This window comes from Erpetoichthys calabaricus, chromosome 15 (genome assembly GCF_900747795.2).
Source record: "Erpetoichthys calabaricus chromosome 15, fErpCal1.3, whole genome shotgun sequence".
Lineage (NCBI taxonomy): Eukaryota > Metazoa > Chordata > Cladistia > Polypteriformes > Polypteridae > Erpetoichthys > Erpetoichthys calabaricus.
Genome location: NC_041408.2, coordinates 3,357,873 through 3,429,961, shown reverse-complemented (window position 1 = coordinate 3,429,961; position 72,089 = coordinate 3,357,873). Strand labels below are relative to the sequence as shown.

Sequence of the window (72,089 nt, the reverse complement as noted above, 5' to 3'; positions counted from 1 at the left end):
GAGGGTGGACGCGGCAGGAACATCTAAGAAGAGGCATGTTTGTCGCAGATGTGAATCACTGTATGCAGCGTGTAAAACAGTTTGCGAGGGGTATCCCATGGTCTTAGAGTTGGTGGGCGGGTCTGTCAGTTGCTCTTGCGAGTGGGCACATGACCAGGCAGTGTGTATGCTTCGAGTGTGGACGCGACAGGACTATCTAAGAAAAATCATGTTTGTCGCGGGTGTGAATCGCTGTATGCACTCACAAACTGCAACAACTCACCAAACAAGGACACCCTGTCTCTCAAGGCATTCACACTGCCGGAAGACAACCATGGGATACGCAAAAAATAGCCATGCCAGTCAACTCACAAACCCAGCCCACCAACTCACGCCCACCAACTCGAGCACGCGTCCACCCACACTCTCAAGGCATTCACAGTGCCTGCTCATGTGCCCGGACGCAACAGCTCACCAACTCGCTTTTGTCTCTGCTACAGTGCACATGCACCACTGAGCCACGTTGACTTTTCATTATTCTTTTCGGTTTCGGCTGCATTTCTATATTTAATCCACCATGTTGTCACCATGGGATACAATCGACAGAGCACCGCCCATCAACTTGAACCGATACAGAGACACGCCCACCAACTCTAAGAGCATGGGACGAGAACACCTGCCTGCCCGCCTGACTGTTACCAGCGTTCACCGCAATGTACTGGAGTGTAAAACCATCACAACTGCTAACTCACAAACTACAACAATTCACCAAACACCACATCAGACGTTTTCTATATCTAAGAAGATATATAGATACTCATTATTCCCCGGCACGTGTCTACCCACGCTCTCAAGGCATTCACAGTGCCTGCTCATGTGCCCGGACGCAACAACTCACCACACACAAATTTTGCTTAATTTCACTCAACACGGGAAACCTCACCCTGCCCAGACATGGAGAGGATTGACAGATTGATAGCTCTTTCTCGATTCTGTGCGTGGTGTTGCATGGCCATACTTAGTTGGTGGAGCGATTAGTCTGGTTAATTGCCTTCTGCTAAATAGTTACGCGATCGCCAAGCGGTCAGCGTTCAACTTCTTAGAGGGACAAGAGGCTTTCAGCCATGTGAGATTGAGCATTAACAGGTCTGTGATGCCCTTGGATTGTCCGTTACTGCACGCGCGCTACACTGAATGGATCAACGTGTGTCTACCCGGCACCGACAGGCGTGGGTAAGCCGTTGAACCCCATTCGTAACGGGTACCGGGGCTTGCAATTGTTCCCCACAAACATGGAATACCAGGTAAGTGCGGGTCATACACTCGCACTGATTACGTCCCTGCCCTTTGTACGCGGGTTGGCTAGTACTGCATTAATAATAATAATTCATTCTCTCTTTTTTTTTTTCCACACTAATTTCGACATTGTGTTATTCCACACATGCTATGGTGTAAAACATTTTGCATGTGTTTTGAACATCCATCCATCCATCCATTTTCCAACCCGCTGAATCTGAACACAGGGTCACGGGGGTCTGCTGGAGCCAATCCCAGCCAACACAGGGCACAAGGCAGGAACCAATCCCAGGCAGGGTGCCAACCCACCGCAGGACACACACAAACACACCCACACACCAAGCACACACTAGGGCCAATTTAGATTCGCCAATCCACCTAACCTGCATGTCTTTGAACTGTGGGAGGAAACCGGAGAGCCCAGAGGAAACCCATGCAGACACGGGGAGAACATGCAAATTCCACGCAGGGAGGACCCGGGAAGCGAACCCAGGTCTCCAGGTCTTCCAACTGCGAGGCAGCAGCGCTACCCACTGCACCACCGTGCCGCCTGTTTTGAACATTACATTCACAATCCAATTTTATTAGTCTTAATTGTTAGTTTGTATAGTCATTTATAAAAACAGACAACATTTTCTACAGCACTGATCTGCTTTTAGTTAATGTGTGTACTAACAGCAGATTTTAAACATGTCTCCACTACAGTAAAAGTATCACTTTGCTCCTGATCCTGTTCTGTTTCACTCTTAAACCTGAAATTTCTGATTTGCTGCTGTTTTATTTTACAACTGTCAAGCATTTATCATAGCAAACAAAAGCCGATTTCTTTTCCATTAAACATAATGGGAAATAACTGCCATATTTCTGATTCTACTTCTGTTATAATGTTGGATGGCATGGTGGTGCAGCAATATCACTTCTGCCTCGCATTAAGAAGACCAGGGTTTGAGGCCCGGGTCCTCCCTGCGTGAAGTCTGCATGTTCTCACCGTGTCTGCGTGGGTTTAGTCCCACTCTCCAAAGACATGCAGGTCAGGTGAATTGGTGACAGTAAACTGGCCCTAGTGTGTGTGTGTGTGTGTGTGTGTGTGTGTGTGTGTGTGTGTGTGTGTGAGAGAGAGAGAGAGAGAGTGTGTTCGCCTTGTGACGGACTGGCACCCTAACCAGAGTTTGTTCCTGCCTTGTGGCCTGTGCTAGCTGGTGCAGACACCAGCTCAAGCAACCCTGGTCTGGATTAAGTAGGTTAGGAAACACAGACACCAAATTCCTAAAACAAAGGTGTAATGTGTTACATTTTTCCTGAATCTGTAATCACCCTTTATGTAAAAAGGAAAAGCTTAGTTATGTTGGCCATTGTTGCGGAAAAAAAACAATATTTATTCACTCAATTAATGATAATTGCATATGATGAGAAGCTCAATCCCAAAAACACCACTTTTTAATAATATGGAAGAGGCAGAAGTTAACAGCCTTTGATGTCAGAAATCTGTTATGTACTTTGGTTGACTTCTTCTTCTAAGTTAAAAGTTTTTTTTTGTTTTAATAAAATGTTCAATTTTTACACCTTTTCAAGTAAAATGAATTATTTCTTTTCCAGTGTTAGTTTTTTGCAAACCTCAAAACACTTTTTCAGAAGACAATTGGCTAATTATTATTTTAAGAAAACATGCTCAAAAGTGAACTAACAAAAAAAAAAAAAAATGTTTTTCCTTCATGCACCATATATCTTGTGGGCAATACAAAAAATTCCAAGACGTGTGTTATTTTGATTTATAAAGATAATATGTCGACTCCACAATATGTTCTGGCTTTTCAGGCCTTTTAGGAGGATGCCATGCCTGAGCTGAACATACATACTGTGGTCTAGGCAATGTGGCCTGGTGATTACGGCTTTGGACCTCATGCCCTGAGGGTTACTGTGTGACTCTGAGCAAATCACTTCACCCTCCGGTACTCCAGCTGGAAAAAAGGAGGTAACCAATTTGTAGCTCAAAGGCTGTAAAGAGCCTTGAATAAAGGTATCTGCCAAGTAAGTAATAATAATAATAAATGTTGAACCATCACATAACTGCAAACCAATGCTGTTGGGATGTGAAATTTTGCATTCAAGTTGATAAATATTTTGTATGTCTTTATTTGTAACTTAGACAAAGCAATGTAATACAGTATTAGTGTTACATTATTGATAATACCAGCAATGGTTTAAGAACCCCTTCCCCCTTTTAGGACAGAGTCTCTACATAATTTTACGACAGGGTTGGCGGAAGAGCCTCAAACAAGTTTGGCTAATATTTCTCTGCAGGACTCCCAGTCAACCCCCACAGGAAAGCCAGGCTGCCTAACTGCCAAGCTTTACCTTAACATATTGTTTTGGAGGGTGGCAGGTGTGAAGATGTTCTCTGCCCCATTGGTCTGAAGTATGGCTGTTTGGAATTGGCTTGTATCAAAAGCCTTTAAGTTCCATGACGCCCTATTGGCTGTAGGGGTTGGACAGAAAACCTATAAATTTGCTTGCTTTATCTCACCCCCTCTCTCTCTCTTACCAAACTGATGAAAGACCATCTCATACACCATGAACTGAAAAGGACAACACAATGAAGAGCACAGCTTGGCAGCCATACTGAGACAGGCATGCGGCCTGTTCTGAAGAAAGCTGACCACAAATGATGCCTTAACTAGAGACATTTTAAGCAACTAGCAAGTCTGTGTGCCGCCTGAAACTACACATCAACATTCATCAGGTTGTATGGTTGCCACTATTCAAATGTACTTTGCATACTGTTATTATTTATGAATATCATCAATAATACATTATTTAAAGTGTAATTTAACTACTGCTTGTCTTTTGCTACACCTAATTGCCTGAGGTTATACATGTAGAAGGGAAGGTGGAGAGAAGTTATATGGTACAATACTTTATAAACAGTGGTAAGTCTGTGAGATTTGAGGCATTCTGACAAAGGCTACACATTAATAACACAAAAGGGGAAAGGAGAGTAATATATTAGCCTACCAAGACAAAACAAATACATACCTCAGTTGGAATTTCTAGCTCTTTTTCGGTATATATGTGGTTAATCTCAAGAAGATCCTTTGGAAAGTAGCCAAACCTGCTGCCAACCTAAACAAAAAATGGAAAAAAAAGCAAATTAAATCCGAAATGTTAAGAAACAATTAAAGAAAAGCAACCTGTATAATAAAATGTTTAGGTTGTTCAAGGCAGTGAGATCACTGGCATTTGAAAAATGCACATGGGAAGACCGTACTAGTTCTGTTCCCTTTTTGATAGTTTTCAGAAATTAAATCTTATGTTTATTGTGTATTGCTTTAAGAACATCTTTGTAAGAAATCTATTAGAATTTTAAATTTAAATTTTCCTTTAATACATTTGTATGCAATTAAGCCACTTTCTGCTCATTAGGGTTACCACAGATGCTACCACACAGCTCCAGCGTCCTGGGTTTGACTCCTGGACCAGTCACTGAATTGAATCTGCATGTTCCCCTCAGATGTGGGTTTTCTCCCACCCACCCCATGTGCCAGTTTCACAACATGCGTTACGACAGCATTTTAGAGTCACCCTTTAATGTACAAGTTGTCACACGCGTGCACGTTGGGGACAACTTAAGAGCTCTGGTGATTGTAATTCCCTGCCGCTCCAGGGGTCGGCGCTGTGTTCTCTTCTTCCTCTCTCTGCAGACCAGATGGTTGACAGCTGTAACACCTCTGACATCACTTCCAGTGTATGTCCAGCCGGACCCGTATCTTGCTGCCGGAAGGACTTAAGGCCAGAGGGTCTTCCGTCTTGACATCGTTCACTTTGGTACTCACGTCTGGAGCAATGTTTCACAGTTCTTGCTGCATTCCAATTATATGGGGTCACCAGGGTAGTGCCCCAGCACTTTATAGTGGTCTGTCTGTTCTCTTACAGAGTGAATGTTGATATTTGTGAGTATGCCTTGCATCCAGTGCAGGGTTGGTTCTTACTTTGAACCCAATGCTTCCATTGACCCTAAATGAAATATGACCAAATTAACAAAGCGTATTTTTAATGTTTTCCTTTAACCGTCATTCAAATGACCAAACTGTTCATCTCAATAAAATAAAATTGGCCACACTTAGTCCTAATCTATACTAGGCTATTTCCTGGAAACTGCTAAACCAAAGGGGAGTTTGTGCACCTTTTCAAATCAAAGAGCTAAACCAAACAGACAAAACCCTGGAGGATGAGCATTAGAAGGACTCTTCTGGGACAGGATCACACATCACAAGCGTTGATGTAAACACAGACTGACAGAGCACAGCAAATAAGAATATGAAATATTAAATGGGCTTTCCCATTGCTTTTACCCTAACAGAACTCAATTGTTCAATTTTTAAGTAATGGGTCCCTTGCCCCAAACCACCTTTTTATTGTATTAATCTGTGTCCAAGTTCAGAAAAGTTTTAAGTGTGAGCACTTCGACAACATTGAATTTTACTGCAGTTTAATGGTACATATAGAAGTGGGAAGGAATTTGGGCAACCAGGAATAAATAATTCATGCAAACACAATCACTAAGGATTACATATAACCTTTTGGAAACGAAAAACACAAAGCTTAAGCTCTGCTCCAAGCGTGCATCAGCATCTCTGTTCTAACTATTGTTGCGCTTGGTCACCATGCAAATATATAAAAGAAAATATTGATCACTGTGTTGATGGCACTGAGCAGATGATCGTTTCCTCCCTGAGTGGTATTAACGATGACACAGTCAAACATCCATCTGTCTACCAAATTAAATCACTTCCTCTAATTCAGGATTGCAGGAAAGCAAAGCCTATGCCAGGAGTACATGGTACAAAATTGGAAAACTCAGAGGGCAACTCTCACAGGCACCCAAATTCTCTTTTAGTTCAAAGTCAGCACCTAAAATGAATGATTCTGAGATATGGGAGAAAACCATAAACAGACACGGACAAAGCACGTACGTTCCATACATGCCTGGATACATTTAGGATCAAAAGCCCTGTTGACAGCTAGGAGATGGCAGCAGTTTTAAGCACTGCAACACCAAATCTCTAAATGTGTTTTCCTGTGGTGCGGTCAATCTCTGTCTATATATATAAAATCCAACATCTGTCTGTGTGTTTTTTTTACTACTTAATGGATTTGGATCAGCTTTATTTCTAGAATTTGCCTGAACATTCTGGTTGATTTTGCGACTTCTCTCATCACGCTAAGAATCAGAGTTCGCTTGCAGGAGTGCTATATTCGCGCTAATCCGAGACAGAGGCTGCAGGCCGAGGGAAGGGGAAAGCGTGACGTCAGAAGTGGGGAGCCCCTCACAGTTCTGTTTCACTTCTACGAGGGCAGAGCCGCAGGGACGGCTAGTACTTAGTATTTTGAGTAAAAAGAACAGAAAACAAAACTAGTAACTTTAACTTTCATTCTGTTTGCACGTTTAAGACATGCAGGCTTTCACAATTTAGGAGGAATTTTATCACTTGTCAAAAAAATTGAAAATGACCCAAGAGGACTTAGAAAACATGCCAGGTGAGGTGAAAAAGTTAGAAGCACAGAATGTGGTGCACTGAAGCATATAAAAAGTTAGGAGAAAGGAAAATTGCAGCTTCCGTCCATATTTTGCACCTGTTTAATTCACTCCACGCACATAAGGTACAAGAAGAGGATGCAAGTAGGACTAGGCCAACAATAATGCAAACACGTCAACATTCATGAATACGGTGTCAAAATACAGCTGCCAAAAAACACGGCAGATAGCAATTGGGATTAACATGTGATCTGTGAAAATGTGGATGGGAAAAGACCAAGAGGAGGCCAAATAACACGAGAAGAATGGTTTGTGACCCTAAAAATGAGAGAGGAGCAACAAAATGATTTGACGACGTAAACTATATAGCTTTGCCTGGTCGTCAAATCATTTCGTCATGTAAACATTAATGTGAAACTCATTATTTCAAAAAAAAAAAAAAAAAAAAAAGGGCAAACAAAATTAAAGATGTACTAATGTACTAAAAGAACCAACCTAAAAATAACTACTACGCAATAAAAAAAAATAAAAAAAAATAAAAACATAAAATTCTCAAACTTATTTAATCCAGTTTAGGATCAGAGGTCTGCGGTGGGCTGGCGCCCTGCCCGGGATTTGTTCCTGCCTTGCACCCTTAGTTGGCTGGGATTGGCTCCAGCAGACCCCCGTGACCCTGCAGTTAGGATATAGCAGGTTGGATAATGGATGAATGGAGAATCAGAGGTGACGTAATGTTACATCCACTTACTGTAATTACTTTTTTCATTCAACAACAGTGTTATTAAAAAAATCTGTGACCACACTGAGAAGCATCCAACCGCAAAGCCTCACTACAAGTCTATGCCACCAGTTTCATACTGGAAGTGATATCACTGCACAACTACACAACTCACTAACGACACTAACCCTTAACCTTAACCGTTTATACTACATGATGACCACACTAACCCTAATCTGAATTCAGTTGTGAAACTGCTTGCGTAGAGTTTCAGTAATGTATGGTGCTGCGGCTCTGCAGTTTGGATATCATTGCCCACACTAGTGTATTCACATCATTTATTAAAGTATCTCGTGGTCACACTAAAAACGCACATGACGTAGAACAGGGGTCGCCAAGTCCGGTCCTGGTGGACAACTGTGGCTGCAGGTTTTCATTCTTCATAACCTTTTTCTTAATGAGTGACCGGTTTTTGCTGCTAATTGACTTCTTTTGAATTCATTGTAATTGACTTGCTCTTGAAGACTCAGACCCCTTAATTGTTCCTTTTTTCTTAATTAGCAGCCAAACAATAATGAGATACAACATGAGCCAAAACAACTGGTGTCATCCTACAGTATCTGAAAATAAAGAAAGATGAAGGTCTCAGGAATGTCGATCTTGTCTGGTCTCCAAAACATTTGACCAGTGCTCTTAGAAAAGAGAAAAATCATCCATTTCTGAAATGTCTGCTACTGCACCACGAGAGCAGCAACAAACCACGAAATTAAAGAACAGGTTTAATGAACGACAGGAATCGGCACCTCATTGAGCAGCTGGTTGGAGTTTGACGCCCTGAGTTAGGTGGTTTTCTGTTGGCTCACTCACTTTTCATTTCATTTCTGTTTGGGTGCCATTTAAGGAAAGAAATGAAGCAGAGGAATGATGAAGACATTCAGGGGAGCAAATCTCACAAAAGCAATTCAATTAAAATGAATTCACAAAAAGTTAATTAGCAGCACAAACAGGGCACTCATTAAAAAAAAGGGTTAGAATGAAAACCTGCAGCCACGGAGGTCCTCCAAGACTGGAGTTGGCAACCCCTAACGTAGAAGCTCACATGGACTGGGCATACATGCATCAGAGGAAAAAAATCTTTAAGGAATGGTAACGCTGCCATCCACGGAATTTATTGAAAGACAACCAACAAAATTATTTGTCTTTTGCTCATGTACGCAGAATTCACACTGTACAAAATGAAATTTAGATGCATAAAAGTAAGCATCACAACAAGTGCCAAAGAAAGCATGGTGGAATATGATTTTCTTCAGTGACGGGGGACCAATCAGGGAATGAGACATTGTAATGTGTAGGAATTGGTCAGGAAAGTGCTACATAACAAGCATGAACCTATTAGGCCGGGTTTATACTTCACGCAACGCAATGGAGGACGTGCTCAGAGGACGCGTCAAACAAACGCTTGGAACACGTGGCAGCCATGATGTGTGTCTGTGTCCGTGTTCTGAGAGTGAAGTATGAACCGGCCCTATGAGTGCATTTGGAGTCTGCGTTTTCACCCATCCATACTGTAATGCCAAGCCAGCGTCTTCAAAAGTCTCAGTTTTTAATGTTAATGATACCGGGGTAGTGTAGATGAAAGGCAAAAACTGTTTTTAACTGAAAAACATAGTAGTGTGGACATAAGCCTTAGTGCATCTTGGCAGAAACGTGTACCAGTTCTGGCAGGAGGGCTAATAACTGCACCAACACACCACGCACAGTAAAACATTAATAATATTCATTCATTTGGTGTTCTAGTGAGGATTCCCCATGGCGGCAGCTCTTGAAATCCATTAGTGGTCTTTAGACGCTACTAGTACATTGTAAGGGTTGTATTCACTATTTGGCAATTTGAAGCTAATGTAACCGCAGATCTGATATTGAACTTTAAACCAAGCATGGCTAGGCAGCAGTACTAACCACACACTTTCACAAGAGAGTTATTCTTTATTTTAACTTCATCATTTCAAACCAAATTTTTTCATCTATTGTTACACATAGATAAGCAAATTATTAGCCAGCAGATATCCGTTTTTACATCACAATAATCATCTTCCACACTTTGTTTTAAGGCAGTCAGTAGATAAGATGCCAACAGTGCTGTTTACTCTGGGCTAATCATAAAGTTTTAATGTAGAAGATGACACTATAACTGTATTCTGCAGCATTAGAGGAAAACCACAACTGTGAGCCAAAACAGTGGCATTCCAATCAAGAAATCAATAAAATACTTGGCAGAAAGAATTATATCCTTATCTGTTCCTACTTGTTATTCCAACAAACCAAAGATAAAACTTACACGTCAGAGAAATGCAAAAAAGTGAACCATAAAAGGTACTCACACTTCCTGCCCACAAATCCGTTCTCCGGCCTGCAAGTTTGTAGTACACATAGATCGTTTCCCCCTTTTTGAACTCTAAAAATCGACAGTCAGGACCAGTGAAGTCTTGAGTTGCTTTGCCTCTGCACATCAGCACTGAAAAGAAAGATAAACAATGGTGTTCTATATTTGCTTTAATAATCTTCATATTGCTAAAAAAAGAGGATTTTAATAATCATTACAGAAATACTGTTAACATCATCCAGGAAGCATTCAAAATGTTACGTCATTTATTGTCATTTTCTTTTCCTGCTAAGGGCCAAGGAGGCTACAGTACAAGTTGAACTGGAAAAACTAGATGACCCTATCCTTAGCAACTCCCCTCAGCTCCTCTTGGGGAATTCTGAGATGCTACCAGACCAGTTTGTGTCCCCTAGGGTCCGTGTTCAATGGTTTGTGCCTGGTATACCTCCTATGAGAGGCGCCCCACACTAACTATGAGGGGGGACCCAAACATAACGAGATTTTTTTCTGGAGGCTGGAGGGGGTGTTAGTTCTGACTTTTGCCGCTAGGTGCGTGTACTAGACTGTCCTGTGCATCATTTGGCCAAGCGGCGTCCTTGAAGTGCTGAAGAGACTGCGTGATGCACTGCGGAGGAAACGACCCGGATTGGGGTGATCAGGCGAGTGGCTTCTGCAGCACAACAACATTCCCACAAAGAAACAGCATTGAGTGTGCTGCAGTTTCTCATGAAAATTTGCATTGGGTGTGACGAGGATGACGAGGATGGACAGGATTAGAAATGAGGACATCAGAGGGTCAGCTCAGGATGGAAGGTTTGGAGACAAAGTCAGAGAGGCGAGATTGTGTTGGTTTGGACATGTGCAGAGGAGAGATGCTGAGTATATCGGGAGAAGGGTGCTAAGGATAGAGCTGCCAGGGAAAAAGAGAAGTGGAAGGCCTAAGAGAAGGTTTATGGATGTGGTGAGAGAGGACAAACAGGTGATGGTTGTGACGGAGCAAGATGCAGAAGACAGGAAGATATGGAAAAAGATGATCCGCTGTGGCAACCCCTAACGGGAGCAGCCGAAAGAAGAAGAGTACAAGACATCGGAGGAAATTGTCAAAACCCCTTCTGCTAACAGAAATGACACTAAATCTCAAATAACAACTCTTTACAGTAGTACCCAGCACAAGGGCATCTCTGAATTCACAGCTTGTTGCGCTCAAAAAGTGGATGGGCTATAGAAGCAGAAAGTCCTGCTAGTGAGGCAACAGTGGTCACGTAAATCGTTAAGACTGGAGGACTGCAGGAATGTTATATGGTGTGGCCAACCTCAATTTCTTCAGAATTTGGAGTAAACCCATGGATCCATTCTGCCTTGTGTCAAGATGGCAGTATAATGCTGTGGGGAAGTTTACTTGGCATACATTAGATTTCTTAATACCAACTAAGCACTACTTGAATGCCTCAGCGTGCCTAAGCATCATTACTCACCATCCATGCACATCCCTTTATGGGCACAGCCTACATTTTTTTCAAATGCTTAACGCGACTTGTCACAAAGCTTGCACTGTCTCAGGCTGGTTCTACAAACATGACAGTAATTGCAGTTTTCTCCAGTGGCCTGCATAATTCCCAGATCTAAATCCAACAGGACACAAGTTGAAATGGTGCATTTGCAATATGAATGGATGAAACAAATCTGCATAAACCGCACTAATGTAGAGTTAGCTTGAAAGGAAATGGCTAAAGAATGTTTCTCATGTCTTGCCTTTAGGATGTTCTGGAAGCAAAATGGAGTCCTATCTGATAACAGCCAGGTAGACCTATCAAAGTGGCCGCCGAACAGGTTTAGCATTACATAGCATCCTGAACAGGGGTTTCAGAATATGTAATCGGAGTCAGACTTCTCCAAACATGTCCACTCTATCTGAGTAAAGTTTACCGGCCCCCGATTTGACAAATTTATACAGGAATTTGTAGCTATTCCTCTGTTTCATGGCAGTTGGGGCTTGGCTGCAACAAACAACTATGCCATTGGATCTCGAAATGCAAAGCACACACAAGGACCTTACAAGACATCATGTCCCAGTTTAGCTTCGACACCTTCTTTGAATGGATGAGTAAACACAACCATGAAAAGATTTACTTGTGGAACTCTAAACTGGATGGAAGAAACGGTGCGGTGGTCCGGCCTTGAATGAGAAAAACAAAAGACCTGTGAGCTGTAGGTACTCCAAATGGAACCCCGAGGGCCCATGGCATCCTTAGCAATGGACTCTTCGAGAACGGACCAAAAACAAACAGCAGTGGCCTTAGTGCTGTTGCTCTTTGACTGGATGGTGGGCTGAAATTTGTATGCTTGTTTGCCAAGTCAGCCATTTTTTGTTTCTATTTTCAAAAAGCAGACTGCATGTTCGTATGGCTCTTTTGCCACATTATCCACCATAAGACAATCAAGATAATGATCTATGGCAGTACTGCTTATTCTAACACTAGCAAATTGCTTTAGTAGCACAAAGACAATAAATAAACAAACAAACAAACAAACAAAACGATAGTGGTTCCGTGCTTAAGAATCTGATTCAATCAACTTCAGAATAAAGTGCAAAACCTTCAGAAAGAAATTATCAATTTTTGCTTTATTACTAAAGGGTAGCAGGCACAAAATGCCGAGTATCGCATTTCCAGAGATTGCAGGACACGTACACTTGGCACTACTAAAGATACCTGCCCTTAGGTGTGTCGCTACTGTGTCGTTTCACGGTGCCACGGAACCACATCCTAGTTGCGCACTGCTTAATGAGGTTTGCTCTCTGGTGGAAACATACAACAACACCCTGTCCTGTTTTTTTAAATACAGATGCACCTGCAGCTTTTTTTTTTTTTTTTATTAACATTCAGTGTCGTCTCCTTCAGTCGGATAAAACCTTTCCTTTTAACATATAAATCGGTCTTCTTGTTATTCTGCTCAAATTTTTTCTTCACTCATTGATTAACTTAAAAAAAAAAAATACAAGCTTTGGGAATTGCAGGCACTAAAGGAAAATAGTCAACCGAGTTTCAAAACAGACAACAGATGAAGCCATTTCTCACCCCGTGTGGTTTAAAATGACTGCACGGTAGTCTCAATGACCCATTTTCTTATTTTAAACCAACAAGAATTGCTGCTTCACACCTCCAGAGTTCTGGGATCAAATCTCTGCCCAAGGCTCTGACTGCGTTGAGCCTGTATGATGATCGATAGTTACTCAGAGAGAGAGAGATAGACAGAGCTTTATTTATACCCAAGGGAAAATATGGAAGTTCAGAAACTAAAAGAAAAACAGAGCAACACGGAGCTTCTGTGAAAAGGCTGCTGCATACGCAGAGCCAGGAAGTCCTACACCATGAATATGTGGGTTTTCACATCTCACAAATCCCAAAAATGTGCAGATTAAGCTGATGATACATTACGTGACTTCTAGTCAGGGGTATATCAGTACTGGAACAATACTGAAAAACCCACATTTGTAAAACGTACGGTACAAGAGCTTCAAAATTTTCAGTACCATAAGTATTCATCTCCATTCCAACCCTGAAACTCGCTATTAGACCATATTATTTGAAATGACTGAACATTGCTGCCCATATAACATTTACAGACTGTAGCTTCCTACACAGTCGCACTCACTCCTTTATCAGAGTCCTGCCTGATAGAGCCCGAGCCGTGCATAGGATTAAGAGGAGTCCAGCCACAAACTCTGACCCTTTTTCCATTCTGTCATGGTAGTAAAACATGAGACATCAGACAGACAAGTTATATACTCTATATATGTTTAAAAAAAAAAAAATTGCACAATTTCACTAATCTTTTTATTTATATGGGAAGTACTATGTTTTCATGTGATGTTTTCATGCAAAGCTCATTTGTCTTCAGAACCATATGTTCTACAGTATATATCATTTCTTGTCTTCATTAGGAGAATACGACAATATCAACACAACCAATTTTGCGTGTGTACATCAAACAAAACACCTTAAACCATGGGTGGGCAGATTCAGTCCTGGAGGGCCGCAGTGGTTGCAGGTTTTTGTTCCAACTCAGTTGCTTAATTAAAAAACAATCCTTGTCAATTATTTAATTGCATGGCTTGCTAGCGCTTTAACTCTGCCATGTCAGGTCATTCTCGTATCCTAGATTTATTTTCCTTCCTAAGGATATCATCCAAATGATTTGAAGTTTAAAACAGATGAGTAATTCTCAGTGCTTCACTTTCTCTTCACTTTCCTTCCAAGTATTTAATTAAACCAAACAGTGCATGATAAATATACACAGGGTGTAAATGAAAACAAGCTAAATGGAGAAATGATGGTCTCTTTTGTCATTTGCATGGTATTGCTAATTAGGAGCAATTAAAAACCAAGAATACAGCTGTTTAAGACTAAAATAAGCAATAAGCGTTCAAAATCTTAACAAGCAAGACGACTAAAGTGAAGCTGAAGTGTTACTTGAGCAATAAATGCTTCTTATTAAGTAATTGGGTTGGAGCAAAAACCTGCAGCCACTGCGGCCCTCCAGGACTGAATCTGCCCACCCCTGCCTTAAACACATCCGCTCCGCTAAGGACAGCAGTAGTTCAGTTGTGTGTTGGCAATCGACAAAACAAAGCCTATGGAATGGCACAAGCTTACAAATCGTAAAACTACATAAACATTCAACTGCCTGCAAAATCAGGACTGTCGATCATGTAGAAGTCGTATTCCTTCAGCTTGCATAGATGACAATTTCCAATAGTTTTAGCATTTGCTATAACTATAGATTAATTTCAGGGACAGAGTTCTGACCGTGTTGGAATACACCTGTGGACCAATAGCAAAAGAGGCGAGCTACTGGGGGCTTTGGTCCACCATAGGCAGTCAAGGAGGCACACCCTCTGGGTATCACTATATTTATATTTAGTGTTATTATTATTATACCTATACTCACACACACACACATATATATAAATATATATACAGCTGCTGGTCATAAAATTAGAATATCATGACAAAGTTGATTTATTTCAGTAATTCCATTCAAAAAGTGAAACTTGTATATTAGATTCATTCATTACACACAGACTGATGTATTTCAAATGTTTATTTCTTTTAATGTTGATGATTATAACTGACAACTAATGAAAATCCCAAATTCAGTATCTCAGAAAATTAGAATATTGTGAAAAGGTTCAATATTGAAGACACCTGGTGCCACACTCTAATCAGCTAATTAACTCAAAACACCTGCAAAAGCCTTTAAGTGGTCTCTCAGTCGAGTTCTGTAGGCTACACAATCATGGGGAAGACTGCTGACTTGACAGTTGTCCAAAAGACGACCATTGACACCTTGCACAAGGAGGGCAAGACACAAAAGGTCATTGCTAAAGAGGCTGGCTGTTCACAGAGCTCTGTGTCCAAGCACATTAATAGAGAGGCGAAGGGAAGGACAAGATGTGGTAGAAAAAAGTGCACAAGCAATAGGGATAACCGCACCCTGGAGAGGATTGTGAAACAAAACCTATTCAAAAATGTGGGGGAGATTCACAAAGAATGGACTGCAGCTGGAGTCAGTGCTTCAAGAACCACCACACACAGACATATGCAAGACATGGGTTTCAGCTGTCGCATTCCTTGTGTCAAGCCACTCTTGAACAAGAGACAGCGTCAGAAGCGTCTCGCCTGGTCTAAAGACAAAAAGGACTGGACTGCTGCTGAGTGGTCCAAAGTTATGTTCTCTGATGAAAGTATATTTTGCCTTTCCTTTGGAAATCAAGGTCCCAGAGTCTGGAGGAAGAGAGGAGAGACACAGAATCCAAGTTGCGTGAGGTCCAGTGTAAAGTTTCCACAGTCAGTTATGGTTTGGGGTGCCATGTCATCTGCTGGTGTTGGTTCATTGTGTTTTCTGAAGTCCAAGGTCAACGCAACCGTCCACCAGGACGTTTTGGAGCACTTCATGCTTCCTGCTGCTGACGAACTTTATGGAGATGCAGATTTCATTTTCCAACAGGACCTGGCACCTGCACACAGTGCCAAAGCTACCAGCACCTGGTTTAAGGACCATGGTATCCCTGTTCTTGATTGGCCAGCAAACTCGCCTGACCTTACCCCCATAGAAAATCTATGGGGTACTGTGAAGAGGAAGATGCAATACGCAAGACCCAACAATTCAGAAGAGCTGAAGGCCTCTATCAGAGCAACATGGGCTCTCATAACACCTGAGCAGTGCCACAGACTAATCAACTCCATGCCACGCCGCATTGCTGCAGTAATCCAGGCCAAAGGAGCCCCAACTAAATATTGAGTGCTGTACATGCTCATACTTTTCATGTTCATCTAAATAGAGGCAACATAACACCTGAAAGAATACTAAATTACACAACATCCCTAAAGATATCCCTGGTAGGATGCCTGACGATCCCCAGTCGGCCTTGTGCGAGTCGGAGAGTGTGCATACATGAGCCCTCAGAGAGGCTGGCACTGCCTTGTGCCCAGTGCTTCTGAGCTTAGCTCTTACCCTATAGCATCCTGAAATTAATAAAGCAAACTAGAGGATTCTAAGTCAAATTATATGGTATTGTTTCAGTAAATACAAAAAGTATAGAAAATGCCTAATGGTGTAAAGCCAATCACTGTAAAAAGAAAAAGGCCATAAAACTCAATATAGTTGGAAAGAAAAACACATCTTAAAATGTTAGATACTTCTGCTACTGCCTTAAAAATATTAATATTTAGGAAACTAGGAACACACAAATGAAGGAGTATGAAATTATATTCATTTTTCTTTGTTTGCTTTGCTAAGTTTGACTTAACTTTATGAAATGTTATCTGCTTCTTATTAAAATCAATAAAAAAAGATGAAATTATATTCCTCTTAAGCCTGAGCACATCACTCATCTCATCCACTCCTCCTAAATATCAACAACCTACTGTAATTATTGTATTAATTATTAATGTAGTGATCTGTTTGTCAGTTAACGATGATTTCAATAAAACACATTTCCTTTACGAACATTTCCTAATCAAAATAAAAGTTATATTTCCTCACAATTCACAGAAATGACAGAAAATGTTCTACTTTCAATGCATTATGTACTGGTGTTAAAAATGGTAAAAGTTAAAAGACTTGGTATGCTGTCCTCATGCTCTCCCAAACAGCCAACTTAGAACTCCCCTCGTTGATTATTCCGATTCTCATTCTTACAAGAATGTAAACACTACTCTACTCTTCCAGGCTTACTGATTGCTACTTAAAAAAAATACAAATTTTGCCATTCACAGCTCATACCAAAGTTTTTTTTTCTCCCCTAAAATCACACATTCCTTTCATTCACTATCTTTTTGCAGCATCCTTTCAGCAAAATTGCCATTTTCACATTTTCATTCTCTAATCAATAACCCCACTGCCCAATCCTAACTCTTCTGTAGACTTGACACCATTGTTAAGCAAAATCAGGTCAGGTATCCCACAGTTTTCTTATCCATCTCAGCCTCCTGATTATTGTAAACTTCCACTACTATGCCTAGACGCACCCACATTCGGAGCATGTTGCTCCTTCTATCTCACATCCTCTCGCCTAGTTGTCCCTTGCCTACCATCACCTCTTAACCTTAATATTCCCTTACCCATTATCCAATTCTTGCCTTAGCTGTGTGTCTAGTCAGTATTTATGTCACTTTTTACAGTACTTGTGTACTAAAAGGATGGCTACTACCCTATTATATTATCGTGACACAAATCGGATTTTCGTTTTTAACATTAGGGACCCAAAGAGGACATTAACATTAGGGACCTTTAGGGAACTATGCTCCACCCCCAGTGGCTTTAATGTTACTATTTGTGGTTCGGGTAGGTCAGTCTAAAAATTTAAACTCCAAAAATTAGGCAACCAGGGTGCCTCCCGTATGGAGCACAACACTAGAATGGGTAGGAACTGCCGTCCATTTAGTACACAAGTACCCATTTTACTGAATCAGCACACAATCCCCAAGAATTTTCCCTTGGGGATTAATAAAGCATCTATCTATCTAATTTGGGCATTATCTTTTGACACTAGCACATCATTTAAAATACACATTACAAAACTGTCCAAAACATGACTTTTCCATCTTAAAAATGTTGAAACATTATGTTGTTTCCTATATGCTCTGTGAAATTAATCCATGCATTAATCTCTAGTAGGACTGACTACTGCAATGTGTTAATTCACTGGCTATTCAAATTGCTCGTCATGCACTTTTCAGTTCATTCAAACTGCTACTGCTAGAATCATTACAAGAACCAGAAGGTACAACTCTGGCCCCTCAAGTCCTTATACTGTCTCACTGTTAAACTTGGGGCTAATTTCAAAATCCCACTTTTAACATACGCAGCCTCAAATGGTCGAGGCACTGCTTACATATCTGAACTTTTAAGATCTCAAGATGCCAGCCTACTTAAGATTCCAAGGATTAATAAAATAACAGAGAGAGGTGGAGCTTTAAGTTACTGGGCCCCAAAGCTGTGGAATAATCTTCCTGCTTATACTATACATGCCCCTTCAGTGGCAGCTTTTAAATTCAGACTGAAGACTTACGACCTTTGTCTGGCATACACTGATTTGAGCTGCTGATTAGCTGTGCATATAAAACACAGTTTGTTAGTCATTTGTACAAAAATGTAAGTAATACGGTAATTATAAACCATTACTACCCCCTCCTTTATTCCATTTGTCTTCTCTGTATCTTTTTGTGCCACTGCTCTACTAGCAAACAGTTCTCCTGCCCATGGAAAAGTCACCTCAGATATCAGTAGCATTAGAACCAATGGATGAGTATCATAGACTCTACTACAGAATGCCCAGGAGGGGGTGGGCAGCTAACTGGCAGAGGTCTCCAGGACTGTGACTGTGTCTTAGATTTCCTCTCTTACAAGTAACCATGGAGGCCCTGATTTATTTCCTCCAGGGATGCTGCGGACTGAAGTTTTTGTTTTCCTCTTCTTCACTGTTAACTGGCCACAGTTCAACAGTTAATTAATGGACAGATATTGTTGGTTTCCATTTATGTTATGTGATTTCTACATTGTTTTATGTGTATTTAACAAATCTGTCTTTTTATGTGTGCTTTGTCTGTATTTACTAAGTTGTAAAATCTATACTTGAATTTGTCTACCGAGCACTGTGCCAGCAGTCAGTGAAGAGCGCTATACATAAAAAAACTGAACTGAATTAAATTATACTGGATTGGTTCTTCGCAACTGAATATCCATTTTTCATAGAAATGTCATACCAAGTCACTGGCCACATCCATGACTTGCAGCCATCCCTTCCTAAGGCCACTCACTATCCACTTCTTAGTATTGCAGGCCCCTTGAGATGCTACAGGTTTCTTAGTTTTTATAGATGCTCTATCCCTGCATCACTAGACACTTCTTAGTCTTGTGGCTCCCCAGAAACCAAGCCACTTCTTGATCTACTTTCCCACTGGGAATTGAGCTACTTCTAATCCTCAGTACGTCCCTGGTGACCAATTATCTCTTATGTCACCTCTGAAACAGGCAATGCATCACTGCTTAGTCTCAACATACTCCTGGACAGTGTCCACTTCTTATCCTCAAAGTGCCCCTGGTCTGAATCCAATTCTTATCTCCTATGTGCTCTTGTTTAGTATCTGGTTGTAATCTTAGATGTGCCATTTCTCTTATTAGCTGTTCCATTACTCCATTATCTATCCTTACATGGACTCAAATCTCTTACAGCATCTCTCATTCCTAGCGCTCTCTCACTAGTACCCACTTTCTACTGTCAGAATACACCATTTATGTGCCTTACCAGTATCAATTCTCTAATTGCTGCCCTCATGCACAGAATCTGCATCTCGGGGGGACTCTTTTTTTTTTTTTTTTTTTTTTCCCTTATCCTTGCTTCATCCCTGGACAGTATTTACTTCTTATCTTGGATGATCTCCAGATCTGCATCTTCTTCTCAAATTTTATTCACTTTCCTCGCCCTGGTCAATACCTGCACTGTAAAGTTGTCGCCCCCTGTCTAGTTGCTACCCTGTTTGTTTGTGCCTCAATGACCGGAACCCTTACGATGTCCGGTTATTGCCCAACCCTCGGGGGCTCCGGTTTGCCTCCCTGACCCTACGTTTCAAGGCTACTGTTGCATCCCGCATCCTCAAGGTCAGTTCTACAAAGCAATTTTAAACTTTAGAAAGAGTGCCAACAGGTCAAACAAATTCTTATCGAGCGTTTATCTGCCTTTAGTCAGTCCACAGCAATACACCGACGTTACTCCATTACAAGACGTACAAAGGAGAAAAAGGGAGTCACTTACAGCTACATTCCTCGTCGGTGCATCTCTTGAGGTCTGAAAAAGTCTTGTCGACATCCTCTTTAGATGATGTAAATGCATGTAAAAGTCCGTTGAAGATTAATAAATAAAAGAGAGGCGCAGCCATGCTGGCGATTTGAGAGGAGCAGCGCTGGCTGAGCAGTGAACATGCGTAGAATGAGCCGACACGTCAGCAGATCCGCGCGACACGGACGCTGAAGGATGGTGTCAAATTACCAGCGCGCGAGCCGAGCCTCCTGTGTTGTGCGCATGCGTGCCACACCAGCGCGAGTGTTGTATGTACACGGTCAAAGGAGACCCTGGACGGGACGACGCGGCTTTTGTTTAACGAAGAGGGCGGGGGTTTTAAACAGCCGGTAACGGGAACATAGAAATTTATAAACGTGTGTTTGCAGATGCGCAATCGCGCGACGTAGCAGTATCGGGAACAATAAAATTTAAGTCATAACCGCTTTATGCTGGGAATTGGAGTTTTACGGTGCTGGTTGCCTAGGCTTTTAACGTTAAAAAAAGATTGAACATCCTGGACGAGCTTGTGGATTAATGACCAGCCTTCTCTGCAGCAGACCACATTTTAGTAATTTAGAATATGGGTTTAAGCAAGTTAGAGATGGTTTTATGCTAGAAGTGTTTTTGTATGAATATTTTCGAAATGGGACAGTTTATTCTTTTACTGTTATCCAAACGTACAGTTTGTTGTAATTATTTTTCGGATTTATACAAATGTATAGTTTAATTGCTTCTGTTTAAACTTGATATTTTTTATAACATACGATGTGTGATCCTGGGGAAATTGCGAAGTACGGCGGGTGAGAGGTGCGTTTTTCTGTATTATTTTTAATGTTATCAGCATGAATGAAGAACAGCTAACTCGCTTATTTAAGAGTTTTCCATATCATGATTAACATAACTCCAGGAATTTAAAACGTTTACGTTGCAGTTTAAACTTAATTGAACACTGAAAACGACAAGACGTTTTCGCACAAGGTATTGTGGTGCGTGTTAACCAATCACAAGAGAGTCGCTTGATGACGTAAATGAATCATACGTAGCTGTGCATCTCAAGAACTTGCGCGATCTCTTATTGCAAGTCAGTTTTAGAAGGTTGATTCTTAAGTGACCGGACTTTGGACAAAGAAAAGAAGCTTTTGTATATAACAATGTGCCCCCAGGACCAAGGTTGTGAAACATTGGCTTAGCATACTTGATTCTTATAAAAGTTCACATTAAGTTGGATTCCCATAGCAGTTCATATTAAGTGTATATCAACTTGTGCTAATACATGACCTTTTTATTTTCCATACATATAGCCTGTTGTGAGTGTGTGAACCTTAAAGGTGTGTTTAAGGATTCTTAAAAGGGTTAGGCTCTGTAGGGGCCATGCTTATAAGACATGAGTCCAGGTAATGAATAAATCAGTGCCTGGTCTGATATTTATCATGCTGGGACAAAACTTCTTATCGTTATTGCATGGCTAAAGCAGCTGTGAAGAAACCATGGTCTCATATCGGCCTAAAGTGAAAGCTCCTGAAAACAAGTATGAAGTCAATAGGAATCAATGACATGGCTGAACGGATACTCAATTACTGAAGAAAATTTGGGGAATTAAGCTGTAGGTAGATTAGGGCTGAATAAAAAAAAAATATACTGTATATGTTTTGTTTAGCTGTCTTTTGTTTTTAATTTTGAGCAATTATGCTACACAAACATCACAATCGTGTCTGCTTTTTGGCGTGCTTTCAAGCTCTATAACTTCGGATGGATTTATACAAAGACTACATTTAGAATTTACTTGCAGATAGAAGGCCTTTGAAGACTGACAGCTGGGAAATAAAGAGGTATGTAATCGGGAGCCATTTAGTCAGTCAGTCAGTCATTGTCCAACCCGCCATATCCTAACACAGTGTCACGAGGGTCTGCTGGAGCCAATCCCAGCTAACACAGGGCGCAAGGCAGGAACAAATTCCGGGCAGGGCACCAGCCCACCGCAGGGCACACCCACACATCAAGCATACACAAGGGACAATTTAGGATCGCCAATGCACCTAACATGCAAGTCTTTGGACTGTGGGAGGAAACCGTAGCACCCGGAGGAAACCCACACAGACACAGGGAGAACATGCAGACTCCTAACTGCGAGGCAGCAGCACTACCACTGCGCCACCATGCCGCCCGGGAGCCATTTAGCTGGCCCTTAATTATAAAGTTTTTAGACTTTCCGACATGCTGAAGTTTAGATTATTTTTTTGTATATTTTATTATCTGTTTTCTATTTTCGAAATGAGGTGCATTGATTCAGATACATTGAGATCTAGCATAGGAAATCACTTATGGGAGTTCCCAAAAGCAGTATCTGCTGGAAAAATTTTAATTATTTTGATGTTGTTCAATATTTGTTTTTAGCTACTATACATTTCTTAATGTTTTATTCCTTGGTACTTTTCACCATCTGTACAAATGTATATATTCATATAAGCAAATAAAAAAAAAGAACAATGTAAAAAATTTTGTAGAGGGCCATAGTCTTCCCACACACAAGGCTTTACATGAATGAGGTCAATCAGCTCATCCTAGATTTAAATGAGTAATAGAGGGATTGGCTGTACAGCCAATTAAATGGGAGGAGGTTATTCATAAAGATCAAAAGCAACAATGTGAATCACTGTTCATGACGTTTTGCCAGTTTTTAAACAGCACCCTCAGGTAAAAAGTAGCAGGTTAGCAAGGTGTTCACAGGTGTTAAATAATGCCTTTCATGATGAATCCGAGCCTCACACACCCTTATTAAAATGTTCTCTTCTTAGAAACAAATTGCTGAAAAATTATTGGTGTGTACAGTAGGGGCAAGAGTAACATCAAACATTCGACTCCAAGTTGGCCAGTGTTTGCTGTATCTGTTTATACTCAGAGGTCGATTTATTAGGTCCAGCAAGTAATTGAAGTGGGCAGGCATTTGCCTGGAGTTTTTCTCATATGTACCAGTATTGTTTATAGTCAGCTGGTCAGCAACATGCAGTAATGGCACTTATCATAACCTCTCAGTATTATAATACCACACTTATTAATTGGATGGCATCTCCTGGAGATTTTAGAGGGAGGGGGGACCACTAACCCTGCGTCAATCTGCAAGTAAGGTAATACCAAGAGGTTATAATAATAATAAGTGTCGTTACTGCATATTGTGATTACCAGCTGAATATCCACATTACCAGTACAAATGGGAAAATCGCTTAAAAATAAGAAACATCTACTGTTAATGTCTGGAATAACCTATTCAACTTCCTCTAATTGTCTATTATACTGTTTTTGTTATTTCTTATTCATATATTCTGATATCCTCTGATGAAGGAAACTCATCTGTAATTATGTTGTTGGACTTAAGTGCAGCATTTGACACCATCGACCATTCTATTTTACTGCACAGGCTAGAAAATGATGTTGGGCTTACAGGCACCGTGCTCGCTTGGTTTAGTTCTTACTTATCAAATCGATTCCAATATGTACAGAAATGTGCTGACAGTACTCCATCATTATACACAGAAGTTCAATATGGTGTCCCGCAGGGCTCAGTACTGGGACCTTTACTGTTTTCACTGTACATGCTTCCACTGGGATCTCTCATTAGGAAACATAATGTTAATTTTCACTTGTATGCAGATGACACCCAGTTATACCTTTCATTTAAATCAAATGAAGTTTCTCCAATGTGGTCTTTAATTAGTTGTGTTAGTGAATTAAAGGAGTGGATGAATAAGAACTACTTGTCTTTAAATACAGATAAAACAGAGATGTTAATTGTTGGAGGGAATGATGCTGATCACAATAATATTTTGTCATCATTTAACTCAATGGGAATCCCAGTCAATTTTACTGAATCAGCCCGCAATCTAGGAGTTATCTTTGACTCTAGCATGTCATTTAAAGCGCATATTACAAAGTTGTCCAAAACATGTTTCTTCCATCTTAAAAATGTTAGGAAATTAAGGCGCTTTTTAAATAAACAGGATTCTGAGAAACTAATTCATGCATTTATCTCTAGTAGGATTGACTACTGCAATACGGTGTTCACTGGATGTTCAAACTGTTCTTTATACAGCCTCCAGTTAATCCAAAATGCGGCTGCGAGAATTATTACAAGAACAAGAAAATACGAACACATAACTCCAGTTCTTAAATCCTTACACTGGCTCCCGGTTAAGTTCAGGGCAGATTTCAAAATCCTTCTTTTAACATATAAATCATTAAATGGTCGAGGTCCGGCTTACTTGTCTGAACTTATCATGACTTACAAACCAGAGCGCACATTAAGATCTCAAGATGCCGGTCTGCTTATGATTCCAAGGATTAATAAAATAACAGTGGGGGGTCGAGCTTTTAGTTACAGGGCCCCTAAACTGTGGAATGGTCTGTCTGCTACTATAAGAGATGCCCCTTCGGTCTCAGCTTTTAAATCCCGGCTGAAGACTCACTACTTCAGTTTAGCATATCCTGACTAGAGCTGCTGATTAACTGTACAGACTGCATCTCTGTTGTTAGTCATTAGCACTAAAACATAAGTAACATGACAGTTATAATTGTATACTAACCCTCACTTATTCTGTTTTTCTTCTCGGTACTCAAATGTGGCACTTGGTGCCACGGCCCACCTGCCAAGTTGTTTTGCCTGCCTAAGGAAAAGTCATCCCAGATGGAGGATCGCAGGAATCGTGGGAGAGAGGGGTCCTTTCATCGGATTGGCTGGCCCAGCACTGTTTCAGCTGTGGAATGGCCAAATGGGGGAGGCAGCTTGAAGGATGAGGTCTCCAGGACTCTATACAAATACAAATCTTATTATGGGATATATCATCTACTGTTAAATTCTGCTCTGTACTTCTAAAATTTATATATATTTTTTTTTTATTTCTTACTATATTGAGAAATTGTTCTGTGTACTGTACTGTATTGTATTGACCCCCTTCTTTTGACACCCACTGCACGCCCAATCTACCTGGAAAGGGGTCTCTCTCTGAACTGCCTTTCCCAAGGTTTCTTCCATTTTTCCCTACTAGGTTTTTTTGGGAATTTTTCCTTGTCTTCTTAGAGAGTCAAGGCTGGGGGGCTGTCAAGAGGCAGGGCCTGTTAAAGCCCATTGCGGCACTTCCTGTGTGATTTTGGGCTATACAAAAATAAACTGTATTGTATTGTATTGTATATACTTTTAAGTCAGTGGCTCCCAAATTTAATCCTGGGGACCCACTGTGGCTGCAGGTTTTTGGCCCAACCTTTTTTTTTTTTTTTTTTTAAATTGGATTCCTAGCCCAATTAAGTCAGCTATTGTTTCCCGGTTTTGGGTCAATGTAGAAATTATATTACAATCTTATCATTTTTCTTACTGATTATTTCTAACCTCATTTATTATATACTGTATAAAAATATGAAAAAAATTACCTTTTTCTTTTTTATTTGGAAAGCCGATAAAAGCTATACAGCCGAAACGTTGTGTATTTTACCTTAATTTTGTGGAAGTAACCTTTAAATTTTATCATATATATATTTTACATAGTTGTGAATGTCTCCTTGGGATTAATAAAGTATCTATCTAGTTTATTGTCAAATAATGCAAACAGTACATATACACACATACATACATATACAGTACATATATATATATATATATATATATATATATATATATATATATATATATATATATATATATAGATATACTGCGGTGGGCTGGCGCCCTGCCCAGGATTTGTTCCTTGCCTTGTGCCCTGTGTTGGCTGGGATTGGCTCCAGCAGACCCCCGTGACCCTGTAGTTAGGCTATAGCAGGTTGGATAATGGATGGATATATATATATATATATAAAATTATTTATACATATTTAAAGGTTATTTCCTCGTTGAGTATAATCTAGTTATTTTAGTGCGCGCATTTTGATCAACGCCCAGCTGCCAAGAAAAGCAACTCCAGGTATGTAAGCGCCCACAGCACGAAGCCAATCAGTTTGCACCGAGTGGTCACCTGGTTCTGACGTTTTATTTACGCGACTTACATTTGGTAAGCCCGAAGCACGCTACTAAACAATTGCTCTTACCTTTCTGTTTTAGAGTCAAACACTTGAATCGACTATTTGTATTTATTGGGAAACCGTGGCATATAATATTATGTCATTACTGTGGTGAAATAATTTAAGTAAAGGTTTGTAATGTAGTTGTTTTTATTAGACGTTATTATATTTTGCACAATGTGACCAGTATGAAATTATTAGTTTTAGGCTAAACGTGTGCGCGTGTAATTATTTTGTTTTTAAGGTAATACTTTATGAGAGTTTCAACTTCGTAGTGAATTTCATGAAGTAGGGGTGACTTGATGACCTCTTTTCCCGAAGTGTCTTCTTTTAGATACCTATAGTAGTGACTCGGTCGGGAATTTTTAAATTCTTCAGATTGTCTGGCATTTTGTATTTGTCGATATACAGTCCGTGTATTGTTATTTTTTAAAATCCGTCGATGTTTTGAACTTTTACACACTAACGTGATGTAGATGTTGCTAGAACACGTGCTGTGGTTTGTTCAGAGAAAAGCGTGCATGGAAGTTTGGCTCCTAAGAGGAGGGGGCCAGAGCCCCATTATTATTATTGAACATCATAATCAAATCATAAAAAAATGCACCAAAAAAGCGTTTATTTAGAGATGGGCTGAAAAATTACAAGCTCTCGTTCTCCACGTAAACGGAATGAGTGGGAAGCCGAACGTCCACTTTGTAGAGCCGTGGCGTTCGGAAAACTTACCTTCTTCCCATTGCGAGTCCTGGTTTCATTCCTTTCCCAGGTAAGCGATGCATACGCGCCCGTACATTCACAGAAATCTAAAAGAAACCGTGATTCATCAGACCAGCCCACCTTCTTCCATTGCTCCGGTTTCCAGTTCTGATGCTCACGTGCCCATTGTAGGCACTTTAGGCTGTGGATAGGGGTCAGCGTCCGAACTCGGACTGGTCTGTGGCTACGCAGCCCCATACACGGCCAGCTGTGAGGAAGTGTGTGTTCTGACACCTTTCTCTCATGATCAGCATAACGTTTTTCAGCAGTTTGTGTTACAGTAACTCTGATGTGTGATCGGACCAGATGTGCTATCCTCCACGTGCATCAGTGAGCTTTGGGCCCCCATGACCCTGTCGCCGGTTCACTGGTTGTCCTTCCTTGGGCTGCTTTTGGTAGGTACTAACAATCGCAAGACCTGCCGCTTTGGAGATGCTCTGACCCAGTCGTCTAGCCATATCAGTCTGGCCCTTATCAAAGTCGCTCAGGTGTTGTTTATGCTTTACTTAGAGAGTATGAATATGAAGGTATAGATTAGTGTCTCCGTTATGCCGAGATTCCTGAAATATAAGCAGGTCCGAGAATTTACAGTTCATGCTGTTATACACCAGTTGAAAACCACATGGCCGCTGAAGTTAGACAAGACTGCTATTAATAGGTGACTGTTAATATTTTATTCTGTTTTGCTTTCAGAGTTCATAAAGATAAAAAGCATGACTGTTTACTAAGAGTTAGACATAGTATTTCAAAACTGAAAACCTATCCTCTTTTCAAAGCTGTGGTGACTTTTTGTTTTTGTGTTTGTTTGTTTTTTCCCCCCTCCTGACAGGAATGGATGATATCAGTAATGAATTTACTATAATAGATGAAGGCACAGATGAGGGTGCTGATGACAGCGAAGATGCTCATAGCGCATCATCTTTTAATGTTTCTTCCTTAAGACGACCAACCCGTAAAAGTATGTTGCATGTTCCTATAGTAACGAGTAAATGTCAGTGAGTCATTTTTCTAACTCATTTAGTCCTGAACAGGGTCGTGAGGGTCTGCTGGGAGTTGCATATAAATTGTAATTTAAAGATGGGATATGTTATGTTGGCAGCATCACATGCCATATAGTTTACCTTAAGCTATTTAATTATGTACGTCAGACTTCCTTTGTGCCTTTTACCAAAAAAAACTGAAAAAGTTTGCATGTTTATTTGCCTTTTCTATCTTTTATTATCTGGTTATTTACTGGATCTGAAGAAAGAGAAACAGATATTCGTAAAACCACCAGGACATGTTTGGATGAGTTGCATGATGCCCTTCTTCGTCACCAGTGGACTAAAGCGGCTGAGTTCATGCAGAACTACATTCAAGTTCTAGAAGACTCATGCAGTCAACAGAAAATGCATTCATCACAGGTGGGACATACTAGTGATTGCTTCCTCAAAACAATGGAGCTCTTTTTACTTTCCATGATGAGTTAAAGTGGCAGCTTGCAAAAGTAAAAAGGTCATAATGTTAGAGCACCACGAGCATCAGATCTGCCAATGTTTAATTCTTCTTCCATCGTGTGCCTTCTACGCAGTTAGGGGACGCAGTCTCACTCCTCGTAACAACTCCTGTACTCCAATGTACATTTTGTTTCCAGTAAAATAAATTCCTTTTTTCTGTACTAAGCTCCTCCTAAACAATAAATGTTACCAATTTTTTTTTTTAATATTCAACATTATTTGAGTTTTATTCTACAAGTAGAAATGTTTTTGCAGTATTTAGCTACAAATCTAGTTCAGGGGTGGGCGATGTCGGTCCTGGAGAGCCACAGTGGCTGCAGGTTTTTGTTCCACCCCAGTTTCTTAATGAGATGACATTTTGATTCTTCATTTTAGTGGTCTCTCTTGTTAAGGTTCCCCACCCTTAATTGCTTATTTCAATCTTAAACAGCTGCATTCAGTGCTTTAGTGGCTCCTTATTAGCAAGAAGATTTAAATGACAAAGCAGCCAGAAGTTCTCGATCTAGCTTGTTTCCTTTTATATTTGTGTGTGTTCATTCTACACTGTTTGATTTAATAAAAAACTTTATAGAAAAATGTGAGAAACTGAAGATTATGTTTTAGGCCCAAAAATCATTTGGATGATATCCTTGGAAAGAAAAAAATCTACAATATAAGAACCTTCTATTGTAGAGTAACAAGCCGTAAGATTAAATAAGGTCTGAGATTGGCAAGGATTGGTTTCTAATTAAGCAACTGGGTTGGAATGAAAACCTGTAGCCACTGCGGCTCTCCAGGACCGACATTGCCCACCCCTGGTCTAGACCTATGCCGTGAACTCTTTTTAGTCAGGCTACTATTATAAATATTTTTCCATCCATGTTGCTTAACTAATTTGTAACACAACAGTAATGGCGCACTCACACTCTTTCTCTGTATGTTTAGCATTCATTAGCTCAGAGGTTGATGCGCTTGCTGCTTCCCAAGCAGCTCTTCTTTTTTTCACCCTAGCGGCCCCGTTCTTCTCTTCTTTCGTCAGCATCTTTTCGCGTTAAAACTGATTTAAGTCCATGTTTGTGTTGCAATTACTTAGCACATTTTCCTTAATTTTTCACTTACGCTGGCACGTAAGTCTTCAATCTGCCTCAAGAATGATTTAAGATATGAAGAGGTAGGGGAAGTGACGACGAAGGTGGAAGGGATGAGAACAGCGCCCGTACACATGTGCCATGCCGCCGTCCCGCTGCAGAGAGTTGATTTTTACAATAAAATAAAAATAAAAAGAGAAGTAACCTTGGAAGTCAATCATCGCCCGAAAGCGGATAGTTGACATCACGTAGTATATGTGTACCAAATTTCAGGTCAATAGTTCAAACGGTTTGCGAGCTACAGGTGATTTAAAATCCCAGACAGACAAGCAGACACCCCATGGTAGTGTATAATATATAAAGATTTTGAGAGTGGTTACTTTTAGCTAAATTAGTGATCATTTATTTTTGCTTTTTTATTTTTTCCTCCAAACTGTTCCTTCAGAGAGTGTGGAGAATGGGAGCGGAGATTCTTCGACATCACCCAGATGCTACTGTTGAAGACTTTAACTCATTTTATGACAGGATGAAACACTTGCAAATGAGTAACTATTTAAAGGTACAATTAACATTTACCGTGAAACCTTTTAATATATATTGTTTCATTTAAACTTTCTCAACAAGAATGTAAAATGTATCTTGGGGAAATTCTATATGGGGGGGGGACTGGAAGTGATGTCTCCATGACCGGAAGTGACATCATCAGCGCCGGAACCGGAAGTGGGGTCATTGTCGGTGACGGAACCAAGTAGGATTTCCCGAGAATGGTCTGCAAGAGACTGAGAGAGACAGTCCGCACACTCCCCCCAGTCTAGCGTATAATTACTATTTTGTAGGCCCTTTAGCTGTTTCCCATGCGCACGTGTGTGACAGTGTAAAATGCAAGAAAATGATCATGGGCTTCATGGTTGATTGATTTTTGGAGTCTTGGGGACCGATAATGACATTCAAGTATTTTTTTGCTCGGTTTAATGATGACTGTTTTGCCAAAGGAGAACTTCAGAATTGTACTTGCACATGTATGGCTTAAAAAATTAGCCTATTTTGAAATATTCATGATCTAACCGCTAAGTACATCTTGGCTGTGTTGCAGAGTGACGTCTACATACCAGAGACGTTCAAAAAGTTTAATAATAAGTATAATAATTTAATAATCTTTTTTTTTTTTTTTAGAAACGGTAAAGGCGGGAGGAGTAGTAATTGGTCGTGTCTGAAAAGGAAGGTGACTGTAGATAGATACTGTATTATTCCCAAGGGGAAATAATAGAAAAGTGATGTAATTTATTTTTGAAATTCGTAATAAATAGTTAAAAGTGTTGTAACTTTATGAACGTCCCTCATACTACAAACCATGTGACCGCGCAGTAAACAAAGGTTCAGCAAATTGGCACTTACGGTATTACTGACTGAAATGGAGACCACAAAAATATTAATTGCTTGTTTCTCTGTGAAGTAACAAATAAAACTACAGGAGTAGGAGCAAACGACACCAGCTGAGAGAGAGGGAAAAGGAAATGAATACAATCGTTTCGCCAAGTGAATGTCAGTGATGCACTCTATACAGCTTCTCTTCACGTTTATCGTGCAACATCGAAATATTTTTAAATTGCCATTGTGTTGAAGTCCTGAGGATCTTGGTCCGTGTCAATCGTGTGCTTATCTTGGCCTATCTCGGCTGGCAGAGGCAGTCCATATTCCTGCACTATCCTGTGTGTTGCTAAGCAAGACATCACAATGTGGCAAACCTTTGTGGGGATATACAGCAGTGTGGCAATTTATGCAAGAAGTGAGGGTTGTTATGTGTATGGGTGGGCTGCTTTAATTTTATTTCTCTTTTGGCTCACGGTGATGACTGACTTATTTTATGATTTAGACTTTCTATGGCTATTCCCTTGCAGTTGTCTGCTGAATTAAAGCAACCATAATGTAGAAATTACCCAGTGCTTCCCCCAAATTACGAGTTTTAATGACCAATAGGGTATTTGGCGACCTTCACTGTGAAATGGCTGACTGGTCAGGAATCTTGTGGCCCTCCCTAAGTTCCGTCATGCAAACTGTATAGGATGGTATAATTGCTGCTCTAAGTGGAACTAAATAACTGCCACTACTCTCCTTTGTGTTACCTTCTTACTCTTTACAGTTCACTTATAAAATACAGTCATGACTCGGTTAATGACGTCACGCTTTAATGATTGATCTTCCTAGAGATACAGTAAATTGAATAACTTAAGTGCTGTCCTATTACTGTATTTCAATAATATTAATTAACTAATGTGATGTATGTACTATGCTAATGTTAGGTTACATTGGGTGTATACTTGACGTGCCATTGCAGTGGAAATGACACACAGGCAAATACATGCGTGCTGATGGGGTACAGCTAGGTTTTCACCAGGCACTTCACCCAGAATGCAGGGATGCAGACGCAGTGCCTTAAATCCAACGTTAGGGAGGCCCAAATTATATCGAACACAGACACCCGCCCCTTTAGTATGCATCAACACACTTAATGACAAAATCCACTAACAGTGCAATGGTTGGAACTTATACTGTCATTACGTGAAACACTACTATACATATAGTCTCCCCTTGGAGTTTTGGCGAGTACACATCCACTATCTGTTGTGTGTAGCAGTCCACTTCAAGCCCTGGGATTGCTGTTTTTTTTTTCTATTATCAATAAGCAGTGTAGTAAGCTGACATCGGGGACATGCCATGATACAGCACATCCTTTTTATAGACACTAAGGCAATTAACTTAAAAGCTTAGGCATTATTACCAATGTTGAAGATGAGAGAACATGCCATTTAATTGTGATATACCGTATATATTCGTGGATAAGTCAGGACTTGATTTTATTGTATAATTTCTGGTATTTTATAATGTCCGTTGTATAGGTTGAATGTGGAAAACTCACTGTATTGGTCCAAGAGATTACGATATTTTAACGCCCACCTGAGAGAGTAACCACGGAGCTCACTGCCTTTTTTGTTTTTTTTTCCCCTGTGTATTGTGCCTACGTGACCACACGGTAATACCTGAACTATTCCGAAGCGACGTTTTTACCGATTTTGTGTTTTTTGTATCTCGCGCCCTCATACACCTTTATCATAAAGGCATCCCTTATCTACGATGGAGCATTCGATCAGGAGAAAATATGAAGCTGGTTTTAAATTAAACATCATTGAAGTAGCGAAACAGATTGGTAACTGCAGTGCTGCAACAAAATTCAATGCGTCTGAGAAACTGATGAGAGATTGCAAGAGGCAAGACGATGTTTTAAAAAAAAAAAAAAAGTGTTTTTGAACGGCTGCATAAGTCGGGATCTGATTTTATGATCATCTTTTTGGGTGTCAAGACCCGACTTATACATGAGTATATACGGTAATCAGAAAGAGTGTCTCTGATGTGTCATTGAAATCCACGGTGAAATGAGATTATTCTTTTCACTTAATTGTCCAGCTGCTTGGAGTCTCTACAATATCAACACCAAGAAAGTAGAGGTAGGACTTCCGATTGACTGACTAAAAAACTTTAAAACTGATGGAAATTTTGATGTAACAAGTTTATGTTTCAGAAGTCCCAATTTTTGCATTGGAAATGGCTTCCACACATTTTCAAGGCCCCTAGTGTGTGTTCACAGGTACTGATGAATGTATGGAGGAAGTGTTTGTTTGGACCAATAAGTTGTATAAAGTTACTCCGCACTTTGAACCTCCATCTTCAGAATAGAACGATGTGTGAATAAGAGGAAGTTATATCAATATTAACACCCCAAAAAGATGGATGTCAAGATGGAGACTTTTCTCATGTCTTATTTGAGGCTGAAGGTAATCTATGTAAATGTAATCCATTTTTATATGGTATTTTGGAGTAAACGTATTTATTTATTTTTAGGTAAGTCTTGAACATGCTTTTTACTTGATATCTAAAGATAAGATTGACGATGCAAAGAGACAACTATCCTTAGCAGAAAGCTGGCGCTATGGAAAATTCTCTGCTTCACAAGAGAAAATCACAAAGCTCATTCAAGCATACCATGGTTTGCTGGATTTCTCCATCTGGATCACAAAGAGGAATCAATTGGTAGAAAATGGTAAGCAGTGTTATGACAAGTGTCTATTATTGTTATCATTGTTTGGAAGATATGATTGCATCCAGACATAAAACCACAAAGTGGATGAGGCCTTCAAAAAGGCCCATAAAAACAGGCCAGAATCCTCGCTGGTCTTTCCCAAAATACAGTAGGTCTCACCCAGGGAAGCCTGACACTAGTCAAAAAGGAGGCCCCAAAATGGGAACCGGCTTTTAAAATTAAAAATATCCAGATAGTCTTCGGTGTGTTAAATGTCTTGCAAGATAGAACTGTAAAACTGATTTATATAGAAACCAGTCCCACAAGAAGAAAAAAAGGGTTTATTCAGATGTTAAGTACAATGAAATCTATGTCCAAGTCGAGCAAGTGCTAATACACAATCCACGAGCAGAATTCAATAAACGGTAGCACAAAACATCCCAAGAAACCATAAAATTCAAAAAGTAACAATACTTTTCACTCCAGATGCAAACTCGGTAAATGGCTCTGGGAAAGAGAGTCCTTTAACAGTGATACAAGGGTGGTCCCACCCCATGGATTTCATCTCACAAAATACAAGGAACAAAAGAGACCTAATGTCGCGCACACAGAAACTTCACAATAAATATGCAATAACAAACAGAAAATCGATAATTTGAATGAATATATGGCAGATAATTCAAATATAGCAAAAACGGAAACTTAACATAACACATCTTTTCTCCAACTAACCTGCATGTTTAGGATATATTTATATAGTTTTAAAAAATGCATATAATATGGTCAGAGATGTCCAAAATAAATACTAAGGTCATTTCTGCTCTGCTCCTTTTGGTCAGAATTGTTTCCGTTTGACCATTTTTATGCCCACTTTCTACTGAGCAACTTCTTGATAGCTGATAAGGGAAAAAAGTCAAACAATTGTTGTAGATATAAATTATTTAATTTTACTTTATTGAAACCTATTGAGTTTCTTAAGTCTTTGTTTTAGTTCTTTTTCTCATAAGAGTTCATGAAGTTGATTGTATTTTTCTTAGGAAGCCATGATTTTGCTGATGCAGCTTCAAACCAGGAGATGCACACCTACTTTCGTCAGGCATCTTCTAAATTTCATGAAGTAATTAAACAGCCTGGTGTTTGGGATCCCTTTGTACTTTGTTTTGTAAAGGTATGTGTAATGTTGTCGTCATTGTTGTCTTACTAGTTATTCAGAATAGACTACTTATGATTTCAGCAGTGGGTTATGACCTATCATTTACTTCAGTCTCTCTCTCAGAATGTGTATATGAAATTCAAAGTTGACTAACTCATCAACAAAAACAGTATTTCCCAAATAGTTAAAAAATTGAAATTTGGCAGGATGGCACATCTGGGGCACTAGGTATCCAACAAAAGAGGACATTTTGAAATATCAGTGTTTAGGAGTAAACGCATCAGAAAAATGAAATAACCCAAATTCTCAAATGCTTTGGCTGATATGATTGAAATTTGGTGACATTATATTGGTGCTTATGTATGCGTGGGTGTTTTTTGGTTTAAATGCTAAATGTTTAAATGAAAGAAGAGAAGGAATCGCTTGATGCAAATGAAAGCCACCCCCAGAAGCAAAGGGAGATTGGTTCAGTGAAGCTCAAGCAAGTTGCGTCCTTGGGCACGTGCAATACTCTCTCTCCTGTCAGCTGCTTTGTACTCCTTGCAACGTGGTATAAAATACGTACGAGCTTGACTGGGTGTGCCGATTATACATATACTTCAAAGGGAAGAGGGGACCCTTTATGGTGAAATATATGTACGGTTCTAGAGAACTGGGGGTGCCCTTGGAAGTGAAATACATATGAGGTGAGACACACAAATAACTGGATTGGTAAAAAAAAAAAATATTTATTGATGAATTACAGCATTCTAAATATTGTCATCTTCTGTATACTTCCGATCTCTACACCACTCCATACGTATCTTCCATTGATTGAAACAGTGCTGGAAGTCTTCTTGCTTGAGGCTCTTCAACTGGCTTGCCATTTCTGTCTTCACTTCATCATCCATTAAAGAAAAATGCGTTCCCTTCAGGTCACTTCTGATTTTTCAGGAATTTTTCAGAGAGGATGATCGAGGACAGGAATGGTGTGTGTGTTTTTTGTCAGTCAAAAACTGCTTTACGGAAAAAGCACTGTGCGCGGGGAACATTGTCTTGTCTCGCTGTATGCTTTTTTTCACCCGACATTGTTGCAGCAACTCGTGTAGCGAATGTTGTTCAAATACTGACTGGGATATTCACAGGATATACTTGGCTGGTCAGCGGTTTGAGAGGACTGTAGGAGGGGATGTAGTTCTATGATACACGTCCAGCCGACCACCAGACGGTTTTCCAGGAAAGCCCAAGCCCAGTCTGGTTATTTTTGTGTCTCACCTCGTACATCGACCCACTTAAAGCCTTGGGTATAACACACGCCAGAAGTGATGGCAGTGTTTCTTAACATACCAGTGAGTATTGCCTACTCCTACACTCTTCGATTAAATTTTATCGAGATGGTTGAAGTTTCACAGGGGAACACCCTTAAAGCTTCTTGATCGAGTGGTTGTGTATCACAGTGCTCTGACCTTAACTGCTCCACTAATATGTTGTATAAAATTAATAACAAAGAATGAGGAGGAGCATGACCCCAGCTGTAAAGACTGGACCATTGTATATCATTCACAATATTTATTTCTTTTCACCTATTTTTTTTTTTTTCTATTACCAAATGAACAATAGTGAATGACCAGCTTGTGGTCAAAAGTGTGTTTGAATTTGAGTTTATGGGTAATGGTGAAGACTGATTCAGGAAGGTAAAAAAGGTTTCTTCAGATCCCCCCCCTTTAAAAGATAGTATTCCACTCGTACACTAGATGGCATGCTTTCACTATTTCACAGAATTTATAAGTAAAGGGTCTTCAAAGTTTCTAAGTACAATACAATTTATTTTTGTATAGCCCAAAATCACACAAGAAGTGCCGCAACGGGCCTTAACAGGCCCTGCCTTTTGCCAGCCCCCCAGCCTCGACTCTCTAAGAAGACAAGGAAAAACTCCCAAAAATAAGTTCTTGCTTGTGTTTTTGCTTCTGGGCTTACCCTTCTGACTGCCTAGTCAGAAATCTTTGAATGAGGTCCTGTGTGTGGTTGGTGGTCTTTCTTCCATTTTCAGATAATGGCACCAGTGGTCCTAATAGGCATGTTTAGGAGTTGAGAAATCTGTGCCATCTTTCTTGCCAGGCGAGTCACTGCTACCACTTCACTCCCAATTCTGAGCTCACCTAACAGAGGAAAGGAAGCTTCTTTTAAAGCATCGCCCTTAGCTACTTCCTGTGTCATAGCCATGTAGAACAAAGTGGGCATTGCCCACTCTGCTAGACTTTTAGTGGCACACAATACCTGTTAAGACAGCAGAATTAACAGGGATGTATAAATTCTGCTGCACACACACCGTCCCAGTCCCAGTGTTCACTCCAATGCTAGAGGAGTCCTACACTTAAACCCGAAGCAACAACATGCAACTCCAAACAACTCGGGACATCATCCTTAATGTCTTGGCATCGTAAAACTGTTTATTTGTGCCAAGATAAATTAGAATTTTTAAATAGCCAGTTAACAGCCACCCTCTTCTATGTTAGGTTTGTCTGTCTCATGTCCTGTCTTCTGTGTCGATACGGTATATATGTAGTTCTTATGATTCTGTATTCCCTGTGTTTATCAATAAATACTATTTCATAAAATGAATGTGCTTCAGTTACCTTGATATAAGTCTAACAGTCAAAAACTGTTCCCACAGAGAAAAGGAACCTAAAGTGGGAGCCTTACCAAATTATTTAAGTGGCTGTGCTACCTGTCTGAGATGTCAACAGTGAAGTCTACGGGGATTACATCTTCAGTGCACCATGCAATGCCTGTGTCTCTGTTGTATGTTGATTCATAACAGCAGTCTTAAAGTTTGACATGCCCCATTGGAATGACCAAGACAAAGCAACCTGACTTCCACACTTATTTTTTTGTTAAGGTGGATTGTTGGCATTGCCAAAAGCAAAATTAACATTAATCAACCACATATTGTCTTTTTTTTTCCCCTCTCTCACATCAGTACATATCTTCCTACAAGCATTTGGCTGAGAAAAAGTTCTGTCATTCCTGACCCTTTGGGAAGTATAGCATCTATGTAAATGGCCAGGTGTACCCATATTTGGCTGCAACCTGGGGTGATGTACTGTATCAGTGCATAGTGCCAACCTGGGAGAAGCCGTGTGCTGCTCCCTTGTGGACAGGAGGACTAATATGTGGTTTCTATTTCTCCTTTTCTGGGACTGGATTGCTTCTTTGCTTCCTTATCGGTCCCAACTACTTTCCAGATGGCACCAAAAACAAAAGACCTTCACACAGTCTTTCTATTTCTGCCTTCATTTTTCATCTTCAGTACTAGGGGGTTCTGCCCTCTGCTCACTTCGCTCACCAACCCCCCACATGCACATCATTTTCTGGATCTGCCGCTTGCGACGAATCGTGCTGTGCTTTTGGATAAACATGAATATCAACTCCGTCTTTGATATCTCAGTCTTTCAAAGCTATTATCGCTGACAACTCGTCACATGTTGGTTTATTATATATGCGAGTGTGATTTTTCAGACTCGTATAGAAATCCAGGAAAACTTCTTTGTCTGGGTTTTGCAGATACATTTCGTGTAAAGTGTGATACTTTTGGATGTATGGATTTGTATCCATTATTTGCTGAGAATTTGTAATACATCCGATTATTTAACTCTTTCGATTCTATGTTTCATCGCTTCTCTGTGATCACAAATTTATAAACTTGACTGAGTTGTGGTTTCTTTGAAATTAAACTTGTCGTAGTTCTGTCATATCACCTATGTCCATATATTCGATCTCTTTTCACTGTTCCTTTATTTCACCAAGTAATAATTTCTGTTTGTTAGCTCTAATGCGAACTTTACTATCAGTTTTTGGAAACTTTCGAATTTTAGTACTTTCATAATCTCTAACCTGCTCTGTATGTGTATCACGTCAACATTTTTGAACCTCTTTACATCGTTCTACTTTGTCTTCTACTCTTTTTCTTCTTCTACTGTTTCTTTTATTTCTGCCCCTGCTTGCACCTGTTAAGTTTTCAATTTATCTTTTGGCACATCGTCTCGTCTCGCGGGATGTGAAATTATCTCTCGTATTGTCCCAAGATTTTTTTTTTTTTATATATAATAGAGAGATATTTTGTGTAGATTTGTGTCATTCATCTGCTTTTCTCTCTTGTCCTAATAAGTAAGTCTTTAAAACTATGGAGAAATGTAAAGCATAATTATTCAGATGAGAATGGGGGGGGGGGGGGGGGGTTATATGAAAATGATAAACTTTTTTTTGGTTGGTAATACTTGCTGATTTGGGTTACGTGTCACATTTCTTTCCCTTTTAGTTATTGGAATTCTATGATGATTATAATGGTGCTGTGCAAGTCCTCAACAATTATGCATATGCTGATGGTTTTCCAGCGAATCCCAATGCTCAAATCTACTTGTACAAGTTTCTGAAAAAAAATAATGCTGACGTGAAGAAGCTTGTTAAGGTGCTTAGGGTATGTTCCCCTTTTTTTTTCTTTTTTTTTTTTTTTTTTTTTGTTCAGTATTTTTGACTAGTGACATTTATTTTGTTTGTGTTAAAATTTATAGTAATTATGCTTGCTCGGCTTTTTTTTTTTTTTTTAAGTCTTCAAACTGAATTTAAAGTCTTTCAAAAAGAGAACCCCTTGTTTCTTTTAGTATACAGAACTGACGTGATATTCATCAAGCGTCTCAACCGCACAGCACCTTTTCAAATGGGATTGGCTTTGATTTTCATTCCACTCTTTGGCTTCTGTGTTTCTTGAAGTCCATGGTGCCTTTAATCAGTATAATGCCTTCAGCAGGCCTTTAGTTCATGTAGCAATAATGTCAAGACAGGTGTTTTTTTGTTTTTTGGTTTCATTATTTGTTCATCCATCTCTTATCTTACCCTGAATGAATTCTCTAAATACTTGCATCTCCAATCTAATGTTTTATCAGTGTTAAAATTTTGACATCAGTATCGATACACACTTTCGGACCTCTGCCCCAGAAAGGGTCCACATTAAGTAATGAATAATTCCAAACTCCATCGCCTCAGCCTCTCTAGTATACTGCACAAGTGCTCACCTTCCTATTGTGCTGTGCTGTCACGTTGCACTATGCACCTCTTCCCTCTTACCCATGAAGTGTCCAATCACGTCGAAGCACTGCTTCACCCACAAAGTTGTGATCACGTTGGAACCTGTAGGTTAATTTCCTGAAATCTATAAAATGAACATTTTTCCACAACTGCAAATATGAGGTTTGATGGGAAAGGGGGTAGATTAAGATTAAAGCTGAAGTTCTGGTACCAAAAGTCCCAAACTGCTGTTACCATATCGTTTTAAAAGTTGGGTTTTTCAGTTTTGTTTTTTGTCCACTTCTCTGGTCCACTTTTGGAATATACTAGTTACCATCTTACCGGTCATATGAGTAATTAATTCTAAAAGGTTCAGGTAATCTAGGCATAGTCGGCCATGTAGCATCTGTTGTTCGGTATTTTTTAATGTTTCTACTTTGACAGGTTTTTGTGAGCTTTTTTCCTTCAATAAATCAAATGATCATTTTAAAAAGTTGTTTTGTCTTGGTAGAGTAATATATTGCTCTACTTTCCCCTATTGTATTATTAATGTGTAGCCTTTGTCAGAACGCCTCAGATATCACAGACTTACTACTGTTTATAAGGTATTATAGTATATAACTTCTCGCCACCTTCCCTTCTACATCTGTAACCTCAGGCAATTAGGTATAGTAAAAGACAAGCAAGAGTTAAGTTACAATTTAAACAATGTATTATTGGTAATATTCATAAATAATAACAATATGCAAAGTACATTTGAATATTGGCAACCATACAACCTGATAAAATGGTGATGTGTACTTTCAGGCAGCACACAGACTTGTTAGTTACTTAAAAATGTCTCTAGTTCATTTATGGTCAGCTTTCAGCCACATGTCTGTTCCATATGGCTGCCGAGCTGTGCTCTCCATTGTGTTGTCCTTTCAGTTCATCAGTTTGGTAAGAGATGCTTCTTCATCAGATGTTTGTGAGAGAGAGAGAGAGAGAGAGGTTGAGCAAGCAGATTTATAGATTCTCTGTCCAACCCATAGAGCCAATAGGACATCATGGAACTTAATGGCTTCTGACACAAGCCAATTCCAAACAGCCATACTTCAGACCAATGGGAGAATAGAACATCTTAAAACCTGCATCCCCCCCACCCCCCAAGACCAAATGTTAAGGTAAAGCTTGGCAGTTAGGCAGCTTGGCTTTCTTGCAGGAGTTGAAAGATTTTAGCAGAGAAACACTTGCTAAACTGGTTTAAGGCACTCCCGAAAAAACTGTGCCGTAAAATTCAAAGAGACCCATTCCTGGTAGGGGGGAAGGGGTTGTAAACATGAAAGCTACTCACATAATGTAACACTAACATTACATTGCTGTTGTCTAAGTTACAAATAAAGACATAGAAAATATTTTTCAACTTAAATGCAAAATCTCGCATCACAACAAAAGTGCTTACTGTGTTTACTCAGGTTGTCTTTTTTGTTTGAAGATCAGAAACTATTTAGTGTTATGAATAAAGAAAAATGGAGGAAATGGTGAAGGAGGCAGATACTTTCCCGGCACTGAATATTTTTTGTGTATTTCACCTAAAATGTTCATTACTTACTTGATTGGCTGTAGTTACCGGCAACTGGGGAATTTGTGGGGAGTACAACAAGCCACTTTGGTGTGGCGGAGTCTGAATTTAACTCCAGCATTAGAAAGTAAGCAGCCACACTTCGTAGGCGAGTTGGGTTATTCCATGGTGTGGAGTTTGATAATCGGTGGACTAGAGCAGAGCAGTGGTGTTAAAACTCTTGGCCTCGGCCTTTGTTGACAGGCTTTTTTTTTTTTTTTTCTTTTAATGTTATTTTCATAGGTCAGTCGAATCCACATATAATTTAGTTGGATTACATTTTACACCAGCCATTAAAATGCATCTTCAGTGTCACGTGTATTTGTGCACCACAGCTACTAACCTCTTAGGCTAGAAAGTACTAATGACCCAACAGAAAAAATGAAAATAATGTTAACATTTTACGCTGATGACCAGACCTACTGTAATGCAGTTTTACAACGCATTCAGCCCAGCAGATTATTTTAAGGAGTGCGTGACAAATCTCACAAACATGAGAACATTGTGCACATAAGACAAGCAATCTGCTGTACCTCTGTGCTGCTCTGGATGTTTTCACATGTTGATTATTTTTATAATGTCATATTTACTGCACTTGTCAGTTTCCCATTGCCTTGATGATATACACCGAGTTGCTTTCTCATATTTCTTCTTTTTTATTCTAGTAGGAGGCCCAGCCCCCTCCTCGCTTCACTCGACAACCCCCATGCGGGCGCTACACACTGGCCACTTCGCCGATCTGCCGCTTGCGTATGGGGAAGCAGAAGTACAATTTAAACCGATTATTTTCATGGGAATTGTTACATATGCATAATAGAACTATTTTACATTACAGCAAGTAATTAACCATAGTAAAAAATAGTAAAACGTAATAAATTGAAAGAAAATTATTTCATGTTGCGTTTAGAAGCATTTGTTGCGTTATACGTTTTCATTCTGTTTGACTTTGAAATTAACACACAAATACTTATTAAACTTTTACTGTAAAACTTCAGTAAAAACAATTTTTTAAATTAACTTTTCGTTAATATCGCATTGAATTCTGATCCCGTGTCTGTACGTACTTCATGATAACTCAACATATAACTGCCCGTGAGTGAATATCGTTTCTTTCTCTAAGAAATAAACTGACTTTTTCAAATGTTTGTCCCTGTGATTTATTAATTGTCATAGCAAAAGCTATTCTAACGGGAAACTGTAAACATTTTAATACAAATAGCATATCAAGATCTCCTTTGGTGTCTAATGTTATCCGCAGAAGATGTACTACATTACCTTTCCTGTTAAAATTTTATATGTCAGAATTGTTTGACACCATAGTCTATCGATATGCATTTAGCCAATTTACAGTGTAACTGATCATCAGTTTTCTCGTTAATTCGTTGGACTTCATCGTTTCTTGGTGCTAGGATTGCCCGTGTACTCATTTCTTCCGTTGATAAACCAGCGGGATGAAATTCTTCATTAAGATTTGGACATAATAAGTCTTCTTTTCTTTTATTGGAAACTTAAAGTGAGGAAGTGCAGGAAGTGTGTCTGACAAAAGTATTCACACCAAAGAGAGGTGAGAGGATGGTGGACATGGGCCCATCCATCCATCCATTATCCAACCCGCTATATCCTACCTATAGGGGCACGGGGGTCTGCTGGAGCCAATCCCAGCCATTACGTGGGCCATTAACCAGAAGTGGTTGAGAGTAAGGGTGGGACTTGAAAAAATCTCTTGGTAATAGTCTTGTCTCAAGATTTTCTTTTAAAATATTTATTTTATTCCTTTTAACAAAATAATCCTTTTGAAAATGATTAAATAAAACCAGTCTTAACAAAAGGATTGTCCATTCATTACTGACATGTAGAAAAAGTGTTTTGTTTTTATAAATTGCATTTACCTTATTTTATGTTCTTTCTCGCTTTAATGAGAGCTGTGATTCCGAGCTGTTCTGTCAAGAATTTTGTTGCTTAATTCTGTCAGATTATGCAAAACTAAACATTTTTGCCCTTTTGATTTACATGACCGAGATCTGTTAATCCAAATGAATCTTTCCAGGCTTGAGTGGTTTAATTAGGCCTTCATTTCATAGCTGAGGAAGTGTCCGAGCCTAAAACTTGTACAACAGTGTCAAACAGTTCTTGGCCAAGGTTTTGTTTTGTTGGTCTTCAGTTTATTTGCATTCATTTTTTTTTTTCTTTTGTTACTAGGTTTTGCATATTTTAGTACCAAGCCACAAATTAATGCTCAAATTTTGTTCGCTTCTTGATGGGTTAGGTAAGTTTTTAGTACTGGTATTTCTAGTGTACTTTTGAGAAAAGATTTGTATTTAAAGTAACTCCTTATACTGTATAAAATTGCCACTTTTATTATAAATTATTTAAAAATTACTTTTGTTTGGATTTGCATTATAATGTTGCAAACTTTGTAAAAATAACACATCCCTTTTTAAAACTATATAGACATTGATTGTTCGTATCTTTTTTTTTTTGTTGTTGTTGTTATCAGATAAAACAAAATATCAGCAAGAATCCCTGAAAATCCTGTTTGATCTTTTGGACTATTCAGATTGGAAAGATTATCATAAGGTGTGGAAACGGCTTGAAAAGAAGATCAGTCTTGTTATTAAATTGTACGTATGTGGATTTGTACAGTCTGTTTATTATACAATGCAAATCTTAGCATCTTTGGCTCTGCCACCTCCAGCTCTGTCTTATACTTTCTGGTCCGTGCCACCGTCTCCAGCCTAATATAACATCGCTGGTCTCACTACCGCCCTGTAGACCTTCCTTTTCACTCTTGCTAATACCAGTCTGTCACAAATCACTCCTGACACTCTTCTCCACCCTGCCTGCACTCTCTTCTTCACCTCTCTTCCACAATCCCCGTTACTCTGAATTGTTGATCCCAAGTATTTAAACTCCTCCACCTTCACCATCTCTACTCCCTGCATCCTCACCATTCCACTGACCTCCCTCTCATTTACACACATGTATTCTGTCTTGTTCTGACTACTGACCTTCATTCCTCTCCTCTCTAGAGCAAACCTTCAACTCTTCAGGGTCTCCTTGACCTGATCCCTACTTTCGCTACAGATCACAATGTCATCAGCAAACATCATAGTCCATGGGGACTCCTTCTGTCTAATCTCATCTGTCAACCTGCCCATCACCATTGTAAACAAGAAAGGGCTCGGAGCCGATCCCTGATGTAATCCCAAGCCGTCACTCCTACCGCAGACCTCACCACTGTCACATTTCCCTCATACATATCCTGTACAACTCTTACATACTTCTCTGCCACTCCCGACTTCCTCATACAATACCACAACTCCTCTTGAGGCACCCTGTCATATCCTTTCTCCAGGTCCACAAAGACGCAGTGCAACTCCTGGGCTTCTCTATATTTCTCTCATCAACACCCTCAGGTTGAAAACAAAACCTCTTTATAAAATAAATTTTTAGTGAAAGTGTAGAACTTGTTTTGACTCTTACATCTAGCCAGAGCACTTGGTATAGCTCAAGTCTCTTCCACTCAAGTCATATGTAGAATACATTAACTCCCATAAATCTTGAAGCAGAAGTGAAGACCCCAGCTATTCTGTTTCCATAGATGAAAATTAAGCATTTAATAAATAACTGTTTCTTGGCTTTTAGTGTAAAAAATATAAGGTATGTAAAAGTTCCAAAAAGTGTGACACTATTCTTCTAGAGTGTATTTTTCTCATATAGCATTTGTATTCTTTGTAGGGGATATTCTGAGTGGATTAAGGAACAATGGGAGTCCAGAAAAGACTGGTGGCCTGCATTTCATTTCAGCACTTATCAAGCAAAAAGAAATGTATCCGACAATTTAAACTTTGCCTGCAGAAAAGCAACCATAGCAGGATTTCTGTTGTCAAAAAGTAAGCTTGCTGCTGTGTGGGATTTTTTTTTCTCTCTTTCCCCTTTAACATATTTGGTACCCTTGGAGCTTTCAGGTTCTGTCTGCTTCCTTTAAATAATAATGTAAAACTTAATCATAAAGGAACTTCCAGATGGACCTGTATGCTTCAAAATGAAACTAATACAACAAAATGAAGTTTTTGCATCAAGTTTTCTTTCCTAAAAGATGTTGTGTCTGTTTATCATAAGTATTATCAATGAGGCTGAGGGTAATAGAAGGCTTCTTGTGTGTCTTAATATGGAAAAATGAAAAATGCAAATCGGGAGTGGACTCCCCTCGACTTTCACATATACTCCGATATGGGGATGGGTATTGAGGAGTAAACCACAAGACAGTGATTTATATGTTTTATATTATGTACATTAAAGAAAACCATCATCAAATTAATAATACAGTGGAACTTCGGTTTGCGAACATAATTCGTTCCAGAAACATGCTCGCAGTCCAATGCACTCATACAGTGCATCCGGAAAAGTATTCACAGCGCATCACTTTTTCCACATTTTGTTATGTTACAGCTTTATTCCAAAATGGATTAAATTCATTTTTTTCCTCAGAATTCTACACACAACACCCCATAATGACAACGTGAAAAAAGTTTACTTGAGGTTTTTGCAACTGTATTAAAAATATAAAAACTGAGAAATCCCATGTACATTTTAGCTCGTCTTCCAAAACACTCGTAAACCAAGTTACTCGCAAATCGAGGTTCCACTGTATATCGAACAGTTATAAAAGTAAAGTTGAATAAATCCGACTCTGCAGCTGCATGAACAAAAGGTAAAGCACCACTTCCAGTTAGCGGAAATAACTCAAAAGTTGACAAATCTACATTTGTACCAAATACTTTTAAGCAAAATTTGGTTGACCTAAGTGAAAGCGTACTCAAGCTATTTTGTTTACACACTGACACACACACACACACACACACACACATAGACATAATACCAAAAATGGTATTTTCGGACTTAGGGAGATTTATCAGAATCGTGAAATTGAATTTTTTGAGGATTCCAGTACTTTTCCCTATACTTCATATACGAGAAAGTCAGGAAGGTCTAAATTGTCGAATTTAATCAAAATTTCGACATCAAATTTTTGGTCGATTTTTTTACAATACTTTACCTATACTTAAAGATGAAGAGAGTGACCAGGCTGATTCCAGGACTGCAGGGTATGAGTTGTGAGGAAATACCGAGGGCGGTTTATGTAATTGGAGATTAGGAGGTGAAATGTTTGAAGTATTTGGGGTTATGAAGGGGATTGGTACAGTGGATCGAGACAGCAATGAATCGAGTTAAGTGACTGTCCTTTCAAAAATCAGCATTCTTGTGCAGCACCAAAAAAATTTGATATCCCTTTTAACTTTAGTAAAGCTTACATGGAATACTGTATTTACACAGGCAGTGATACAACTCTGGAATCTATTCCTTGTTTTGAATAATAATTTTTGATAAATTTTACATTTGCTTTCTGCTTTCATGTGAGACTTATGCTTAAAAGGAGCCAAAATGTTTAGTTTTTTTTTATTATTATTATTATTATATGGCCATTGTTGTTTCTCGGTTTATGGTTCCAATGTCACCCTGAGGATATGAACCTCTCTTGGCTCCCGGTATGGTATTGATTTTCTTATTTGGGTCTTCAGATTAAAGAGTTTTAGAACCTCGGTCTAGTGACAATTGGAGATATTATTGCAAACACAAAATCCACTAGCGCATCTTACAGCCTGACTCCTGCACTCCGCTACATTAAATTGCCAACAGCTGTGCCCCTACCCTGCCCTCTATCACAGAGGACAATGGGCACTAACACAGAATGCCGAAGTTGTCAGTTGGAACTTCCTGGAAGTGCATCTGCAAAGGAGATGCTAGTCTGGAGAGAAAATTGCCCCCATCTTTAATGATTTATTGCCTTCCAAGACACCTTAGCTACTCTTGTAAAACTACTTCCTGGCAATCAGCTTGCCAGCAGGATTCCCACGCGAACTTGGGCAAACATATGTAACCCCATTTACGTGGTTCTCCCAATGTAATGCATTCCTTGAAGTAATTAACATAAGCAGCCTGAATTCCCTTATTTTAACTGAAATGTATTACATTTTTTCACGTGTGTATGGTGAATATTCAAAGCAGAATAATTATCAAACTAGATTCTGTAACATTTTCACTATTTCAAGAATTACTTTGCATTTGCTTTCCTTAATGTAGATGTCATAATACATTAGCAGTTGTTTAGAACTTACATTATTTTTAATTTATCTGCGTATCCCCCAGTAATGCAAATATTTAATATTTAACAGGAAGGAAAATTTAATCCAAGAGGACCAACCCTAAATGCATCCAAGCTGTAGCAAATTAACGAGTATTTCAATTGTAGAATGTTTTTATATTATAAATCGGTTGCTCTATTATTCTTGCAGTGTTACTTCCCAACACTGACTCTTCAGTTCAAATAAGGACTCTATGTTGTTCATTGCACATTCTGTTCTTGTCCTTCTTGCCTTTCTAATGGTATTACAGTTTCCCGTCAGCATCCGTCTTCGTGAAGCTGAAAATGATATTTCAGTTACTTTTTATAAATTTGACAGAATTCTTAAAATCCTTTTTTCACTTTGTCATTGTGAGGAATCGAGTGTTGCTTGGTATGAAGAAAAATGAATTTAAACAATTTAAGCATAAGGCCGCAATAGGACGGGTCTAAATATATTCTGAAGGCACTGTATGTAAATTGATGGAATTATTAATTGACCCGCTGTTCTACCCGCCTAAGAAGGGTTGAACTCTAAATAATAATAAAGGTAGACCTCCGCGTTAACATGTGCCATGCTGATGTCTCTGTGTTGTGCCGCTCTGTATGGGATTTGTAAAAGCAGTGTTCATGTTTGTAATGCGCCTTCTATTGGAATGACCAAGACATAGCAACCAGACGGACATGCCGACAAACACCCTTTTAATAAAGTGCAAGGAAAATCGAGATAAGAGGTGGGTTACAAGAAGAGTTCTTTAAAATATCGTTTATATAGAGGTGCTCTTAATGAAATTAATTGGATCCATTTTATCCTTGCATTTTTTGACTTTTGGAATATTTTGGTGGATTTGTCTTTCCCCGGTAAATTTATGAAAGGTGTAAGAGCCCATTTGTCAGTAAATAGTATGTTCTAAATTGTATAAAACTTCTTCAGATTTAAGTGTTACTATGTCCTGAGAATGCATGTGATCACATTGCGTCGTGCACACAGTTTAACTTTTATTTTGGTAACAAAGTCATTTTGGTTTTTCTTTTTCTTTTTCTTTTTTAGAGTGCAGATATTTCAAAGTTGTTTACAAAGAGGGAATGAAAGCCAACCCAAAACTGATGAAGAAAATGAAAAAACGCATAGAAAAATCCAGTATTGCCTCTCAAAGTTAATGTTACACAGAGGACTCCGTCTCAACGCGTAGCCTTTTGAAGACGCGTCCGTAACCATTTTTCCAGAGCTGCAGTACATTTTATTGTTAACGAGAGAGCCCAGCAGGTGGGTTGTTCCCAGTAAAAGTCCACTAGTTCTCTTTGAACTTTTTTTTAAATGTTATTTTATTGCTTCACATGCTGCTAGATTACTAGAGAATGTCAACATTCTTAAGTATGTGTGATCTGTCGGACTCGGTTATACGATTCACAGAAAACACAAACAATGCACACATTTTTGTTTATGATAGGAAAGAGAAATGACAGAATAGTATAATGAGAAAAATGAATGGCATGATGCAAATACTTTTTTATAATGAAATAAATCAAAGAAAAAAAAACTATTGTACTTAAAAGGCAAGTGGCAATATTGTAAATAAAAACACTTTTGCTAAGAGAACAAATCTTGAATGTATGTTTTTCAAAATTTTAAGTGAGTGTATCAATTTATTTCCCACTTTTTTTTGTATATTTAGAAGGGGTGCAAATTAGATCCTGTTGTCACTGGACGGCGCCAGGGTTTAACAGTAGCTCAGAGGAAACAACGGAGCTGCTCTGGCGATGTAAGGGTTAAGTGTGCCTGCCAGTAGGATAAGAACAGCACTCTCAGGGTGGGCCGAGTACCCAGAAGTCATTTTACCTGAGGGTGCCTTTTCAAAGTGAAGACAATGAAGTAAAGCACGAGGTTAGAACTCCAGCTGGGTGTTAGGTGGCCAGAGGTGGGCCCTGGACAAAATAGATGGGACCATCCATCTGTCCAGTCATCCGTTTTCTAAACCGGCTTCATCCCAAGTAGTGTTGTGAGGAAACCGGAGCCAAACCCAGCAAGCATCAGGAATGATCCCTGGACAGGGTACTAGTCTGTCACACTTGGGTCATTTACAGCAGTGGTCCCCAACCTTTTTGACAGCAAGGACCACTTTATTAGATGCAAATTTTTCCATGGACCGGTCGGGGGGGGCAGTTTTATACACAATTTACATAACATTTCTATTATTATTAAGTTATTAAGCAGTTCGCATACGTTTGCAACCTGAGATTTTTCTTCTTTTTTTGCATATAACAAAGACATATGCTTTGCATTTGCCATTCCAACAGATTGCACATCACAAACATTAACACTGTTGTCGTTTTTTTCGTGTCTGCCGTTTCTATAGGAGGGTGACAATGAGTTAAATTCCAATGGATGTTTTTCAAATATTGACAAGCAATAAGCAAAAGGTATCACTGAAAACCACAGAAAACAAAAACAACAAAAAAATAAAAACAGTACGAGGAAAGTTCGAAGAAAGAGATTTTTTTACAATGTTTCTGTTTGGGGATCGTTGTGCAAACGTGCACATCTGAGCTGCGACCACAGATCTAACTGCTCTGTGGATGATTCATTCAGGCATTTCAAGGTCACTTCGTTGTAATGAAAGCATCTGTTGAATGTACTTCGTAGTAACGCGATTTCTATAGACTCGTGTCATATGGGAAAACTGTCGGGACCGTAACAATACTTTGTTGTAATACTCTCTCACCTCGGTCTCTCTCCTCTCTCTGCACCGCTGCAAAGCCCCGCCCCACCAAGCGTTCTGAAAAGTGAGTCTCCGTTGCCGGCAGTTCTCTCGCGGCCTGGCTGTCAGACGGCTGCGGCCCGGTAGTGGGTCGCGGACCGGTGGTTGGGGACCCCTGATTTACAGTATCTCACAAAAGTGAGTACACCCCTCACATTTTTCTAAATATTTTATTTTATATTCTCATCATGGGACAACACAGCTTGTATCAGTGTAAATTTGCTGTCCCCTCAAAATAACTCGACACACAGCCATTAATGTCTAAACCGCTGGCACCAAAAGTGAGTACACCCCTAAGTGAAAAATGTCCAAATAGTGCCCAATTAGCCATTTTCCATCCCCGGTGTCATGTGACTCGTTAGTGTTACAAGGTGTCAGGTGTGTTAAATTTGGTGTTATCGCTCTCACACTCTCTCCTACTGGTCACTGGGAGTTCAACATGGCACCTCATGGCAAAGAACTCTCTGGGGATCTGAAAAAACGAATTATTGCTCTAAATAAAGATGGCGTAGGCTATAAGACAATTAACAACACCCTGAAACTGAGCTGCAGCACGGTGGCCAAGACCATACAGCAGTTTAACAGGACAGGTTCTACTCTGAACAGGCCTCGCCATGGTCGACCAAAGAAATTGAGTGCACGTGCTCAGCGTCATATCCAGAGGTTGTCTTTTAAAAATAGACGTATGAGTGCTGTAGAGGTTTGGGGGGGGTCAGCCTGTCAGTGCTCAGACCATACGCCCGCCGCACGCTGCATCAAATTGGTTTGCATGACTGTCGTCCCAGAAGGAAGCCTCTTCTAAAGATGATGCACAAGAAAGCCCGCAAACAGTTTGCTGAAGACAAGCAGACTATGGACCTGGATTACTGGAACCATGTCCTGTGGTCTGATGAGACCAAGAAACTTATTTGGTTCACATGGTGTCAAGCGTGTGTGGCGGCAACCAGGTGAGAAGTACAAAGACAAGCGTGTCTTGCCTACAGTCAAGCATGGTGGTGGGAGTGTCATGGTTTGGGGCTGCATGAGTGCTGCGTGCACTGGGGAGCTACAGTTCATTGAGAGAGCCATGAATGCCAACATGTATTGTGACATACTGAAGCAGATCATGATCCCCTCCCTTCGGAAACTGGGCCGCAGGGCAGTATTTCAACATGATAACGACCCCAAACACACCTCCAAGATGACCACTGCCTTGCTAAAGAAACTGAGGGTAAAGGTGCTGGACTGGCCAAGCATGTCTCCAGACCTAAACCCTATTGAGCATCTGTGGGGAAAGTGGAGGAGTGCAGGGTCTCTAACATCCACCAGCTCTGTGATGTTGTCCTGGAGGAGTGGAAGAGGATTCCAGTGGCAACCTGTGAACCTCTAGTGAACTCCATGCCCAAGAGAGTTAAAGCAGTGCTGGAAAATAATGGTGGCCACACAAAATATTGACACTTTGGGTCCAATTTGGATATTTTTCACTTAGGGGTGTACTCACTTTTGTTGCCAGCATTTTAGACATTAATGGCTGTGTGTTGAGTTATTTTGAGGGAACAGCAAATTTACAGTCTTATACAAACTGTACACGAACTACTTTACATTGGGTCAAAGCATCATATCTTCAGTGCTGTCCCATGAAAAGATATAATATTTGCAAAAATATGAGGGGTGTACTCACGTTTGTGAGATACTGTAGCATCGCCAGTCCAACTAAAATGCATGTCTTTGGAGTGTCAGAGAACATCCTTGTGGACACAGGGAGAACATGCACACTCCACATCAGGAAGACGTGGGGCGTGAACCCTGACCTCCATACCATAAGGCAGCAGCGCTGCCACCGTGCTTCCCCAGATGGGACCTTTTGTTACCATTTTAAGAATGAATATGGAGGAAGACTTGCAGAAGACCTTCATATTCCTTCAGTCTGCTGTGTCTACCATGTAGTCCTTCAGTGGAACAGAGGGGATCATAATAGTGGGGCTTTCATGGAGGTGCCCTAGATCTTTTAGTCGGTTTAGCTGGCCTTTGACTTTGGTAGGCGTTCTTAGGGATGATGTTTCCAGCTAATGTTGCCAGTAAACAGTTATCTTTTAGTTAGTTTGTATGTGTGTATATACAGTGTATATGTATGTATATATTTATTTTTTTATTTTTTTCGTGGTCAATTCATAACTTGCTCATGAGTCCAGTAACAATTCACCACATAAGTTCAGATTAGACACATCGTTCCACCTAAACACACCTTCCAGGGAATGGCCTTTTCTTTCTGCAAGTTGAGGTCATATTAAGGTAATGGTCTCATCTACCAGAAACTAACTCCAGCTGTCTGGCATTGAGGAAGGAACTTTCAATGTTATACACGGGCTCCAAATCTGCCCCACCCCCCCCACCCCCCCCACCCCACCCAAGAGGTTACATTTTAACGTCTCAAGAGTCATCAAGTCCGAATGGCCAATGTTCAAGACCACGATAACGGAAGCAGGTAAACAGGTATGTGGACAAAATTTTGTTGGTACCTGTCATGGCAGCAAATGTAAGATCTGTTGGTGGACACCAGTCTCAAATAAAATTGTTAAGGTGGACAAAGGCCTTCCTTGTGATGTTAACAAAAAGGTCTCCAGGATAGACTTGAGAGGTGTCAGCAGACCAAGAAAGGTTAACAACTGCACCAGTGGCAAAAGTGAAGACCAGTGTATGGGTGGACTTTGAGTTGTACTTCCTTGCATAGGCTCAGGTTCGATGAAATAAAGCACAAGGTCAGATCTCCAGCTGGGTGTTAGGTTGCCAGAGGTAGGCCCTTTTGACGACCCTGGAAGGTTAGGGACGATGTTTCCCAGGCTGCTCTCTGCATGGGATGGCACGCATTGACCAGTGTGCTTGAGATATTGTTGAGAGGTGGAAGGAGCACCTTGACAGACTTTTAAACTCACTGATCCTTCATAAGTACTGGATGATGTCTGTTGCTGGGATGATTAAACGGCTCCATACTGTCCAGACCGCAAAGCTGTAGGAGATCCAGCTAGAATGCTAAGAGCACTGGATATTTCACTCTGGTTTTGTTTGAAATATGTTATTGGCGTAAGACAAGATCATTGCCATGGGATTGAAGCATTTGAGTAGTGGCCGTAATTTTTATAAAGGGGACAAAAGGGCATATTCTGTCATCAGCCTTATCGGGGGGGGGCTAGGGGGGGATCCTGTGCAAGGATAATGGCGTGGAGATTCCATCCAGTGGCTGAACAATGGCTGATTCAAGAAGATGGATTCCATTTGGTGTGTGTATTTGCAGAGAGACCGTTGCACACTTGCCATTATGTAGAGTACGTTCAGAATAGGTGCTTGTGTGTGTCTCCTCTCCCATCGTAGTCTTCTTGAGTGGGGGAAAAAAAGGAGGTAAGGGATGTGCCAGTAAGGGTTTGCTCACAAATTAGGAAAGCGGTGTTCATGAGATTTTTTTTTTGGTCAATCTGTGTAGTGGCTGGTGTGCTGAACTGTGATAATGAAGTTGAAGACAAGTCTTCAGACTTTCGACTTCAGGTCTCCATGGCCGCCGCCTTCTTTTGAGCATTTTGCTATATTTTCAGTCCACTTTTCATGAAGATTCTTTTTGTCACCCATTTTTCTAAAAGCCAGGGGTTTATGGTAATCCTTCTCATGGTGGGGTATTTTGATTGTGAACTTTATAAAGTCAAAGCTCATTTGTTGTATTGTAGGCCAAAGACAGCCTGTAAAGTAAGAAGGCCCGAGGTTGCCCTTGAGGAGTGTACCTTATCTGGGCAAGCTAGCTAGGATACTGGCCTGCTTTGTGGTTCTATTTTGGAGGCCTCACACCACTTTGGATGTTTTGTGTGCTGCTTGCACAAACGTTTGCATTTAGACTCGCTGTGTTTGAGCAGATTATTAGGAAAGCTGCTGTTTTCGGTTGACTTCCGGTAAAACTTCAAATGATCTCATCTGTCTGCCCGTCTAGGACAGCTCGTGCGCCGTGTATCTCAGCTGAACAGTGTTATCAATGTACTGAATGTGTGAATTTCCCCTTGGGATTAATAAAGTATCTATCTAATTGAAGACTTTTCTGTTTTTTCTTTAACCTATAAAAATGTAACTGCAGTAAAGTGCCACAATAAAGCAAACCCAATGAAAACATCAAAAGAGTGGAATTTGCTATAAACTCTCAGAACTAATGATTTTGGCAAACATATCTAAAATTAATACAAAACTTTCATCTTTGCTTTCAAGGGTATTCATTTCAAAGTACAGTAAAATCACGTGTGCCCGCGCAATGTCGGTTTCTTTGGGGTTTATGTACAGTACTATTAAAACACTTGTTAAAACGGATTGAAATCCAGCAGCAAAATAATGAATCCAGTATGCGATGCAAAAGCCGATTGGGAGTCTGTCTCTAAAATCACAGAAGCAAAGCCGAGAGAACCATAAATTATCATTTCTTCGACCGGTGAAATTTTCAGTAAACAAAATGGAAGCTGGTTAAGACATCCATACTGCTAAGTTTTTGTTTAAAAACGGCATTTTGAAGCAACCGCAATCTCCACCCACGCTAGTGTTTTCCTATCGTTTACAAAAATATGTCCGTCCAAACCAAGACGACCAAAAATGCATCTGACGCAGATGTTCGCCAACGCTGGGCATGCACTCCTCGGAGGGACGAAGCTTTGAAGGGCTGGTAAGACTGTCAGACGAGGGATTTATCATGAAACTGTAGCGACCGGTAAATTGTTTGCCTTTTGCACTCGTATGCAGCATTCAAAATGCAATTTACAGATAAACGACACCTGTGCCCAGGAAAGCAACTCCTGTGTGCGCTGTGTTGGAACGTAGTCTGGTTTTGTGAAGGGTGAGCAATCGGAGAACAAAGCACTGCAATTAGCAGGACATTTAAGTGATATTTAATAAGTACAAACAAATCCGAGCGCAATTAAAGTCTGCGTCTTGGCACACCCCACTGCACTCACACGGTCCTCTTGCGTATCCTGCGCCACCCTCACATACTTTTCTACTACTCCCGACTTCCTCCTACAGCGCCATAACTCCTCTCTTGGCTCTCTGTCGTACGCTTCCTCCAAGTCCACAAACATGCAGTGCAGTTCCTTCTGACCTTCTCTGCACTCCTCCATCAACTCAAACATCACTTCTGTAGGACTCTTTCCTGGCATGAAAACATATTACGACTGCCAGATCGCCGCCTCTCCTCTCAGCCTGGCACCCACCCCTCTTTGCCATGTCTTCATGGTGTGGCTGATCAGCTTTATACCCCTGCAGTCACTGCAGTTCTCCACATTTCTTTTATTCATGAAAGTTACTATTAATACAATTCTTTTCTTATCCTCGGGCATCTTCTTGCTTTTCAGGATTTCGTTAAGCAATCTAGTTGGAACACTTCGGCCTCGGCTGAATGGATTTGTGTCCCTGACGATCATTTGCGTCAGTCAGTTAAAGAAAGCTAAATTATTCATTGGTACTTTTTGGTTCCTATTCTGTCACGTAGTCACTGTAATTTAATTATACTGTAAATGTTAATTCACAGTTAGCCCTGAAAGTTACACTTTTGGTATTTAGCTTCATTTATTCCATGATTTTGCTCAAAATGTTTTAGTAGCTGAGACTGGAGTTTACAATTTGTGTGCAGCTGAAGGAGATTAAAAGCAGAGCCGTTGGGAGTGATTAGCGCACTCGTCCAGAGCGGACCTGGAGGCTCCCCGATGACTCGTTTTCCTCTGGTTGCTCCATTTGCTTTGGTGTTCCTTGGGTTTGGTGTGTGGCTTTCATGAGCTTCAAATTCCTACACAGACACCTTCTTTTTTTTTTTTGGTCTCACAGCTGTGAAAGGGTAATTTCCATTGGTCGCTATCCATAATTGGAAACATGATGCCAAGTGTTACTCCATCTCTCCATTTTCTAAACAAGCCTCTTCCATGACATTGTCAGTGAGAAACATCCTTGGATGGAATATCAGTCTGTCTCTGGCCAAGAAGAGCCTCTGGTCAGAATAGGGCAGCTTAGAGTTTCAGTTCCGCTAACATGCGTGTCTTTGGGATGTACGGTGCCCTCCATAATGTCTGTGACAAAGACCCATTTCCCCTTTGCATTCGCAGTTCAATAATGGTGGCTCAGAGGCTAGGGATCTGCACCAGCAATCGGAAGGTTAACCAAAAGTGCAACACACCTTAGAAAATACGTTCCAGGGCTTCGAGCCGATCCCTGATGTAATGCCACTCTCACTGTAAGATCTTAGATGGTTAAAGCTTTGAGTTAAACCCATATTAGTCCATCCATCCATTATCCAACCCGTGATATCCTAACTACAGGGTCACGTGGGGTCTGCAGGAGCCAATCCCAGCCAACACAGAGCACAAGGCAGGAAACAAACCCCGGGCAGTGCGCCAGCCCACCACAGACCCGTATTAGTGTTTGCTTAAATTGAATAGGCGGAGTGGTGACTCTGAGGTTACGGATTTGCACTGGTAATCGGAAGGTTGCCTTTTCGAATCCCGTAAACGCCAAAAGAGACTCTACTCTGTTGGGCCCTTGAGCAAGGAAGGCCCTTAACCTGCAATCGCTCCGCCCTGGGGATGACGTAAATCTGCATGTAGGCCCGAAAACCTGGGGGTTGGTGGCAGAACTGGCACTCCATAAAAAAAAACCTCCCACTGGTCCATTCCATCTGAACTTGTGGGGTACTGAGGTGTCACTCGTCACATGGCTGCACCCGGAGCCTAATCTGGGATCTTGAGTTGGTTTGTCATGTGGTGGGTGCCACAATCTGCTGTATCAGCGCCTCTTAATTTGAATAGAATATCAATTTCTTTCATAGTCCTTGACAATCTTATAGTCTTCCCCCCCCTGTAAGTTAGTATGAGGGAGAACGTTCTTGCTATAACTAAGATGCAGTGTGATAACTGAGTCGGTTGTTATTTAGAATTAGGTGGTCCCAGTGCTCAGAGACTTAAAGACACATTTTCAGCACAGACATGGGATAGACGTACAGTTTTCTGAACGTTTTGAAATGTTTAGAAGTGATTTGTAATGATTAGAAATGAAACCAGATTTAAGCTTTGAATAGAACTATTTTTTGCTATATCAATTTTCTCTTTTTTTGTGTGAACTGTTTTACTTTTCATTTTTACGAAAGCTTTTAAAAATGAAGATATTTTGTCTGTGGAATCATTTCGATGTGTCAGGCTTTTGCTGAATCCCATTTTGTATGCCAGAGCTGCTGAACTTTGGTAATTTTGAGAGAACGCAGCTACACTCTCCTTGAAGCAGGCTATCATTCCTACCACACTCACACGGTCCTCTTACGTATCCTGCACCACCCTCACATACTTTTCTGCTACTCCCGACTTCCTCATACGGCACCATAACTCCTCTCATTGCACCCTGTCATACACTCTCTCCAAGTCCACAGACACATAATACAGTTCCTTCTCACCTTCTCTGTACTTCTCCATCAAACATCACATAAACGCCAGAAGCGACTCAACTTTAAAGTCAATTTAAAGCCACTTTTTAAATTAGCTTTTCTTGTCGCTACATTTCATTTCTACCCTTACTAAACTAGATTCCAACAGATGGCACATCACAAACATTTGTAGTAATGCATTTTATTACTACAAATGTTTGTAATTTGCCATCTGTGGGATCGAAAAATGCAATTCATTTTACTACCACATGCATTAGAACAAAAAAAATGCAGCTTTTAACGAATCCCATACCAAATGGCATATAACAGAGACACATGCAGTCCATTTGTCACTCTAACAGATGGTACACCACAAGCATTTGCAGTCATGAAATGCGTTGCATTTGTCACTCTAACAGATGGCACACCAGAAATATTTGTAGTAATGCCTTTTATTTCTACAAATGTTTGTGGTGCGCCAACTCTTGGAATGACAAATGCAATGCATTTTATTGCCACACACGTTAGAAAATACTTCCCATACATGGTGTACTGCAAACATTTAATGCCAAGGTCTACATTGATTACTTTGATTTCAGCAGGGATCACAAAAGAGACTTTAAAACAAAGCCAGTCCTAAATTGATATGAACTACTTGATTTTCTGTGTCTTGATTTTAATGAATGCCCTTGCAAAGGCTGCATTTTTTTCCCCAATCAAATAAGAAACACAAGCCACATCTGATATTATAATGAAAATATTCAAGGCCACCTCCATGACTGGGCAGCTCTCTCACGTGGCCATTCAAATCTTTTATTTTCTATTGTACTGTAGTCCCAGGCAGATGCATTCATACAGTGAAGTCCCTTAAAGATAACCTTCTGTCACCTTAACTGTTACTTGTAGAAGAGCTGGAAATTCTGAATTGCTTCCATAAGAACCCAAAGGTCACATTTCTTCCTACCGGGTGTAAAACGAGGGCACACACACCAGAGGTTCATTGATGACATTCGTTCGTCATGGTTGAAAGTCAAAAAGCCGTCAAAATGTGCAAAGCAAAGGATCAGTGACCTGCACATTTTGGATGAACCCAATAAAAAAAATTCATAAAATGCTTAAACGATGGCCCATCCATCATGGAGACATTTAAGAGCAAGGGATGTTGTAACCTCGCCAAGAAGAACACTCGCTTTCTCTTTCCATCCACAACTTGCTATTGAAAAGAAAAGTTTGCAGAGACGATCTTTAATCACAAGGGTAACGAGGAGAAGTTCAGGGAGTGGAAGAAATGCGGTGAAGGCGCAAAACTTTGGATCTGTGCTTTATGGTCAGAAGAAACCATTGCTTGGTTTGCATTTTGTGAAGGAGCCAGTGTTGGGCATTCAGTGGCCGGTTGTGCCCACAGTTTGTCCCCGGACTCCAGCGAGAAGGTCAAGTCGTGGGACAGCTGGCAGTATGGCGCACCACTCTGTGGGCAGATCAGTTTTACACTGCAACTACCATGGAACTCCATTCCAATTTTTGGTTCATATCTGATTGTTTTTGTTGGGCTGTATAACTTCATTTTTGCAAATCCGAGTCTTTAGAGTCCTGGTGCTTCCTGTTTGCGAGACATGGACGCTATCCAGTGAGCTGAGATGAAGACTGGACTCCTTCAGTACTGTGTCTCTTTGGAGAGTCCCAGGGTCCCGCTGGGATGACTTTGTGCTGCTCATGGAGTCCCGAATGAGCTACATGACCCACATTGTGAAGGGGCATCAGTTATGGCACTACAGCCATGTGGCATGATTACCCAAGGGTGATCCAGGTCTGAGGACCCGAGTGGCTGGACCAGGCCAAGGGGTCGCCCACGTAACACCTGGCTGCGGCAGATAGAGGGTCATTTCCCTGGGACTGGACCACGTATGGCTGCCCGGGGGGTTGCCAACCAGGATCCCGAGAGGTTTTGTCGTGTGGTGGGTGTGGCACCTCGCTGTACCAGTGCGGACTCCCCAACCTGACCTGAAATCCGATTTGAGTGTGTGCAGATATCCATCCTGAAAGAGCCCCACATCCACCAAATGAGCTGCATTTCTTAAACTTGTTTCTTTCACACAACCCACTTTGGCCTTCTCTGTCCATTTAGACCCCGAAATGCTGCTGAGAGTCATCGGTGGGGTTAATCTCCGCTACAAGTTCCCAGCGGATCGATTGCCTAAACTGCTGAAACCCCTCCACAAAGCATTGAATACGATTGTGAAGCCCAACTCAAAAAGGGTCCTGACCCACCGTTTAAGAAACTCTGTGCATTAACAGATCATCAAGAATACCAAGTGTATGCCAGCTGCTGCAAATGGCATCTCCAAAATGGTGTCAAAGGGCTGCTGTGGCCGCTTTTCAAAAAATACTGGCTGTCCCCAGTGTGCGCCCCTTTAAAAAGTCTTCATAAACCGATTCAGGTGGACATTTCAAAGGCGCACATTTCCTTTGCTTTGTCCCGTTTTCCCACTACTCATTATAGCAGTCTGGGGCGCGCATTTATTTATGAAGGGGGCGCCAAAAGGATTGTCTAATTAAAATCAAGCGGGCGTGACTTCAGATTCACCTCCCTGCACACTCACTGACTGCATCACTGATCTTAAGCTATGGATGGAAAATCATTTTCTTGATTTAAAATTCAGGTCAATAGTCAATAGTTACCCCTAAATTCTTTACCTCCATCTTGACTTTTAATCCAAATGCATCAAGTTTATTTCTAATAACCTCATTATATCCATTTATGCCAATCACTAAATTTTCTGTTTTCTCCTTATTTAGTTTGAGAAAATTACTTCTCATCCGCTCAGAAACACAAGTAAGACATTGGGGTCAGTGAATCAAGAGAGTCGGGGTCATCAGGTGCAATTGATAAATACAGTTGTGTTTCATCAGCAGAGCTGTGGTAGCTCTTGTTATGCCCCGAGATAATCTGACTCAATGGAAGCTTGTAAATCAAAAAGAGCAGCAGACCCAGGAGAGAGCCTTGTGGACCACCATTTAGAATATCAGGGGTCTTTGAATTTTAATTACTACAACTAACAAAGAATTTTCTACCTGCCAGGTAGATTTCAAACCAATTTAAGATCCTGCCAGAGAGGCCCACCCATTGACTAAGGCGATTTCTAAGATGGGCCTACCATGAGTTTCTAATAGTGAACTATCAAGTGACCTGCTGTAACCATCCTGTGAACGCATCTATCTTCATGTGCACATTAATAATGTCACAAAGATGAGTCACAGACATCATAAAGGTTTGGGGCAGCCCACCCGTATATCGTTTGAAGTGAATTGAACAGAGATGTTCACAGGTTTGAGTCCAAAATAATACTGATCTTATGGAGGTAAGATGGCAGCTTTAAAGGCCGGTAAAGGAAATGACGTCATCATGGCCTGGAACTGGAAGTGACATCAGCATTGGTGCTGGAACTGGGAGTGACATCACCGGGACCAGAAAGAGATGTCATCATGGGCGCTGGAACCCTGCGGGATTTCCCGTGAAAGGACTGCAAGAGATTGAGAGAGACAGTCAGCGCACCCCACCGCCCCCTGGTCTGACATGGTATTACTATCATTTAGGCCCTTTAGCTGTTTCCTAATCACACGTGTGTGACAACATTTGTGCACAAGTCATCGACGTCACCGACAAAAAAAAGCGTCATATTTGTGAGACAACAACTCACCGTATTAACATGAATGTGCCAGTAGCTAGTGCATGCCTTACATTTTGCTCTGGAGGATGGCAAATGGTTTGCCAGGGATGAGAAGGTGAACAAAATCCCGATGGCAAGCAGTTGGTGGCACTGCTGCACACAGAGACGAAGAGCCAGCAATGGTGGAACTGTGAGTGTTGTCACAGCTGCAGCAGTACTCCATTGTTGTTTTGCTGTGCTGGCTGATGGTGACAACGCTCAGTGCATGCGTATGGATCAAAAAAAAAACATTTGGATTCTGATCTGACCGTTCTCATTCATGTCACATGGCCACAAATCGTATACGTATCCAATCAGGGACCACATGTCAAAGTGACTCAAACCTGATGTGAAAAGATCGCATTTCTGTGTCCACACAGCCCAGAAAACATCAGGCTTGTGTCTCATTCAGGCAAGAAACTGAACCGGAGTCACTTCAGCCCGGTAATGTGAACATAGCCATAGTGTAGTAGGATGAACCCATTTCAGATTGATTTTTGGAATCTAAGGCACAGAGATATGTTAGAAATACTACCACGCTGTTCAAAAACACAAAAGAAGTACCACATTTCATTACAACACAAGAAAGGGGATACAAAACAGATTTTTTTCACTGCGTTTTAAAAATGATGTCTTCAAGCTGGTGGCCATCATTAGCACTACACTCTTTGAGACGATTTCTGAACGCTCGCATGACTCGTTCGGCCATTTCAAAGGGAATAGCGTCCTTGAGGGCTTCAAGGTTTTGAGGTCGCTGTTTGTAGACCTGTGACTTGAGATAGAAGAAGAAATCGCACAGAGCGAGATCAGGCGAACGTGAAGGCCACCCGACATTGCTGCGCAGGGAGATCAGCTTCCCCGGAAACATCTCCTGATAAACATGCATGGATCTCCGCACAGGCTGTATGAGCTGTTGCTCCAGGCATCCACAGCATCCATTTCTTCCAGTTCTCTAGCATTTCAATATTACGTTCTGAAGTGACGGTGACCGTTGTTCCCCCCCTCCACAAAAAAGTAAGGACCTACAATGCCAAATTTTTTGCAACGGTGTACCAAACTGTAACACGCTTACTGTGCAGGGGTCTCTAATGAAGTTCACGAGGGTGGGTTTCAGCCCAATAGCGAAAGTTTTGCTTATTTACGCAACCATTCAAATGGAAATGTGCCTCATCGCTGCCCATGATGATAGCGTCTCGATGAACGGTTTGTAGAATGTCGATGCACAACTCTCTATGGCTGTCACAGTCTCTCTCAGCGAGTTCCTGTGCTTCCATCATTTTGTGTGGATGGAAATTAAGGTCCTCATGCAAAATCCTCCTCAGAGACATTTTGGAAATGGCTAAGACAGAAGTGCGCTGAACGTCTAGGAGACCGCAAAATGGATGCCCTTACAGCTTGGATGTTTTCAAGCGTTCGTACAGTCCGAGGGCGGCCTGGAGATTTTCTCTTCATTGTTGTACTCGTCTGTCTAAATTTAGCCACCCACTGAAGAATTGCTTTCCGATTTGGGACTTCCGCGTTGGGAGGAATGCTGAAGTGCGTTCAAAAGGCGCGTTGTGTAGTGATGATGGATTGGTTGTTTTTGAAGGACATGGTGGACACTGGACCAAGGCCTGTGGCCGACTGAAAACTATAAGGGATTTCCTATCAAAGGACCCCCCACCCCAACCCACCTTGCTCAATGACCTTGAGAAACAGGGTAGTTTATTATGGCTCCTCCTGTATATTTCAGTAATGATGTTACAAAGTATTTGAAATAACAAACACAAACAGCATGGCAGACAGCTCCAACTATCAGAATTTGTCGAGTTCATCTCTGCACCTGCATCCAATTCAGCAAAGTCAGCATTCCTGACTTAAAAGAGGAGCAGAGGAGGCCGACGTGAGTGAAGGTGATGAGAAACCCATATGAAGCCAGCAACTGGTATGAACACAACAAACCAAGAGAACCTGACGTGCGAGGCCTGGGCTTCATTTTACAACCCAACACCAGTCTATCGAATCGGACGTACGGTGCCTGCGGACGCCCTGGATGGTCCTCATGAGGCCACTTTCAAAAACCTTGACGTATCAGCTGTGTTTAAGAAGCATTCCAAGCAAACATTTTAATGACTCATTATACACATATGGAGCACTTTAACGTATATAAAGTCCCTCTTGTTTTTTTTGTTTTTTTTGTTTTATTGTGGACTTTCAAAGAACTTCAAACGATCAGAGCATACAGAGAAAATAAGAAGCAGAGAGCGGAGAATTCTGGGCGGCTTTCTGGCTCGAACGACAGCATTGTTTTGCTGCTTTTTGAAGTTGCATTGACCGGGGTGGACCGCCGAGTGTCTACAGATGCCTGAAGTTACATAATAAAAATGCAGTTGTTAGGAGGAGCGGTGACCTTTGCGATTAAATCCTAAAACAGCCTGCACACTTGCAGGTTGGGGAAGTTATTTTACAAAAGCATAATATGGAGCCACTTAAGCTAAGTCAAGGTCGTTGGGGGGCTGAAACCAACGGTACTGAGCATAGGAGAAAATGGACACAAGTGTGTGAGGACCATGATAAGCAGTTGAAGTTCAGTCAGCTCAAGTTCTTGGGGTTCCATCATCGGCTAATTTATATCAAGTGCAGACAGTAGCAACCATCCTGGAGAGACAGATGGTTCCATCTTAAAGCCAAGTTCAGATTATTGTGTGTCCTGGTTGGTCCTTTCATGCTTTCTACAGATGCACATGAATAGAAATAGAATTGCAGCGAAACATCCAAGCAGTGGAGTTGAAGTCCTACTAGACTGTTGTATTGATTTCATACTTTGACAGTGTCACTGACGACAAGATCTATAGCGTCATTCAACAACAATCAGGCAGTAAGATGGTGGTAAAGAGGATATTGTATAGAGGAGAAAGCTTAAGTGATCTGGCCCCAAGATCTGAGAACCTCTTCAAGACAGACTTGCCAGGACCCATCCAGGGGAAAATGAAGAAGAGACAGACAAAGAAAAGAGTGGCTGGACAACATCTCCGAGACGATCCAGAAGACCTCAAAATGCTGGCTCTCAACCTGCAAGTGTGGCGACAACTGGATGATTATTTAGCAGCGTAGCGTCCCCACCAGGAGGTGCATCTACCATCAGGCTGTTCAGGATCCATGATGGCAAGTGACCCTTTTCAGTAAGATCCCACCCAAATGGTTGCAGTAATTGTGCACTGAAAAGATCAAGGGGGATGCCCCAACCCAGCTCGATGAAACGATCGAGTGTCCCAGAGTTGAAATTAGAATCTTTAGAACAATCTGGATGAAAACAGGCCATTCAGGTCAATAAAGCTCGACAGTCCTGTCCACGTAATTCCTCCAAAATAACATCAGGTTGAGTTTTGAAAGTCTCTAAAGTCCTACTGTCCACCCACCATCTTATTCCATGTGTCTGTGCTCCTCTTCCTAATGTTTGTGTGAAATTTAACCCTTAACAAGTTTCCAATGGTGTCCCTGTGTTCTTGCTGAACTCTTTTTAAAGTCACCGTCCCGATCCACTGGACTGATTCCCTTCATAATTAAACATTTCAGTCAGGTCACCTTTTAGTCTCCTTTTTCTTAAAGGGTACTCATGACTCATCCCCAGAAGCACCTGGGCCCATCTTGCCTTTATAGCTGTTGGACTGGAGGGGGTGGAGTCAGTTGTCCACAATGGGCATCTGCTCAGAGCCTTGAATGATAAAATAGATTGAGGAGTCAGCGATCATACACCCTGGTGTCCCGGGGTGGTAGGGTTTACCTCTGATGAGCCCAGAAGGTGACCCTCTGACACGCATAGGTGACAATGCACTGATGGAGAGGATTGGTGAACCTTCTATTGACATCACCTGAGCCTCATGTATAACACAGCGCGTAGAATTCACACTAAAACGTGGCGTATGGACAAAAGTGGAAATGTGCGTACACAATGGTTTGTGCTGCCGTGCGTGGCTTTATGCTAATTTAGTTTTTATACATCACGATGTGAGCGTGGAAGCTGGCATATGCAACATTTTTGGGTGCATGTACCATTTATACATGAGGCTCCTGGACACAGGACTTAAGTCCGGGACTCTGGTCGTGCAAAGCCTCCGCTCCACCTCTTTTATGGTTTAGTTACGTATCCGTATTCAGTGGGATTGTATCTGAAGTGTGCAGACACTTGCGTGTTCACGTAACTGTAACTTTCATGTGTTAGTTTCAGATGTACTTTCTCTGTCATTTTGCACAGACACAGGCTCAACAAATAACGTCTCCATTAACTGTCTGTTTGTCTTTGCATAGGAGATATGGCATCGTAACCGAACAGGCTTAGCTCCGAAATTAAATGACCTCGAAGTGGAGCAGTAAATGTGCGGCTATCTGGATCTCTTATCTGAAACATCGGCGACTTTTTCTGAGATGTGAAACTCTTCAAATGTTATGGAGCACTGTAGGTGTCGAGCAAAAAAAGAAAAAATATGTTCAAACGAAATACGTATTTCGTAAATACGGTTTATTTTTATTTTTTTCTTATTTCAGTAGCGATTTATTTTTCCTGGTATGCAGTTTAGTGAACCAGAACCTGGAGAGTATAGCCAGCTAGTAGTTCTAGCGTATTCTACACTGTTCAGTTTCATTATCAACTAGACTGTAAACGTAATTTTTCACCATTGACTCTGGAATATCACATTCTCAGAGAAATTTCCGTAAATCCAGTCTCGTAACTTCTGCATTTGAAACTCTTTTCCTCAAAAGAACCACTCCAACCGCGGTGGTCTTCCAACTATTTCGGCTTCCGGTTCACTGCTTTTAACACACACCTTACAGTTCACTGACCTGCAACGGGGAAAAATTTATAATAATCTGTTTGAACAAAGTAATATGGGAAGTCATGGAAACATAAATAAATAAATAAAAATAATCCATTCCAACGAGTTACGTCAATTGTTTGAACGGATTTTGTTTTGTTTTTTTTGCTTAGTGCCATAAACCCCCCCCCCCCCCCCATCATAACCTATTATCTATGGGGGAGGAGTGAAAGCTTTAGATTTGTCACAAATTTCGAACTCCGGTTTTCGACAGATCTCAACGCTTTAGGGTTCCCTGATACCAAAAACTTTGATATCTTGATGATGGATGCGTGTGTCTGTCTATGTGTAACAGTTTCTCGAGAGCTAAAACGACTGGACGGAAAAATACCAAACTCGAAACTTAAGCCTATTATGAGATGACGATGTACTGATTTGTTTTTCAGCCAAATCGTGCAAGGGAAAGAGACACTCTAGAGGAAACCTTAAATACCATAATTCTGAAATTCATTTTGAATTCTTCTCGTCAATTGCTATCGTAATGACCGCTTTTATGATCAGAAAGATCAACATCAGAGCTGTAAATATTTACTGAAATGTTCTACAATAGTTTGTGTAACTTGGTTCCTAAGGCACAAAGCCTACTGACGCTCACGTCCAAATTTTCTTTTTTTTTTGCTTGACATCTGCCAGGCTTCCTAATATAAAGTTTTTCATAAATAATGTTTACAGTGGAAAATACCAAACATCCAACACTTTGAATAAAGTTCAGAAATTGTCCTAATTGATAGAAACACTTAGCTGGAGAGTGAAAGGGTCCAGAGAAAATGGGTGAGGGGAACTCCGAGTAGATGGGAGGAGTTGAAAGAGTCGAGCGGGAATCACATGGAGCTATCAGAGAACCAAGGAAGTCACTCAAGGAGATGAAGTTGTGGTCAAGGAACGAGGCGAGGGTCAAAACCGGGAAATCGTTTCTAATGTGCACTTAGAACCAATCACTAAACCCAAGTCGAAGTCAAAAGGGACATGGAAAAAAAATTGTACCTGCTAACTCGCTTCATTTGTCCCTAATGACACTAAATGGTGTGGTGTTTTTAAAGTGAATCGGAATGCTTTGATGTTGATTATAGCACTTCGCCATTTCAAGTGGGGCTCATTTGTCATGGCAGTACCTGAGCATGTGACCACCAATGGAAGTCGTCACTACCAATAATAAGAAAAAATGGTGACGCTTGTAGTAGGTACCCAAATCAAGATGGTACCACAGCAATCTCACCACAAAAGAGAGAAAACTTTTTACGACCCACCGAAAAAATACATCAGAAAAGAGAAATCGAAGGGTATTCTGAAAACTAGCAAACCTATGGCAGCCGATTGGTGGTGGAGATTTTCATGGGGTCCCAGGCACCATCAGGAAGATCCTTAGGAAATGAAACATCTCGGACGAGATTTATCTCTTCTTTTCAAATATAAGAACCGTGAAAAGCAACAGAATTGAACTGTGGATGTTATGATACGGAGTCCCAGAACACTTCCAATAAGGCCCACTAGAGGGGGATTTACCATCAAAGCCCTGGCTAGATACGAAAGCAAATGCAGGGTCTTTGTTTAATAAGATGCCTTGGTTATGCTCCATGCGTTTAGTGGGTGGTCCACCTGCCAGTCATGGCCATCTGTCCTGTAAATCTGGAGTTGTATCTCACAGTTCTTGGTGGTTCAGTCAGATGCGTTTGGGAGTTTTCTGTGTTTCTTCTGTGCTATTTAACGTTCTGACCTCGCTTTTTGGGGACTGTGTTTGCTGGGCATTGTCTTGTTGTCTAAGCACATCGTTTATGCCTTTTGTGTTCCATGTCGCTTCCCTGTTTGACAGGGCACTTTTGTGGAAATAAAACTATAAAAATGAAATGAAGTTCTGTGTCGGCCCTTGTGGCACGTTGGATTGGACATTTTTTCCCATGTAGTGGTCAAGTATTTTTTGGGCCTTGTGTGCTGTGAGACAGCATGTCTAACTCAACTAAAATAGATTTTACCTCCAGACATTTATTTCTATAAAGGAAACACTCGGACTGTTAATGACTTCTGAGAAAAGGAAACCTGAAGAAAGCTAAAAGGTCATTTGCTTGAGGGCATTTTTGTTAGAGGGAACCCCATGTGGTCTCCTGAGTTGTTGTTTTTTTCTTCTGTTTAATTAAAGTAGTGAAAACAGCCCAGAGGATGGAGCTGATGAAAGTGACACTCGGCATAAGCAAACGACAACATCGAGCTTACGGAGTGATAAACCTGCAGGGTGCCACCGAGGAAGGAGAGAGTCGAGATTGTACCACATGGACAATTCACGGCCTTGAAGGAACAAAGGATTGGGTAACTCTGCAAGAATTTCTTCATAGCCTCTGAGGTAACAAAACCCACACATCTCTATTGTCTGACTGTTAAAATTGGCAGGAGTTTCAAAATATTTCTTCTAAAACCCCCAAATTATGATAATTAATAGGGTAATTGGGTTAACCCAACACCGATACCTTACTCCTAGGGTAGAAGAAGTGCCACATTGCTTGGTCAGGTCAGGGTCAGGATGGGGAGCCTGCACTGGTACATCACGTACCCACCGCACGACAAAACACCTCAGGATCCTGTTTGGCAACCCCCCCAGGCAGACACGTGGTCCAGTCCCACCCTCCGGAAATGACCCTCTATCTGCCACAGCCAGGTGTTATGTGGGCGTCCCCTTGGCCTGGTCCTCAACAAAGAGGGTCCTGTGACCTGAATCACAAATTGGGGATTCACACCTCATGGCCGTAGTGCCGTAACTGACGCTCCCTCACAATGCAGGTCATGTGCCTCATTCGGGACTCCATGAGCAACACAAAGTCAAACCAGCGGGACCCAAGGACTCTCTGAAGAGAGACACATGAAGGAGTCCAGTCTTCGTCTCAGGTCACTGGATGGCGTCCATATCTCGCAAACAGGGAGCACCAGGACTCTAAAGACTTGGACCTTCGTCCTTTTTGCAGAGATGTCAGGAGCGCCACACACCCTGTTAAAGTGACGTCATGATCCTCCATGCTCTCCGAATCCGCCTACTGACTTCATAGGAAGAGTCACCAGAGTCACATGAATGTCACTGCCAAGGTAAGTAAACCTCTCAATGACGAGGTCGATGCTGTCTCCGCAGACAGACACACTGATGATGGCCGTGACCAAGAGGTCATTAAAGGCCTCATTGCTTCTTGGGGGGCTTTTAATCTGTAAAAATAAAACACAATGTCTGTCTATCTGCACAGGCCAGACACGCGAGGATACCAAGGAGAGGCGCTGACGTGGGGCACGAGGTAGCAAATATTGTTAAATGTATTCTGTTCGTTGTCTCGAAAGGTAACATAGCTAGTTATGAAATACATCATTTATTATTACTAGTATTATTAATATTAGTCGTATTGCTAATCCCTCCTCTCAGTGCTCGGCGGTATGCTGGGGTGTTCACCAGAGGTCTCAGGCTTTGAATTCAGCTTGTTGTTCAGCTGAGAACTTGCTGGAGAACGCGGGCCGTGCCGAGGAGTGCCATCTTCTCGACCTTTGACTTTGTCCAGCTCTTCTTGATGGTTCCCAAATTTGTCCTCGTGTTCCACAGACTGTGATCACTAGATCTTTAGACTCGATGATCTTCTCTGTTCCTTTGCTCACCTGGGATCACCACATTGATGAAGACGCAAGACTTGTTCTTCTTGTCGTGGAACACGGTATCTGGCCTATTGGCGGTGATGGTACGGTCTGTGAGAATAGTCTCATCCTCCATGATGACCACCATGTCTGGTGTATGTATGTCGGCGCAGTGCCCAGTGCAGGTACATGCTGACCTTGATGTGTCCCTTTGGGGTCAGTACATGGCATCTGGACGCTGTGTGGCTGATGGTCTCCTCAGCTTCACCATTATGATTATGATTATTGCTATTATTATTATGAATCCTTTTATTTATTACATTATATATCAATCAATAAAACAAACTCTTATAGCATGCAAATCTGTCTGAGATTTCATGTTCCTGTTGTATCATAACGCTATTTGGAAATGATTGTTTATTTAATTTAAAAATATTTGATATGTTTAGAGGTTTAGTTCATTTACGGCTATTGGTTCATTTCTGTTCCAGGGCGTAATACCTGAACCCTCAATCAGGAAGACCTAAGAAATTAAAAAACAAATCCATGAACAAATCTGGCTGGGCTCCGAGTGTTTCATTTTCTTTTCTTTCAGATTTACTCCACAACTATCTGTTTGGTACTCACCCTGAAGTAATTACTTCCATGTCTTTTACCTTGTCGGCACTTCACTCAGAAATAAACGCTACCACAAGTCGAGCGATTTACGCTTGTGCTCCCACTCCAGTGGCCGCAGGGAGGATTCTTGGGGTCAGCGACCCTTTTCAAGCCGCAGTGTGACCGTCGAAAGTTAACCCTTCGAGATTGGGAAGGCACTTTATGACCTACAGGTGCAGAAGCTTCTTTCTTCACAGGCGCCGTTTTCTTGTTTTTGGTGTGTGCGGCCTGTGCGTCACTCGTTACAACTTGTGGTGAAGCTGAAATCCACGTTGGGAAAAACAAAACTTAAAAAAATTAAGAAGCCCAACCAGTAATACGTCTGCTGTTAGGCTTTGTAATTGTTAGATAACTGAAGGTAGTTTATGTATGAGAAAGAGTGAGTGAGAGCGAGAGAGAGAGTGAGGTGCAAGGCACTATATAACATAAATAGACATGAAAAAAGAGTGGAGAGATGTCAAAGGCATAATATGAGATATAGAGAGATAGAAGTGAAAGACACTATATAGTTATAGGTATGTGAATTTCACCTTAGGATTAATAAAGTATCTATCTATCTATCTATCTATCTATCTATCTATCTATCTATCTATCTATCTATCTATCTATCTATCTATCTATCTATCTATCAAATCCTGCCAACTACGCTATCTATCTATCTATCTATCTATCTATCTATCTATCTATCTATCTATCTATCTATCTATCTATCTATCTATCTATCTATCTATTTATCTATCTATCTATCTATCTCTCTATCTATCTATCTATCTATCTAGTTCATAGACATAAAGGGACCGAAATGAGAGAGAGAAGACCGAATATAATAGACATGAAAGGTGCTATATAGTTGGCACAATAACAGATACATGCACAGGTAATTGTGAAAGGCACTACTTAGATAGACAGAAATGAAAGACACTATATAGTTGAAAAATAGATATAAAGGGATTGATATGAGTGAGAGATAAGGCCAAATATAATAAATGAGAAAGGTATTATATAAGAGGAATATAGAAGTGAAAGATACAATATAGTCGATAAATAGGCGTGTAAGGCACGATTAATGAGACAGACAGACATATATGAAAGGCACTACATAAAAGTCTGATATGTAGATAGACAGAAATGAAAGACACTATATAGTTGATAGATAGATGGGAAAGTCACGATGTAGATATATAGAGAGAAATTAAGGGCGCTATGTAAAAAAAAAAGACAAAGATGTGAAAGGCACTACATAACAGAGGTTAATATAGTACACATGTAAAATGTATGCACCGCAACAAGTCCTTGCCAGCGCATAGTGATGCAGAAGGGCATAAATAGGATAAAATATAATAAAATGTATGTGGTATGATAAAAACTGATCGATAAAATTGGCCAATGTCGAATCATGAATCTTTTTCATTTTTATGTAGAAGGGTCACTGGGTACCTGCTGGTAT

At 40.7% G+C, this 72,089-nt stretch overlaps 2 protein-coding genes across 28 annotated transcripts in view; one reads left to right on the top strand and one right to left on the bottom strand.

Annotated features, from left to right (window-relative positions):
• The window catches only part of mia3 (MIA SH3 domain ER export factor 3), a 66,095-nt gene extending 45,688 nt beyond the window's left edge, over positions 1 to 20,407 (bottom strand). For 21 of the 26 annotated variants that reach the window (XM_051919423.1, XM_051919425.1, XM_051919424.1 and 18 more), the window contains exons 1-3: positions 20,228 to 20,407; positions 9,908 to 10,041; positions 4,309 to 4,395 (exon numbers count right to left, since the gene is read on the bottom strand). In XM_051919423.1, the coding sequence (XP_051775383.1) occupies positions 4,309 to 4,395; positions 9,908 to 10,041; positions 20,228 to 20,351 (345 nt within the window). In that variant the 5' untranslated portion in view covers positions 20,352 to 20,407. The remainder of the gene's footprint in view (positions 1 to 4,308; positions 4,396 to 9,907; positions 10,042 to 20,227) is intronic. The other 5 variants (XM_051919431.1, XM_051919437.1, XM_051919441.1 and 2 more) reach the window with 1 other exon arrangement.
• Positions 20,408 to 26,233: 5,826 nt separating this feature from the next.
• taf1a (TATA box binding protein (TBP)-associated factor, RNA polymerase I, A) lies at positions 26,234 to 49,271 on the top strand. 2 transcript variants are annotated; one of them, XM_028820625.2, is made up of 11 exons: positions 26,234 to 26,286; positions 27,879 to 28,007; positions 28,295 to 28,452; positions 30,058 to 30,171; positions 33,510 to 33,708; positions 34,725 to 34,855; positions 39,138 to 39,296; positions 43,683 to 43,749; positions 43,981 to 44,104; positions 45,222 to 45,376; positions 48,719 to 49,271. In XM_028820625.2, exons 2-11 carry the CDS (start codon positions 27,881 to 27,883, stop codon positions 48,826 to 48,828), a joined length of 1,344 nt encoding a protein of 447 aa, XP_028676458.2. In that variant the 5' UTR covers positions 26,234 to 26,286; positions 27,879 to 27,880; the 3' UTR covers positions 48,829 to 49,271. The 2 variants fall into 2 exon arrangements, with proteins under 2 accessions (XP_028676458.2, XP_028676457.2); XM_028820624.2 differs by having other exon boundaries at positions 26,282 to 26,427.
• The last annotated feature ends 22,818 nt before the right edge of the window (positions 49,272 to 72,089 follow it).

Excerpts from the sequence above, each read along its gene's own strand:
- taf1a (XM_028820625.2), top strand. The coding sequence starts at position 27,881 with ATGGATGATATCAGTAATGAATTTACTATAATAGATGAAGGCACAGAT. Across the intron at positions 28,008-28,294 it reads AAGACGACCAACCCGTAAAA|AAAGAGAAACAGATATTCGT; the intron begins GTATGTTGCATG and ends CTGGATCTGAAG. Across the intron at positions 43,750-43,980 it reads TTCGCTTCTTGATGGGTTAG|ATAAAACAAAATATCAGCAA; the intron begins GTAAGTTTTTAG and ends TGTTGTTATCAG.